Below are 72,089 nucleotides of genomic sequence, written 5' to 3'. Positions count from 1 at the left end.
TTATCATTAACCCAGTATTCTTTATTCCTGTTGCTCCTTCCAAAGTGAATCACCTCACACTTTACCACATTAAACTCCATTTGCCACCTCTCAGCCCAGCTCTGCAGCTTATCTATAGCCCTCTGTAATCTACAAAATCCTTCAGCACTATCCACAACTCCACTGACCTTAGTGTCATCCACAAATTTACTAACCCATCCTTCTTCACCCTCATCCAATTCATTTATAAAAATGACAAACAGCAGTGGCCCCAAAACAGATCCTTGTGGTACACCACTAGTAACAGAACTCCAGGATGAACATTTTCCACCAACCACCACCCTCTGTCTTCTTTCACCTAGCCAATATCTGATCCAAACTGCTAAATCACCCTCAATCCCAAGCCTCCATATTTTGTGTAATAGCCTACGGTGGGGAACCTTATCAAATGCCTTACAGAAATCCATATACACCACATCAACTACTTTACCCGCATCCTTGAGAAACTATGAGTACTTGGTCAAGATCATCCCAATCCATCAAAAATCAATCCATCAGTCAAAAATCCATCTTCTCCACAAAAACATTTCTTGAAATACAGCATGCCTTGTAAATTCCTTCTGTAGAAGTTATATTTCCTCAGATTTCAAATTGTAGATAAGGTCCAAACTCTAATATGTGAAAATTTACATAAATGCAAAATAGGAGACGAGTGTTTTTTATTAGTTCTTGGGATGTGAACATCATTGGACCAGCATTTATTGTCCATCCCGAATTAGGCTGGACAATTTCTGTAATCCTCAAGCTGTAGCTGGACCCATGGTGCTATAAGCAAAGGAGTTCAGATTTTGACTAAATGACAATGAGGGAATGGCATTCCCAAGTCACAACGATGAGTGAATTAGAGAAGATCTTGCAGATAATGGTATTTCAATGCCATTGTCCTTCTAAGTGGTAGAGATCACGAGTTATAAAGGTGCTTTTTAAATGGCCCTGGGTGAATTACTGCAGCACATCTTGTAGATAGTGTACACACTGCTGCCACTATGTGTGGGGGAAGTGAAAGTTGTCACATAAAGCTTCTTGTTCGAGTTGCATCCATCCAGACAAATGAAGGATATTCTGTTGCACTCCTGACTTGTGTCTTGTAGATGGTGAACAAAGTTTGGGGAGTCGGGAAATGAGCTGTCCAGTACTGACTTATCAGTCACTAATCGGCTGTTGTACCTATGGCTATAAAGTATTATATTATATAATAGATCAAATGGCTGGTCCACTTCATTTTTTTTATGGTGATAATCCTCCCCTGAAATATCTCTTCCTTAAAGACAACACATTGTTCCACTACTACTTTCCTGTGAATCTTTTTATCCAACAGCTTAATCTCTTTTCATTCAATTGAAACCATCCCTTTTCATATTTGCAAACTCTAGATTGTTCCTTGATGTTTTCCATTATTAATCAAAATCTTATTAAACACTTAGCCAGTGTTTCCCCAAAAGCACTTTTTCAATTGGTTCACCTCACTTGTCAGCTCAATTAAAACTCTTTCTTAGATGCAGCAAAATAATGCTGATTAAGGAACTTCTGCTCAATACATTTAAGAAATTCCTCCCTCCTTACCAATTAATTGCACAATTGCAATCGGTACTTTGGGAATTAATGTTTCCCAGTATCACTACATTAGAAAGCTTGCACATCTTTGTCCTTTTACTCTAAACTCTATCACAATTGAGAAGGCTGTACTATATCCCCAATTGTAAGATCACTCTGTTCGCTTCCCATCTTTAACCATGTGGATTCTATCTTAGGGTTCGTAAATACTTTCCCTCTTTCTGACAGTAAAATGTTTTCTCCAATTAAACCATCACCTACCTGCCTTTCTTCCTTCCCAATATATTTTGCATCAGTTGTGCCTTTGAGTATCAAGTTCACAGTCCTCATTATATTTAAGTCACATTGCTATTAGTCTTGCTAGATCATATGCTCATAAAGCTATTCATTTTTGGAGCTTATCAATTGCATTTATCAGACATTTGAAGTTCATATATGTGCATTCTGGAGCCAACTATGGGGGAATCAGGCCAGTTGAGGTCAGCTAATATTTAAGGAGGCATGACTAATTAATGACTAATTAATTACCTCAAGCATCCTCGAGGTAAAAGTCGCCATAACATGATAGACTTTCATAATCAGTCTAAAGATGAGAAATTTGGGTCTGAAACTAGTGTTTTAAACTTACATAAACATGATGAAGAAGATTAATGAAGTCAGATTTGGCTAAAGTGGACTCAGAAAATAGGTTGAAAGATAAGTACAGTAGAGAAGTACAGGTAGACATTTATGGAGACATGTCACAGCCCTCAACGATGTTCAGTTGAGAATAAAAAAGATGCTATAAGAATGATGGCTAACTGTGGAAGTTAGTGTCAACATGAAGATGTACAATGCTGAAAAGATTATTCCAGAGGAAATGGAAAATTTTGCAAACTAGCAGAGAATAACTAAATTAAATCTTTTTTTATATTGTCACATTTTACAGAAGTACAGGAATACAATGAAAAGTTTACATTGGCACCTCTCATGACATCATCTTAGGTACGAAGTACCTAGGTACAAATCTTTGATACAAAAGAGTAATAAAGAAGGAGAAAAGTTGCATTATGTCACAGTGATTCATAGTATAAGTTAGAAATATGACATGGGTTAAGAGGATAAACGTCACAGTCAGACAGATTGCAGATAAATATTACATTGCAGTAGATCAGTGTAGGGGCTTCCACAGGTGATCTAACCAGTCTCACATACTGCTGACTGCCCGAGCGAGACCGCACTCCAACAACAGTCCCTACTCAGCTCCATGTCTCCAACCTGCTCTGTGCTGACTCTCAGCCACACCCCTCCATGCCTCCAGCCCACTCTGCTCTGAATCTCAGCCACACCCCTCCAATGCTCCAACCTGCTCTGTGCTGACTCTCAGCCACACCCCTCCATGCCTCCAGCCCACTCTGCTCTGACTCTCAGCCACACCCCTCCAATGCTCCAACCTGCTCTGCTCTGACTCTCAGCCACACCCCTCCAATGCTCCAACCTGCTCTGCTCTGACTCTCAGCCACACCCCTCCAATGCTCCAGCCTGCTCTGCTCTGACTCTCAGCCACACCCCTCCAATGCTCCAGCCTGCTCTGCTCTGACTCTCAGCCACACCCCTCCAATGCTCCAGCCCACTTTACTCTGGTTGTCAGCCACTCCAGATTGCTCCAGTAATTGGAGTAGGACAGAAATAAGCAAGGAATATAAAAATAGTCATTAATTCCTCTTCAGGTGAATAAAAAGGAAAAGAGTAGCTAAAGTAAGCATTAGTTCCTTATAGGGTAAGACAGAAGAATGGCTTCATGAAGAGATGCAAGTGCAGGCACAAGTAAACTAGAAACAAAGAAATACAGAAAATAAGAGCAGGAGTAGCCCATTCAACCCTTTGAGCCTGCTCCACCTTTCGTAATGATAATGGCTGATCATCCAACTCAATAGACTATTCTCGCTTTTCTTCCCTATCCTTTGATCCGTTTAGCCAAGTGCAACATTGAACTCCTTCTTGAAATCATACAATGTTTTGTTGTCTGCTGTCAATGATACCCTGCTCTGTTGGTTCTGGTTGGAAATAGAAAATGAGTTTACACCTGCCATGGCTGTCAGAAGAACTACAACAACATGATCCGGAGTGTATGGCGAAAGGTAAAAGTGAATGTAAGGGATGAGGTAAATGTTTTCTTCAAAATCTTTAAATCAATCTTCTGACTCTGTTTCTACAGGGTGGCATAGTGGCTCGGTGGTCAGCACTGCTTCCTCACAGTACCAGGCTTCAATTCCAGTCTCAGGTGAATGTAGGTGCGGAGTTTGCATGTTCTCGCTTTGTCTGCATCGGTTTCCTCTGGGCGCAGGTGAGGTGAATTGGCCATAGGAAATGCAGAGTTGCAGGGATAGGGAGGGTGCTGCGTGTAGATGAGATGCTCTTTGGAGGACTTGATGGGCCAAATGGCTTGATTCTATACTGTTATGATTCTATGAGCATTAGACACTAATAGCATCTGGTGAACAGGAGAAGATCAAGAAACAAAGGAGATGGTGAATCTTAAAGCAGTTATAATCACTAGAGATAAGATATGGATATGAACATCTGAGTACAAAAATGATTCAATAAACTGATTCTTGAGGTGAGTTGGTTGTCCTTTGAAGAAAGGTTGGGTCGAGACTGATTCAAAAATAGATCAGGAAGCAAATTGTGAAGAGGATACATAGAGTCTGCAAGGGATACAGATAGTTTAAGGAGGTAAAAGATTGGCAGACAGAGTGTAACATAGGAAAATCTGATGTGGGCTAGAGAAACTGCAGAATGTTGCAGTACAGAGAAACTTTGCACAGTCTGAGTGTGTGGTTGGCCTGTATTGTAGGTGATTATTCATGATGGAGGAGTTATAGAATCCCTACAGTGTGGAAACAGGCCATTTGGCCTAACAAGACCACACAGACCGTCCGAAGAGTAACCCACCCAGGTCTATTTCCCTACCCTATTACTCTACATGTCCCCTGACTACACATCTGTGAACACTATGGGCAATTTAGCATGGCCAATTTACCCGACCTGCATATCTTTGGATTGTGGGAGGAAACTGGACCACCCGGAGGAAACCTGCACAGACACAGGGAGAATGTGCAAACTTCACACAGACAATCACCCGAAGCTGGAATCGAACCTTGGCCCCTGATACTGTGAGGCAGCAATGCTAACCACTGAGTCACGGTGCCACATTGGATTTTGAGGAGCCATGTGAATACGGAATGGAATTTGGGTTGTTCTTGGCTCTTTGGGTAACGTTGGGGTGAGGAATTTGGGTAAATGTGGGGCGGGGCCGAACTGATTGTGAGTGTATCTCTTGGGACTTTGGTACTGTCTTGAGGGTGGGGGGATGTTGAGATCTGGTTTATGATTTCAGATGTTGATACTGGGGATAAGAGGGTGAAATTTCACTCAGCGCAGGTCAATCTGATGAGCTTCATGCTGAGCTGTGAGCTGCTATTACAGAGAATTGGAAGGGGCCAAGGAAACGTGAAGAGGCACTCACTTATGTAACTCCTCTTGATGTCCTCTCCTGTGTGAGTGAATAGGGCACCATGATGAAGGCTTATGGTTGGTTCCAGTTTATTCTAATAAGCTTCACTGTGCTGTGCATATTAGGCCAGCAGGCCAATTCAGGAGACACACATGACAGTGTGATTGACAGACAAAACAGCTTGAAACAGACAAACTTTGGTAAATCTAATCTCTGAAGCATTAAACCAAGGATTTTCATTAAAGAAACTTAATGAGCAGTAAGTGTTTGCAGAAGCACAATTTAAAGAACATCAGATGGTGTACATACTGCAATCCATCAGAAGCTGACTCCTCATGACCCCATTCATTAAGGTTCTTGCACATTTTGTTCCCATGTTTGACACTTACCCAACATTATATCCATATCAATTAGAACTACTGCCCTGATAGGAGATGGCAAGGACACTTGTTTGCTTCCGTTCTGTTCGCCATTGACTTAATCAGCTCACTGGCTCTATTTTAATCAGTTGTAGGAAGATTGATCATCTCATCATTACACATGCTTTTATTTGTTTCTTTTGAACAGCTGAAGCTGCTCCATGCAGACTCTGTGTGACTATCGGAATATTAACCATGTTAAAGTAATGGACATTGATTCCAATTTAATTGGAAAGCGACTGCTGAACTTTAGTGAGTACAGACAATTCTCTTTGTCCTTAACAATTGATACCTCAGGGTGAAAGTAAGGCATTTAAACTCTCCCCAGATTCAATATTTATCCTATTTCATTGTAGATCAGAGGTTATCCCTCAGTCTGCTTCTTTTTAATTTCCATCTGATCTCCAATCCTACCACCTCTCTGTCTCTCTCCCATCTCTTTGGTTCCTGCCTCACCCGACCCCATCTTCTTGACCCGCTTTGAAAAAAAATGCTGCAGATGCTGGAAATCTGGAACAAACCTGGAAAGAGTTGAGAAACTCAGCAGGTCTGGCAGCATCTGCAGAGAGAAAAACAGCGTTAATGTCCTGGGTCCAATGATGTTTATGTCCACAGATGCTGTCTGAGTTGCTGAGTATTTCTGGCATTTTCTGCTTTAATTCCTTGTTTTTCCTGTTCCCACAACGAGATGGTGAAATCATTTCCATGGGTGCTGAATTGTGAGATGTGCTTTGTGCAAAGTGGCTACCATATCTCCACATTATAACAGTGACAACAATTAAAATAAATTAATTGTTTGCAGAATGTTTTAAGACAACCTAAGGTTGTGGGTAGTGCTATGTAAATGTAGGCCTTTGTTTTTATGCAAAGTTATACATGCACTCAAGAAATATTTAAAGTAGTCACAGCCCCACCTTGCCCAGCCGACTAACATCAGGAAAGGAGCAGGTAATTCTCAGAATGGGGTGTCCTCGCTCTCTGACTGTCAGTCAGTGAATGAGCCAGGACAAAACATTTTCCCCTAGAGATACCACAAAATGGGTTCTGCTTGCTGACACCGCTGACTGCACATGCACAGAATGAATGATGTTTGCTCAAATGATATGACAATGTTAATAGATGGGACCCTTGTTTGTGAGTGTTAGGACACATTAACGTCTCATTATAAAATAATCTTGCCTCATTGATATACAGTTCCCCATTCTTCCACCCACCAAATAGAAAGTAGGCAGCCACAATTCCTGACATAAAAATCCCAGCTCACTGCCTTCTCCTCTAGACTGCCAACTTGGACACCCAAAGATACCAACATTTCAGGGCACACTGCACGGGAGTGACAGCTTGAAGGGGTGGGGTTTGAAGGCGGAGGTACAGGACATGAATGAGATACGTTGGAGGGCATCTTCAACCAGGTGGAAGGGAAAATTACGGTCTTTACGTCCCTCAAACCGCACCAAGGACAGAACCCCCCTGGTCCTCACCTTCCATCCTACCAACCTCCGCATAAACTGCATCATCTGCCAACATTTCAGCCACCTACAAATGGACCCCATCACGAGGGATATAGAACATAGAACAACACAGCACAGAACAGGCCCTTCGACCCATCCATGTACCCATCCAATTGCCACTTAAAGGTCACCAATGATTCTGACTCTGCCACTCCCACAGGCAGCGCATTCCATGCCCTCACCACTCTCTGGGTAAAGAACCTACCCCTGACATCCCCCCACACCTTCCACCCTTCACCTTAAATTTATGTCCCTTGTAACACTCTGTTGTACCCAGGGAAAAAGTCTCTGGCTATCTACTCTATCTATTCCCCTGATCATCTTATAAACCTCTATCAAGTCACCCTTCATCCTTTGCCATTCCAATGAGAAAAGGCCTAGCACTCTCAACCTATCCTCATATGACCTATTCTCCATTCCAGGCAACATCCTGGTAAATCTCCTCTGCACCCTCTCCAAAGCTTCCACATATTTCCTAAAATGAGGCGACTAGAACTGCACACAGTACTCCAAATGTGGCCTTACTAAGATCCTATACAGCTGCAACATCACCTCATGACTCTTGAATTCAATCCCTCTGCTAATGAACGCTAATACACCATAGGCCTTCTTACAAGCTCTATCCACCTGAGTGGCAACTTTCAAAGATCTATAAACATAGACCCCAAGATCCCTCTGCTCCTCCACCTTACTAAGAATCCTACCATTAACCCTGTATTCTGCATTCTTATTTGTCCTTCCAAAATGGACAACCTCACACTTGGCAGGGTTGAACTCCATCTGCCACTCCTCAGCCCAGCTCTGCATCATATCTATGTCCCTTTGCAGCCGACAACAGCCATCCTCACTATCCACAACTCCACCAATCTTCGTATCGTCTGCAAATTTACTGACCCACCGTTCGACTCCCTCTTCCAAGTCATTAATAAAAATTACAAACAGCAGAGGACCCAGAACTGATCCCTGCGGAACTCCACATGTAACTGGGCTCCAGGCTGAATATTTACCATCTACCGCCACTCTCTGGCTTTGACCGGTTAGCTAGTTCTCTATCCAACTGGCCAAACTTCCCACTATCCCATGCCTCCTGGCTTTCCGCATAAGCCTACCCTGGGGACCCTTATCAAATGCCTTACTAAAATCCATGTACACTACATCCACTGCTCTACCCTCATCCACATGCTTGGTCACCTCCTCAAAGAATTCAATAAGACTTGTAAGGCAAGACCTACCCCTCACAAATCCGTGCTGGCTGTCCCCAATCAAGCAGTGTCTTTCCAGATACTCATAAATCCCTCCTATCCCTCAGTACCCTTTCCATTACTTTGCCTACCACCGAAGTAAGACGAACTGGCCTATAATTCCCAGGGTTATCCCTATTCCCTTTTTTGAACAGGGGCACAACATTCGCCACTCTCCAGTCCCCTGGCACCACCCCCATTGACAGTGAAGATGAAAAGATCATTGCCAACGGTTCTGCAATTTCCTCTCTTGCTTCCCACATAATCCTAGGATATATCCCGTCAGGCCTGGGGGACTTGTCTATCTTCAAGTTTTTCAAAATGCCCAACACATCTTCCTTCCTAACAAGTATCTCCTCTAGTTTACCAGTCCGTTTCATACTCTCCTCTTCAACAATACGGTCCCTCATTTGTAAATACTGAAGAAAAGTACTCATTCAAGACCTCTCCTATCTCTTCTGACTCAATACACAGTCTCCCACTACTGTCCTTGATCAGACCTACCCTCGTTCTCATCATTCTTATGTTTCTCACATACGCATAAAATGCCTTGGGGTTATCCTTGATCCTATCCGCCAAAGATTTTTCAAGCCCTCTCTTAGCTCTCCTAATCCCTTTCTTCAGCTCCCTCCTGGCTATCCTGTATCCCTGCAACGCTCTGTCTGAACCTTGTTTCCTCAACCTTATGTAAGCCTCCTTCTTCCTCCTTACAGGACATTCAACCTCCCTCATCAACCAAGGTTCCCTCACACGACCATCTCTTTCCTGCCTGACAGGTACATACATATCAAGGACACATCTTATCTGAACCTCGAAAAAGTTCCACATTTCCACCACATCCTTCCCTGACAGCCTATGCTCCCAACCTATGCTCCTCAGATCCTGTCTTGCAGCATCGTATTTACCCTTCCCCCAGTTGTAAAACCTACCCTGTTGTATGCGCCTATCTCTCTCCATAACCAAGGTGAAAGTCACAGAATTGTGGTCACCATCACCAAAATGCTCATCCACTAACAAGCCCATCACTTGTCCCGGTTTGTTACCAAGTACCAAATCCAATATGGCCTCCCCTCTGGTTGGACAATCTACATACTGAGTTAGAAAAGCTTCCTGGACACACTGCACAAACACTGCCCCATCCAGTCTACTTGATCTGAAGAGCTTCCAATCAATATTTGGGAAGTTGAAATCACCCATGACTACTACCCTGTGGCTTCTGCACCTTTCCAAAATCTGTTTCCCAATCTGTTTCTCCACATCTCTGCTGCTATTGGGGGGCTTATAGTAAACACCCAACAAGGTGACTGCTCCTTTCCTATTTCTGACTTCAGCCCATACTACCTCCAACGGCAGATCCCCCTCGAACTGCCTTTCTGCAGCCGTTATACCATTTCTAATTAGCAACGCCACCCCCCCTTCCTTTTTTACCAGCCCCCCCAATATTACTGAAACATCTGTAACCAGGAACCTCCAACAACCATTCCTGTCCCTCTTCTATCCACGTTTCCGTGATGGCCACAACATCGTAGTCCCAAGTACCGATCCACGCCTTAAGTTCACCCACCTTATTTCTGATACTCCTTGCATTGAAATATACACATTTGAGCCTATCTCTGTGTCCGCAAGTATTCCCTGTCCGTGCTACCTTCTCCACAGCCTCCCTACATTCTTGGATATCCTGAACCCACAGGCCGCTAACCTACTTGCTGGACTACATGTCCGGATCCCATCCCCCTGCCAAATTAGTTTAAACCCCCCCGAAGAGTGCTAGCAAACCTACCTCCCAGGATACTGGCGCCCTTCTGGTTCAGGTGCAACCCGTCACATATATATTTCCCTCCCCACCCCTGTCCACTTTCCACAAAGACCGTTCCCTTCGTGACTACCTGGTTAGGTCTATGCCCCACACAAACCACTCTCCAGTCCTGGCGCCTTCTCCTGCCACTGCAGTGATTGCAAAACCAGCGCCCACACCTCCTCCCTCACCTCCATCCAAGGCCCCAAAGGAGCCTTCCACATCCATCAAAGTTTCACCTGCATATCCACCAATGTCATTTATTGCATCCATTACTCCTGATGTGGTATCCTCTACATTGGGGAGACTGGACACCTCCTCGCAGAGCACTTTAGGGAACATCTCTGGGACACCCGCACCAATCAACCCCACCGCCCTGTGGCCCAACATTTCAACTCCTTCTCCCACTCTGCCCAGGATATGCAGGTCCTGGGCCTCCTCCACCGCCATTCCCTCACTACACGATGCCTGGAGGAAGAACGCCTTATCTTCTGCCTCGGAACCCTTCAACCCCAGGGCATCAAAGTGGACTTCACCAGTTTCCTCATTTCCACTCCCCCCACCTTACCCCAGCTCCAACCTTCCAGCTCAGCACCATCCTCATGACCTGTCCTATCTGGCAATCTTCCGTCCCACCTATCTGCTCCAGCCTCCTTTCTGACGTATCACCTTTACCCCACCTCCATTCACCTACTGCACTCTCAGCTACCTTCTCCCCATCCCCACCCCCTTCCCATTTATCTCTCCACCCCGGAGGCTCCCAGCCTCATTCCTGATGAAAGACTCCTGCCCGAAGTGTCGATTTTCCAGCTCCTCAGACGCTGCCGGAGCTGCTGTGCTTTTCCAGCACCACTAATCTTGACTCTGATCTCCAGCATCTGCAGTCCTCACTTTCGCCTAGGTGAGAGACAAGATCTTTTTCTCAGTGTAGGGGAGTCCAAAACTAGAGTTCATAGGTTTAGGGTGAGAGGGGAAAGATATAAAAGGGTCTAAGGGGTGACGTTTTGACACAGAGGGTGATGCATGTCTGGAATGAGCTGCCAGAGGAAGTGGTGGAGTCTGGTACAATTACAGCATTTAGAAAGCATCTGGATGGGGATACGGATAGGAGGGGTTTAGAGGGATATGGGCCAAATGCTGGCAAATGGAATGAGATTAATTTAGGGTATCTGGTCGGCATGGATAAGTTGGATCGAAGGGTCTGTTTTCGTGCTGCACAACTTCAAGATTCTATGATTTTATGGACTGTACTAAATACATTTGGGAAGTTACAGAAGCAGATTGCAATATGTAATTATGATGTGGTAACAGTAATGAGGCCAAGACTGTGTTAAATATTCCTGGTACAAGTTGTTTGGGAAAGATAGAAAATGAAGGAAAGGAGGAGGAGTTTGGTTAAGGGGAACATTATAGTGCTGGAGAAGAAAGATATTTGAGAGGGTTCAAGGATGGAATCAATTTGTTTAATGTTTTAGAATAAAATGGTTGCAATTAATTGCTTGCTGTAGTCAATAGGTCACCAACATGTGAAAAGGGGTACAAATCTGCAGGAAAATTACAGAGAAAATTACAGAGCCTTTTACAGCAGTTATAATGGGGACTTTAATTACACAAATATAGACTGGGATGTTGGTAGTGTAAGAGACATCTGCAGTCCTCACTTTCTCCAAAGAGACATCAAGGGCAAGTGTTCCTGGATCATGTTAGGGAGAGTTTCCTATAGCCATATTGTCCAGTTTGACAAGAAAGGATTGCTGGATCTAGGTTCTTCAAAATGAGGTGGGCTAAAGTGACAGTGGGCGATCATTTTGGGGACAGTGAGCATTGTATTTTAAGGTTCAGGATGGTGGTGGAGAATGACAAGCATCAATCCAGAGTGAGAAGAATTTGGTGGAGAGCTGACTTCAATGGGGCACGAGCAGACCTGGAATGAAAGGTTGGTGGGAAAATATTAACTGAGCCATGGGCTACCTTCAAATGCCAGATGGCTCGGGTATCATTTAGGTATATTCTCTCAAATGGAAAAGGAGGATAAACAAATCCTGAGTTCCCTGAATGTCAAAGGAAGTAGAAAGTAACATTAGAAAGAAATGGTGTGCTTGAAAGATGCGTAAGGTGGAAAATGCAACAGAGAATTAGCAGGAATACCAAAGGTTTAAGGGAAAATGGATAAAACAAATAAGAGATCAAAGATAAATTATGAGAAGAGACTGGAATCAAACAAGTAGAGAAATCCCAAAGACGTCTATAAGCTTAAAACCAGCAAGAGAGTGATTAAAGAAGGGGTAAGTCCCATCAGGGACCAAAAGTAGAATGTATAGATAAAGGCAGGGGACATTGCTGAGGTATTAAATGAATATTTTGTATCTGCCTTTTCAAAAGAGGAGGATGCTGTCTAAGTCATAGTGATAGAGGAAGAAATTCTGTTACTAGAAGGATTTAAAACTAATAAGGAAAAAGAGTTGCATAGAGTATTAGTACTTAAAGTTAATGAGACACTGGGACTGGGTGAGATGCATTGAGATGTAAGGAAGTGAGGGTATAAATTGCAAAGTCTTTCCTGGACCGAGGTGCCAGAAAACTAGAGAATCGTAAGCATTATTACTACCTCATTCAAGAAAGATTAAAAGAAAACTCCAGCAATTACAGACCAGTCAGTTTAACTTCAGTGGTGGGGTAACTTCTAGAAACAATTATTCAGGATAGAATTAGTAATCACAGGGAAAAAGGTGGATCGATTAGGAAATGTCAGCATGGATTTCTAAAGGGGAAATTATGTGTATTCAACTTGCTGGAGTTTTTTTTTGAAGAGGTAACAGAAAGACTCAATGAGGATAACATTGATGATAGGCTTTACAAGGATTTCTGGAAAATGTAAAGAAAGTTACAAGTCATGGTAAAATCGGGACAATAGCAACAGGAATACAAAATTGGCTGAATGACAGGAAACAGAGTTGTGGTCAATGAATATTTTCAAGGCTGTAGGAAGGTCTATTGTGGAGTTCCCCAGGGGCCAGTACAGGGACCCTTTCTTTTCCTGATATATATTAATGATCTGGATCTTAGTGTGAAGTGGACAATTTCAAAATCTGCAGATGACACAAAACTTGTATTATATCACATTGTAAATTGTGAGGATGACAGTGTGGAACTCCAAAAGGTTGGTGGAGTGGTTGGGTAGGTGAGAGATGAGGTTCAATGCAGGGAAATGTTGCTCAGAAGAACATTGTAAGACATTAAATTTAGAGGTCCAATTCTAAAGGGGGAGCAGAAGTGGCGGGACCTCGGTTATATGTGCTCAGATCATTGAAGGTGACGGCATAAATGGACTGAGCAGTAAATAAAGAACAGTGTCCATGTCTTTATTATTACATTGGAGTACATGAGCCAGTAGGTGATATTGAACTTGTGCAAGTCACATGTTAGATCTCAGCTGGAGTATTTTGTACAGTTGTGTGCACCACATTATAGAAAAGATGTGAATCCATTGGAGAGAGTGCAGAAGCGATTTACAAGAATAGTTCCAGGAGAAAGAAACTTCAGTTATGGTGATAGGCTGAAGTATGTGGGACTGTTCTCCTTAAAGAGGAAACTGAGAGGAAATTTGAAGGATACTTTCAAAATGATGAGTGGACTGGACAGAGTAGCCAGGGAGAAGCTTTTAAAAGAGAAAGGAATGAGAAGTCATAGATTTAAAGTGATACACAAATGAAAAAGAGGGATTGAGAAAACATTTTTCACACAGCGAGTAGTTGGTGTATGGAATGCACCGCCTGGAAATGTGATGGAGGCAGGTTCAATGGAGGTATTCACGAGGGGATTGGATGATTATTTTGATAGAAACAGTGTGCAAGGATATGGTGCAAAAACAGGAATTGGACTAGACACTAGAACTAGTGCAGGCTATTGATGGGCTGAGTTACCTTTCTTTGCGATTCTGTGATCAACCAACTGGTGGACATGGTGCTGTTTGTCACTGTGCTACATCAGTCTTGTGTCTATGCCAGCTATCTGCCAAACACATTGCATGTGTTTCAAACAAGTAGCCATGTTTCAAAGTCTGAGGGAGAATAGACCTCAGTTAAGTCTGGGGGTGCACATTTCAGAAAGGGGGTCCCGGCACAGTGAGTGAAGGTACTGTATCTGATTCCAGTCCAGGGGACCGGTCCCACTTAGTTAGCCACTCCGGGTGCTTCGGGTCATGGAGTCTCTGCCTCTACAGTCCAGCACTTAAGGGGCTGCTTAACTTCCTTCCATGCTATGAAAGCAGGTTCTATATTCTTTCCACTCACTATGAGCAAAAGGGATGAGAAAATTGTCAAACATATTTTATATGCTCAACTTTGTAAGATTTACTCATACAATATCCAGAGTCATCCTTGTTTCAAATCTACCCATGAAAGTAGGCAGCAGAGGATTTGCAAAGATTTACCAAGGTTTGACTGTAAATCCATACTTTTGCTCAAACATTAGTTTCCACCTTTTTCTGTCCGAAGCCAATCCTGTACTGGGAAAGAACCTAGCTCTTTTATTTTTAAAGATCCTCCATCAAATTATCCATTTAATCTACTGAACAAAGTAACAATTCAAAGTGCACCAAAGTGCATCGACAACACTTGAACTGGCATTCAGAAACACAAATCAATTTCACATTGATCATTTCAACAATTCAATCACATCGACAGGTCTAATAAGAACCCAGCTCTTTATTAATTCAGACACCATGAGCAGTGTGAAAACCCAGCTCTCTGTTTTTAATCAATCTGTTCAAATATATTATGACATGTCTGGGGAGGATGGGACTCAAACCTAAATTGTCTGTCCCAAAGTAAAAGCCCAGCTTTTATTCTTTTTTAAAATCTTTATTCACCTACTTTTCTAATCAAACTGTGCAGAGATGTTATTATATACATTTGGAACAGGTGGGACTTGAACCTTGGCATGAGGTGTGGACTTTACCACGGCACCATAGAAGGTACCCTTTTATTCTTATTTATACTTAGCACAAAAAGCACTCAATTAAGCAACGAAACAATTAGCAATTAACAAGCACTGCCCCCACCAGGGGGACTGCAACAATTGCAACTGCAGCAAGCCCCTGATATGAGATCCATGCCAAATTTGGCAGGATGTGAAGTCTAAACCGGCAGTTACAAACCTCAAACTGGAGAAACCCTAGAAGTTGGGACAGTGGTGAAACAATTCATGTGTCAGGCACTGTGAGATACCGAAACTGACCCAACATCCCCACTTCCTGAAGGGAACAGACGAGAGTTGAGGAATAACCCACTCCATGACCTCTTGATTCAGAGAGAGAGAGAAAAAAACATTAACAATATAATCAAAATAAATGATCCATTTTAAAACTAAATACCCTCCTGCTGCAGGATATCGATGAATTGATCACTGTGACCTAGATCATTTTAATCAGAGGCACAAGCACGTTTATGGCAGAGATGTTTAATCTGGAAATTGAATATACAAGAAAACGTGGCACAGAAAAGGTCAGAAATAGCTTCATGGACAAAAAGGCTGAAGCCAGTGTGAATAATACAGACACAAATAGTCGGTGCTGGCAGGGGAATCAGGTTCTGTTACTCAGTGAGCATCTAGTAGCATGTGCTAAACAAACAGTGCAATTATAAGATTACAGTCTGACTGGGGGGAAAGAAGGTGGGCCTCTGGCAATACTGAGGTTTCAACTTCATTCCAAGATGGTGGTGTTTCCTGTCCACTGCTTTCATTATAGTTCATACGCACACCCATTTGTCCAGACACATCCACACACACCTACACACTTGTGGAAATGCACCAATGCATGACCTTGTACATACGCACACATATGTACATAGACACACATGTACAATTGTGCACACGTATACACAGTTGCATGCACATACAAATGCATATAATTACAGACAGTGTCATTTGCCAAAATCAAGAGTTGGGAAAAACAGGATGATGCATTTCCCAATCACCTGGTGTAGCTCCAGTGGGAGATTAATCTGTATCTAACCTATGCTGGCAGTAAATACAGTGCCTCTCTGTGTTCTGACTACGTCAGTATTTGAAGTCAGATTCCTGCATGGTCAAGATGGAGATGCAGACATTAATCTCAATTTGAGATCAAGTCATCAGTTATAAACATTATGTTATTGGTTCATGATGCCAGGATCTTCCAATAAGACGTGACATCCTAAGCTCTCCCAGTCACTTACTGATGGCCCATCTATTTCAATTTTTAAACAGAATTTTTTTCTTAGTGAAGTACTGCCAAAACCATTTTCAAAGTAAACCTGAATACTATTTCATTAATTTATTCTAGAGATTAAAATTGGAAAAGAGCACTGAAGATAGGGCATGAGGTTAATTTTCTCAGGAGGCTCATGAAGTGGGACAGAGAGGGAGGGAGCTGCGGCAGTATGCAAAAAGTTTTTGATATTAAACCTAGCCAGTTTACTGATCTGCTAATACAGTATTGAGAAAAGAAAGTGAGACTGGGACAAGAAGCTTGTGCCCTCTGTTCTACACAGAGCACATCTCACAATTTTAAAATTAGAGATGGGTTATTCAGGGACAAGGTCAGAAAGCATCTTTTTGTTTACAATCTGGAACCCGGTCGCCAAAATCTGGATGGTCAAGGGTCAACTGAAGTCTTCAGGACTGAGACTGTTAGCTTCTTGCTGGCTGATGGTATCAGGAAAATGGAATTAAAGTACAGAACAAGTACAGTGTGAAAGAATTGAAAACAGGTCCAATGGGTTAAAGATCTTCTTTTCCTCCTCTCAGAGGTTTTATGACTTCTATGATTAGTTAGTCCAGTCTCTTTAATAGAGGAGAAACAGGGTCAAAGTTCAAATATGTTCAGTAGAGATATATTCCATCTCTTTCTATCCACATAAGGATTCCATCCTAAGAATCTTTTGCCAGTGTAGACTTACTGAATACATTTTCCGTTGAGAATTTTCCTGTTGATATTTAGAATGGAAAGCTCTTATGTAAATAAATCAGTGTCATTAGATGTTCTTGCACATGGAGGCGTTGTAGCCACACCACTGACCTGGATGTAAATGACATTGGCTAGGCATCATTTCTTGCCCATGCTGAATTGCCCCAGAGAAGGTGGTGGCAAGCTGCGTTCTGGAAATCTCTGCAGTAGAGATACCTGAGAGAAAGTGAAGACTGCAGATGCTGGAGATTAGAGTCGAGAGTGTGGTGCTGGAAAAGCACAGCAGGTCAGGCAGCATCCAAAGAGCAAGAGAATCGATGTTTCGGGCATAAGCCCTTCATCAGGATGTAGGGATATCTGACTTGCTTCTGGAAGGGAGTTCCAGCATTTTCTCAGAAAAGGCCGAAGCATTAGCAGCAATCTTTAGCCAGTAGTGCTCAGTGGATGATGCATCACTGAGGCCCCCAACATTACACATTCAATCTTTAGCCAATTCGATTCACTCCACATGCTATCAAAAAATAGCTGAAGATAGTGGATACTGCAAAGGCTATAGGACCTGACAACGTTCTGGCAAAATTCCTGAAGACCTGTATTCCAGAAATTGCTGCATTTCTCGCCAAGCTGTTCCAGTACAGTTACAACACTGGCATATACCCGATAATGTGAGAAATTGCCTAGGTATGTCCTGTACGCAAACAGCAGGACAAATCCAAACATCCAGTTACCGCCCCATCAGCGTACTCTCGATCATGAGTAAAGTGATGGAAGGTGTTGTCAACAATGCTATCAAGCAACACATGTTTAGCAACATCCTACTCACAGATGTCCAGTCTGAGTTCTGCAAGGGCCACTACTAACAGTTGTTGGTGACCCTTATGTGGTACATTCTAACTCCCTAACCACAATTTAACAGAAGATTACATTTGGATTTGATTTCCTGTGTTCAGGGACACAAATGAATAAATAGCTACAGGTCTACAGCAGGTGTCATATTTTAAAAGATATTTGTCAAAAACCATCTCTTGCTGGTTTTGGAAAACACTTATACTGCTAAGGAATAAACTCTGGCCTACTTCAGCTGTAACAGAGAGCAGTTTTATCAACAAATAAAGAAGTCTCCAAGTCAATAGATGTGAAGGGAGAGCGCAGCAAGTCAGGGAGTATTGGAGGAGCTGGACAGTCAACATTTTGGGCTGAAATTCTTCATCAGGTCTCCTGACGAAGGGTTTCGGTCTGAAGTGTTGACTTTCCTGCTCCTTGGATGCTGCCTGACCTGCTGTGCCTTTCCGGCTCACATTTTATCAATGCTGACTTCCAGCATCTGCAGTCCTTACTGTCTCCAAAGAACTCTCCAAGCTGTTTGGAAGAGGAAATGGTGTGGCATTGTGGTAATATCTATGTAATACAGTAATACATAACCTAAGGTTAATGATTGGGGACATAAGTTTGAATCCTGCTATTGAAATTCAAATTCAATAAAAAGCTACCTTAAATAGTGACTGTGTAACCACTGTTGCTTGTTGTTAAGCTCCCATCTGGTTCACCATTTCTGCTTTCAGGAAGGAAATCTGTGGTCTGGGCCTGGCATATTTGTGACTCCAGACCGACAGCAATATGGTTGACCCTTAACTGCCCTTTGGGTGATGAAGCAGTGATGTCCCATGAAGCGATTTTTGAAAGAAACTTTTTGTAGGCATGTACTGATTACATAATCCATAGCCCCTGTCAACTCTGTAGTGTTATAAAGGAAGACAGTGTAAAATCACATGGATTGCACATTTCAGAGAGTGGTCTCTTCATAGTTTAAGGTAATTCAGACAGGGAGGATATTTCCACTCAGGGAGGATCTGAAAAGTAGTGAAGAGGTCCTCAGGTGTATTTCATGCTTAATAATAATCATGTTGTACAAGACATTTGTTAAACTTCAGCTGAACTTTTGTGTTTCATAGTGAAGATATAAATGCATTGGAAAGAGTGCAGAAGCAATTTACAAAAATGCATCCCTGAATAAGAAACTTCAGTGATGAGGATAGATTGAAGAAATTTGGACAGTTCTTTTTGAAGGGAATGCTGAGAGGAGATATAATTTGATGTTTTCAAAATCGTCCTTGGCTGGACAACATAGATAGGGGTAATCTGTTCCCACTCATAAAAGGATCAAGAATGAGAGGACAAAGATGTGAAAATCAAGCAGGGGTGATGTGAGAAAAAAAACCATTCCCACTTAGCGATTAGTTAGGATGTGAAATGCACTGTTGAGAAATATGGTGGCGATTGGTTCAATTGAAGCATTCAAGAGAGCCTTGGATAGTTATCTTTATCAAAATAATGTGCAAGGGCATGCAGAAAAAGCAGGAAGTTGCCACAAGCTAATCATACTCATTTAATGAGCTAATGTGGGCACGATTGGCCGAATGGCGTCTTCCTACGCCATAAACCTTTCATGATTTGTTAGGGAACATACAAGTGTTTTTGTGGTTACAGATGTAAATCCAGGATGGTGAGTTGCCTCCCTTCCACTGGTAACTAGTGAATGGCTGCAGGGCACTTGGAGGTGAGAAAATGAGGCCCTTGGTATCAGGTCCTTGGTACCTTTGGTACCAGTGATATCACTCGAAAAAAAAATGAGAATCTGCAGAGGAAATAGTCAGGCCTATAAGAAGTAATGCTTTTCAGTTTATCCTTGGTGTCACACCTTAGGCTAGGAGGTCAATGCAGAGGAATGGCTGAAGAGATGGTACAAGAGCGACAGCTTTCGCTTCCTGGAACACAGGGATCAGTTGTGCTGAAGGCTGGACAGATTGTATCAATATCTTGACAGGGTGATTTGATAGTTTAACCTTGGGTAAGCACCAGAAGGGAAATAGCATGCAAGAGTACAGTTTCCATATTGTAGATAACCTAATCTAAAATCTAAAATAGAGTACAGGAAAAACAGGGAAACGGGTCTAGTTAAATTGCTCCTGCGGAGGGCTGACAAGGACTCGATGGGTTGAAGGGCCTTTTTCTGTGCTGGAACCAATCCCGAAACAGGAATGTCGCTTATGGATTGTCATAAGAATAACTGGGTACACTGTAGGCCAGGGACACATGTGATCAATGTACCTGACTTTCTCACAGCATAGTTGGATTCAGTATGATGGACCAACAGGAAAAGAGACAGACCATTCTTGTTACTTGGTGTGTGTGTGTGTGCGTGTGCGTATAAAACAGTGTATTTATGTGTTGCGTCTGTGTAATTTGTGTGCATCACTGCATGTGCATGCGTGCGTGTATGTCTCCATGTGTGTTTTCATCCTGTCTGACTGTATGTATTTGTATGGCAAATTGCTTCAGCAATAAATTCACTGGCACTGATTTAAACCTCATGGATATCCCGATGACGGATGATTCTATATGTGAGCCAGTAAAAAATATTAAATACAAGAAATGTGAGTGGAAAGACGGCACGGGATATCCTGTCAATCTGTTTTGCTCTGTCCAAAAACTTCTGTCGGATGGACTCTGTGTCTCTGGGTGGGGGAGGTTGAGAGTTGAATGGGCTGGTCCCGTCCAGCTCCACATTGTCCTTCATTGGCACACAATGCCCCAGGCCATAGCCACGGAAGTAGAAACGGCTGTCCCTCTGCTGGTCCTCTTCCTGCTGTTTGCAAACAAAGCAAGAAACCTCCATCAGGAGACTGACTGTGATTCATTCGTCATTGCTCTGTATCAAACAAAGAGTAGGAACTTAGTACCAGTTATATGGTCTTTCACTGGAATGGACATTCAGTCCTAGGTTAGTCATGTCGTTCTCTTTCTATACTGCTTATCCATCTCTCTTTAGAATGGATACAATCCCACTTTTGTCTTCTCTCTCTCTGGGGTGGTTTCTCACTCTGAATTTAACCTCTCTCTCTTTCTCTCTCTCTCCCTCTCGCCGTTCACTTGATCCTGACTTTGTCCTGTCTCTGTCTCTCTCTAATATGATTGTTCCATTCTGATTTTGTTCTCATACCCTCTCTATCTATGCTGGTCATTCAGTCCTGGCTTTATCTTCTCTCTCGCTCTTTCGGTCTATGAATTAGTCCTGACTTTGTCCTCTCTCTCTCTCTCTGGGCTCATCACTCAGTCCTGACTTTGTCCTCTCTCTCTCTCTCTCTCTCTGAACTCATCACTCAGTCCTGACTTTGTCCTCTCTCTCTCTCTCTCTGGGCTCATCACTCAGTCATGACTTTGTCCTCTCTCTCTCTCTCTCTGAACTCATCGCTCAGTCTTGACTTTGTCCTCTCTCTCTCTCTCTCTCTCTCTGGGCTCATCACTCAGTCCTGACTTTGTCCTCTCCCTCTATGGGCTCATGGCTCAGCCTGACCTTATCCTCTCCCTCTCTCTTTAAACTGGTCACACCATCCTGTTCTTGTCCTCTATCTCTAATGAGCTCACACTGTCTTGTTTTGGCTTTCTCTCACCCCATCCCCAAATGTTCATGGTGCATGAATTGCTCTTGAAGTTGTTAACTGAAGCTAAGGAAATATGACAATGTTACAGCAAGTCTGCCATTATTTACAGGTATAGAGCGAATAATGTAGGAGAGTCATCTCAACTCAAAATGTTAGCTTGCTCTCTCTCCATGGATGCTGCCTGGCTTGCTATGATTTCTAGCATTTTTCATGTTCAGTTTTAGAACTAATAATGCCTATTTCAAATCCTTCCCTAGCCTGTTCAATACAGTGAGTTGGGCTATTTCCTAAGATGGTATGCTTTCAGTTTCATAGCATGCACAACATGCAAAATATGATCCAGGAGGTCCTCCTGAAAGTCATGGTTCACAGACGCACGTCACAGATGCAACACCATGAGTTTACCCTGAAGCCTAGGTTGCAGAACTGAGTCAGAGTCCCAAAGGTTGGCTCCCTGCTCCTCAGACCGTACTCAGGGCCCAGCGAATCACCACTTTCGGTTCGGTGAACCAGTCCCTGCCGTAGACGCAGCCCAGCGGAAACAAAAGCAGAGAAAGTGGCAATGAAAAGAACCATATGGGACAATGCAAATTAGGCTGTACATTTCCACCCAAACAAGGTGTGGATTTCAATGAAGCACAGCTCATTGAACACCGTTAAGTGAATGCCCCTTAATCTGAAACACTAAAAGAGAGACATTTGCATGCATCTTGTTTGATTCTTTTATGTGTTCAACTTGCTGAGTCCAGGCTACATGGGAGCATACAATCTGAGTAGAGTACATCTTAGTGAACTGCTACTGAATCCTTTGGCCACTGATCAGACACCACACAAGAGGAAGTTCATGGCCCGGCACTGTGCAGAATTTCATCAATAACGGGCCAGATTCTGCTGAAAATATTATGGCGTTTGAAAGAGACAAGCTATTAATGATGTCAAAATTGGCCAAAACCTTACAGCAAAATGGACAATTACAACAAATTGCAACTGCTTTGCATGGTTCTGGCAATATTGTCAGATTAAAATTCTCTGCACTTCATCGTGATTTTCATGAAATTGCAGCATTTTTATGTTACGTATTAATTAATTGTGCCTCAGAAAGATAAATCTAGTAACTAACAGGGTAAGTATTTTTAATTGTTTGAAGATTGTCTCTGTCTTTCTACCGAGAAAGTAAAAAGTTATAATGGCGGAATCACAATCCTCCATCTTTTAACCTGTTTTATTCCCCCAGAGTACAGTGTAAGCTGAGACACTGGGACACATTTAAGGAGAAGATAGATTCTTACCTAGTAATGGGTTAAAGGAATTGGCAGAAAAGTGAAATTGAGGCTGAGATGAAATCAGCCGTGATCGTATTAAATGGTGGAACAGGCTCGAGGGGCTGAATTGCTTAATCCTGCTCCAGGTTCCTATGTTCTTATATTATAAATTCAGCTCCAATTACAGTGCAACATAGTCACAAAGGATCACTGACCGATATTGTGATGAGTAAATTGTCCTGTTTGCTGAGCAGTGCAGCAAGGTGTATTTAGCACCATGACTGATGGGTCCAAATAAGGATCATTTAGTTGGACTGAATACTATCCTACTGGCAGCACTGATGGATTATGGGTTAATTCAGTGGTACATACTTCTAAAATTAAAATGTTACCACTAATAACAACGACTTATAATCAGAACACCTTAAACATGTCCCAGTCTTTCACAACCTAACCAAACAAAGTCTAACACCAGGCCAAATAACACAATGGTAAGTGAGGTGACCAAAAGCTAGATTTTAAGGAGCTTCTTAAACTGGAGAGTGAAAGTAGACAGATGAAGAGGTTTCGGTTCCAGAGCTTAGGACCCAGGCAGCTGAAATGACAGTTAAAATCAGGAATGCGTGAGATACTAGATATGGAGGACTACAAATTTCTCAGAGGGCTATGGGGCTAGAGGAGATAGAGGGATTAGAAAAGAAGGATGAGAATTTTAAAGGAAAGCAATACCCTATATTTCCACAGAGCTGTTGCAAGCCACCCAATAAGAGAGGCTAAAGAGAGGGCCTGAGGAACAGTCAAAAAGTTGGAGAAAGATAGAGGACGTCAGGAGATTCTGAAACTCAGGAGCAAGAAAACAAACTTTCGAAGAGAAGCTACAAAAGGAGTGTACTGGAGCGGGAAGCATAGGAACGAATGAATTCCTGCCATGTTACTCTTCGTTTTGTGTAGAATTACATAATATTTCCAGCAGTGCACCTTGCGCCCAATTGGTCTGTGCTGGTATTTATGCCCCACAAGAGCTTCCGCCCACTCCATTTCATTACACACAACCGAAATATCCATCCCAGCCTTTCTGCTTTTATATGATGGGCTAAATGGCCTCACTCTGCACAGTAACACTTTGTGGATTCTGTGATTCCTGAAAAGCATTAAAGCTATTTCCTCGATGTCTCAATGTGGTGAAAAATTCCACATTCTAGCCACTCTCTGGTCATAGAGTCACAGAGATGTACAGCAGGGAAACAGACCCTTAGGTCCAACCTAATATCTCAGATATCCCAATCCAATCTCATCCCACCTGCCAGCACCCAGCCCATATCCCTCCAAACCCTTCCTATTCATTTACCCATCCAGATGCCTTTTAGATTTTTACAACTGTACCAGCATCCACCACTTCCTCTGACAGCTCATTCCATACACGTACCACCCTCTGTGTGAAATAGTTGTTCTTTAGGTCCCTTTTATATCTTCTCCCTCTCACCCTAAACCTACATCCTCTAGTTCTGGACTCCCCCACCCCAGGGAAATGGCTATTTGTCCTAAACATGCCCCTCATGATTTTATAAACCTCAGTGAGGTCTCCCCTCAGCCTCCGCGCTCCAGGGAAAACAGGCCCAGCCTATTCAACCTCTCCCTTTTGCTCAGATCCTCCAACCCTGACAACATCTTTGTAAATCTTTTCTGAACCCTTTCAAGTTTCACAACATCCTTTTGACAGGAAGGAGACCAGAATTGCATGCAATATTCAAAAAGTGGCCTAACAAATGTCCTGTATAGCTGCAACATGTCCTCCCAACTCTTGTATTCAATACTCCGACCAATAAAGGAAAGCATACCAAACACCTTCTTCATTATCCTATCTACCTGCGGCTCTACTTTCAAGGAGCTATGAACCTGCACTCCAAGGTGAAGAGGGATCTCCTGGCCTTTTTATTCGAGTTAGGTGCTGACTGTTTCATGCTTACAGCCATTCACTTGGACTGTCACCACGACAGAAAGCACTTTCTCTACCACTATGCCACAAAAAAAAAATCCCTTTTCAAAACCTTGCTTAGGTCACCTCCCAGACTAAGAAGTGTGGTCTAACCAAGGTTTAAACCTCTATTTTTGAATTTTATTCCTTTTAACCATGAATAGCCTGACTTGATGTTTGATGGTCTTGCTAACCTGAATCACTTCTACTCTGGAAGGTCAGTCATTGAGCTTGATAAAATTCTACAGATTAGAATCATCAAAGGACTTGGGGATACTGGTGCTGAAATATAACAGTTTTGATTTAATTCAATCTGAAGGGCTTGAATGGCCTGCTCATATAGCTAATAATTTGAGTATCTGGACCACTCTGCTCCAATAACCCACCCTGGATTTTATGATTGTAGCAGACTGATTTTTGACTTACAATCTGTCTTCGCCTCTGCTTTTTCCGAAGCCGCATCAATTCCTTGTGCTGTCGGGATACAAAATTGACCGCTGCGTATTCAAGTAGTGCGGCAAAGACATATAGGAGGCAGACAGCCATCCAAATATCGATGGCTTTAACATAGGAGACCTGTCAGAATAAAGACTGGGATTACTCACAGCCAACAACTGTTTCTGAAGAGAAAGCACTGACCAGTAAACCAGTGCTGAGTGCAACAGGGTCAGCAAACATGTTCGGAAGATTTCTGATGTAGTTATTCATCAGGATGTGCACTGAACACATTTTGTTTTGTTTGTTTTCATGAATATTTTCCTGAATGAAAGAATCAACTCTCCCCAGGAGACAATCTCATTATCTGGAACCTCAAACCACTCGGTTGGAATGGCCATTCTGTAGATGTGTGCTCAGACAATGTAGTTCATCATTAACTATGCAATTTATCCACCCCCCCTCCACTACCAGGCATGGGGACTGGGAAACCCACGTTACAAGCTCTGAGGCAGCAATGGCTGATTCCTCCATTCCCCCATACTCTACTTCTCCTCCCTTGCCCCTTGCCTCATATCACTCACCGTGTTGCAACAGTTTTCATCCCTCAAAATTGTGTTACAGTGGAAAAAGGTTTGCAATGCTCTGCTCTAATGGTCAATCATCATTGTGGCTGTACTCAGAGGTGTCAGTAGTGTGGGAGTGGGGCAGGATAGTGAAGTGGTAGAATGAGTCTCTATAAATGGGCTCTGAGAATGCCTGCTGCATCTCTGAGGTCAGAAGTCTAGTGTACATGTGTGAACATTGCACTTTCTATCACACTTCAGGTAAAGTAAATTATGCAGAGAGCAACTTCCTGACTATCTTCCCTTGGGCAGCTAACAGATGTTTTATCTAAAACTATTTACAAAGCCAGGTTCAGGCAACACTTTAAGCAACTTGCCTCAAGGAGTTGCAAAGAAAGCAATCCTCTTGATTAGTAAGAAAGTAATATCCAAATCCCATTCTTTTCAAATGGTGTGGAGTGGGTACTATCTTTGAAATGCATATAAAGGAATTAAGTTCAGTTCAATTAGCCTTGTCCTCACCACATTAAACACGATCCCAGTTTGGAGTGCAACAGAAAATCTCACCGCACAAGGATTTGGAGTGTCAGTGGATGCGGGAGGTGATGAGGAAATGTGCAAAGGTGGCAGCAGGGCATTTAGGATGACTCTAATCTGGTGAAGCTACAACACAGGATATGGTAAACAGCAGAAGTTACAAATGATCAACAGAGCTAATCTATCTCACAGTCAATGGATCAGATCTAAGCTCTGCAGTCCTGCTGAATCTTGTCATAAATAGCAGAGGACAGTTAAACAACTTACTGGAGAAGGAGGCTCCACAAACATCCACATTCTCAATGATGGAAAGATCCAGCACATCAGTGTAAAAGATAAGGTGATGTATTTGAATCCATCTTCAGCCAGAAGGGCTGAGTGTATGATCAATCTTGGCTTCCTCTAAGGCTCCCAACATTACAGATACTAATCTTCAGCCAACTCAATTCACTCCACATGATATAAAGAAACTTTTGGAAGCACTGGACACTGCAAAGGCTATGGGCCCTAATAACATTCCAGTAATAGTACTGAGGATTTCTGTTCCAAAACTTGCCATTCTTCTGGCCAAGCTGTTCCAGTATAGTTACACTCTGGTACCTAGCTAATAATAAGGAAATATGGAAATATATGTCAGGTGTATCCTGTACTCAAAAGGAGAACAAATCCAACCAGGCCAGTTAACACCCCATCAATATACTCTCGACCATCAATAAAGTGATGGAAGGGGTCAGCAAGTGTTACTTAGTAATAATCAGTTCAGCAATCTTCAGCTTAAGCTACTCCAGAACCACCAGACCCCTGACCTCACTGCAGTCTTGGTTCAAGAATGGACAAAAGAGCTGAACTCCAGAAAGTGAGGTGAGAGTGACAGCCCTTGACATTATGGCCACATTTGACCAAATATAGCACAAGAAGCTGTGGTAAAATTGAGGCTGATAGAAAGTAGGGAAATTCTGTCCGGCTATACTTGGAGCCATACTTGGAAGTCAGTCAACTCAGCCTCAGGGCATCTCTGCAGACACTCCTCAGGATCATGACCGAAGCAAAACCATCTTTGGCCTAGAATTGCAATGGAATACTCCTCACTTGCTTGAATGAGTGCAGCTTGAGCTATACGCAAGAAGCCTGACACTTAAGTGGCTGCTTGATTTAGCACTACATCCATCACCTTCAACACTTACTCCCTCCATAACAAATGCCCAGTAGCAGCAGAGTGTATTATCTACAAGTTGCACTGCACCAACTCACCAAGGTTCCTTAGACAACCATTTCCATCTAGAACACCACCACCTGAAGGTTCTGCTCCAAACCACTCATCATTTTGACTTGGGAAACTGTTCCTTTACTGTGGCTGGGTCAAAACCTGGAATTTTCTCCCAAACAGTATTGTGGGTCTACCTCCAGCACATTGACTGCAGCGGTTCAAGAAGGCAGCTCACCACCACCTTCGCAAGGACAGCTAGGAATGGATAGAAAATCCTAGCCTAGTCAGTAAAGAGCATGTTGCATGAATTAATGAAAAGTCACTCAAATCCAAATGGCAGCAATTCTCAATGTTAGCTTGCCACTTTCCCTTGAAATTTTTTCCCCTTCCCCTTTCTTGAAAGACAAATTGGCAAAGGCATTCCCAAGGCTATTTGAACAGTCAACATTAAACATAGTTTATGGTTGTGCTGGAAAAAAGTGAAATACTTGCACTTCTACAGTGCTCTTTGTGACCTTGGGGTGCTCCAAAGTATCCCATAACCAATGGAGTGTTTTTGAAGTGTAATCATTTTTGTAACACATGAAACTTAGCAACAAATTGGGAAACAGCAAAATCCCAAACCAAGAAGCTGAATGATAAATGCAGCTGGTAGATTTCACCAGTGTGATGTAGTTGTCTGGCCTTGTACTGACCTTTGGGAGTGAAGCCCTGGAACCTGAGCTCTGTGTTGTCATGGTGAGGACTGTGGTGATCCCAAGACCAACCCGTGCTGGTGCAGCATCCATATTGATCCAGAAAGAGACCCAGGATAGGATGACAATGAGGAGACTGGGTATGTACATCTGGATGAGGTAATAACCCATCTGCCTCTCCAAGTGGAACTTGACCTCAATGCAGGTGAACGTGCCTATAATGCAAAAGAAACAGACACATTGAGGGTTGAAGTATTTTCAAAGGTGTGGTAAACAGATTTTTAATCAATAAAGAAATCAGGGCCTATCAGGAAAAGGTAATTGAGAATTATCAGATGATCCATGATCTCAGTGAATGGCAAAGTTGACTCAATGGGCTGAATGGCCTGTTTCTCCTTCTCCATCTTATGGTGTCAGGTAACACCACTCAATACTGATATGGTCCAGCTCACAGCTACCCTGCTAGATTGTTAATCTCGGGTGTAGGTCAGTGATGATTACTAGAGATAAGTTACTGTCCCCTCAAAACACCTCACCATCGCAGCTACATTGCCCAGATTTTGTCTGCATTTTAAGTGTTTGCAATAGTTCCATATAAAACATCAAACTATCAGTCTGTGGAATCAGACATGGTAACAAGCACAAGTCAGCAAGCAGCTAAAGTATGTAACCTGTCCCGGTTCAAGTTCACCTTAGAACCAATTTCTGAGAGTACAAGAAATGTCAGTCATCTGAAAATCCTTTACTTTGTAAAACCCTTACTTTAAAATTCCAAAGCCATCTAAGAAATTGCAGGCCTGCCACATGGAACAGTGGAGATCATAACTCAGGGACAGAGATAATGGCACAACAAACGTTGTTTTAACTGGCAACTTATAACCCGCCACTCTCAATGAACCAGCAAAAGTGATATTCCTGAAATACCAGATGTTTACTGGACCATCACGATCTGCATGATGTCCAAGTAGTCAGTTGAGGACACGAGTGAGATGGCTCTTTGTCAGTAAGTTTTATTTAAGGCAAATTTGCATTATTATTTAAGTGATTTATGCTGTAATTAAAGTATAACAATAATGTGTATACTCCATGGATTACATTTCTATTACTTAGTGTGTGTTTCTACATTGATTATGTGGAGCCCTTGACCAAGCAGAATATTTGATCACCTGGTAAACTCCTGGTCTCATATGTGCCAATTAATAAAATGTTTGTTGTACATTCTGTAAAATTATAACTGTCCACTTGTATGTAACTTTTGTGTACATGAATATGTGTGAGAAAATGGGTGAATGAGATAATAAATTGAATTTTCAATAAGTGTGAGAAGACATTAGCTACTTTTGTTTTAAACAAATGCTTGCTGCTAAAAAAATATTCAATTGCGATCCCTGCTTCAAGGTAAGAAAAGATGAACCTCTGTCATGGAAAGCATATTGATCATGGACTATAAAAGGAACACATTCTTTCTGCCGAAGTTTTGGAATTGCATGGGACAGGCTAAACGAAGAAAAGGTCTTTGCTTGAGTCCAGCATCAGCCCTATGTAAGGTGGGGAACCATCTTTTCAAAGTGTGCTCAGTTTAGCAGAATTACATTTTACCTTGCTCATAAACTGCATGAATCCATGTATGATTCTGTAAATCTGCTTTTGAGCTTAGAACCAGTCTGCCCATTGTGGCACAGACAGTCTCACACAGGGCACCTCACACCTTCAATACATTATCTGGGCTGACATGACACCAATTGTTAAAGTTCACTTGACAATGTAACTTCTAAAAAGAAGTTTTGCGATTTACATATGAAAGAACTGAAACCGACATGGTCATTCTAAAAGATGAGAGATTTAACAAATAATCCAAGTCTTTTTCACTTACATCACACTGTAAACTTTTGCTATAAATTCTGTGTCTTACAACCTTTTACTCCACAAAAACAACCTGATGAAGGAGCAGCGCTCCGAAAGTTACTGTATCCAAATCAACCTGTTGGACTATAACCTGGTGTTGTGTGATTTTTAATTTTGTACATCCCAGTCCAACACCAGCATCTCCCAATCAGTTTAGCTCGAGAGACAATGCCTCTCTGTGGTGAATATCAGTTTCAGGGCCAGGATCTGCTCACCTGTGTTGTAGTACTTGGTGCAATATCCCAGGTCTTTCTCATCATTCAGGATAAACTGTGGCAGTGTTAAACCCTCCGCTACCTGGACTGACTCCTTCCCCAGCCACTGGAATATCAAATCATTCATTGTGTAACCAACTGGAGCCAGAAAGACAGAGAGAGAGAGAGAGAGAGAGAGAGTGAATAAAATGCCAGGTGCAAAATATGATAAAATGAGTGGCAGAGAGCTTTAAGAGGAGGAATTGTATATTTTATATCTTAGATCCATGCAGAGATGACAGTAGTTTCTAGATATGCAGAAACTTCTATTTACAAGTTTTATACAATTCTTTAAAATATTTGCACCATCATTCCAGCTCAGATTCTCGTGGGTTCTATGATACCTATTTACTTTGGTTGGAGTCAACACCTTGGCTTAACCAATCCAGCAGAGTGAGCATAGGGATTAGTTATCAAACTCACATTCGGAAGCACACAACAATTGAAACATATTGAGGGTTGTCAGCCAGGATGTGGAGTACTCACAGCTTTCTAATTGCATGGCACATGTCTGGACATCCATGGGGAAATTCTTCAAGTCCATGGGGCATGAGAGGATTAATGTGAGCCTGCAAGGCAACAGAAAATACGTCACTGCATCAGAACATTTGGGTTCTTGTTACGTTAATATCACAATGTGTCCTCGGGTTAATAAATAAGGACAAAGCAAATGTTGCAGAGATAGACCATTTTGGTACTGGGGGTCAAAGGTCAGGGGATAGAATGTGAGATTGCCTTCAGTCTCTGTAGAAAGGCTTGTAAGATACAAGAACATGTTCAAACAGAAAGAAGTTGCTTTACTTACACTTTTCATAGCCTAAGGATATCCAAAAGCACTGTATAATCAAAGAATTATTTCAAATGTAGTCATAGAGTCATAGAGTCATAGAGATGTACAGCATGGGAACAGACCATTCGGTCCAACCCGTCCATGCCGACCAGATATCCCAACCCAATCTAGTCCCACCTGCCAGCACCCGGCCCATATCCCTCCAAACCCTTTCTATTCATACACCCATCCAAATGCCTCTTAAATGTTGCAATTGTACCAGCCTCCACCACATCCTCTGGCAGCTCATTCCATACACGCATCATAGTCACTGCTGTAATGAAAGAAGCATGGCAATTGATTGTTGTTACTGTGCCACCATAGTCATACCAGATCATAGGACTGCTGTCTCACTGGAGAGAAACAACTGGTGGTGACTTAAGCTGAGGGCCATCATACCACAGGTGAGGGGAGAGGTTGAGAAGGACAGCCCTTCATGGTGACCTCAATCGAAGATGGGAATTGAACCCATCGTTTTTGGTATCATGCTGCTTTGTGAACAACCATCCAGCCAAATGTGTTAAGCTGCCCCCTGCACTTGATTCAAACAGTGGCAACTTCTACAAATAACAATGAGCAGTTAAACTGGTTTAGGTATACAGGTTAATAAACAAATATCGACTCAGGAGGACGGGGTGAACTCCCTGGCCACGGGATCCTTAATATCAATCTGAGAGGAGTAATGGGACCTGGATTTGATATCTCAGTGAGAAACCAGCAGTTACGACATTGTAGTGCTCCATCAGTCATGACATGCCCAGCATGCAGTGCAGCATTCCATCAGCGGTGTACTGGGAATGTCAGTGATGTTGATCAGTGTAAGTCCCTGGCATGGGCCATAAGCCCATGGCCTCAGGAGATAGTACTTAAAGGTGAGGCATAGGAGGCATAAACCTGTTTTGCAAAGACCTCTCAAATACTTGATCCTCAAAAAGAATAATTTAATACAAACTGATAACCAATGAAAGAGCCACATGTTAATTGGTCTCTTAGACTGGCAGCAGAGCACCTTCAATACATTAGCACCAACGCCTTGCATGAATAAACTACAGCCAAAAACTGAGAAATAGAATGCTTTATTGATCGATACATAATGAAATGTTTCTGAAAGGGTTAATGTTGGAGATTGCATTAAGCTTCAACCAATCTGATGGTTCCATACGAGTTTAGGTGGGGAAAAACTTGAACATTTTTGTATCTTCAAGAGGAAACACAGTTACCCTAGATCTCCTCATAGCCTTTGTATCAGTATTTATAATGTCAATAACTGACTATCTTGCAGTAAACTACTTCTTGCTCAGGACAAGGAACACCCCTCAGGCAGTTGACACATGACAGAGCACAAAAAGAGGAAAGAATCTAGAGCATAAGAAATATGTTCCACGTGACTGAGAAGAACCAATGGCCAACTTGCCAAAGTAGACTCAAGCAAAGTCAACAAGGCCAAAAACAGATTGAGAATGAGCTACCATTTACTGACATCGTTAAAGAATGGTCAGACCTGCTGTCCATTGAGCTGGCTGAGACCATAGACTTTGTATATCAATAGCATTTTATAATTATAGACAGCTTACCAATTATTCCAGTTTTCCTTCAGGAAGAGGTCCTGGAAAGGATACGCTGGGATACTTAGAGTTTGATATCTCAGTGAGAAACCAGCAGTTATGACATTGCAGTGTTCCATCAGCAGTGTACAGGGAGCGTCAGTGATGTTGGTCAGTCTAAGTCCCTGGCCCACCGTCAGGGCTCATCCTAACTCATTGTGAAATCTGCAGCTTTCAGAACTATAAAACAGTCCTATCATTACTGAAGAAAACCTAGGTGACAGAAAGCAGCAAAAAAAGATGGAAATGACGAGAAATACAATGAGCAGTAAAATCCACTGGAGCTCATTGATCAATCTTTAACTGAAATGTTCTAGCACCAACACAGCACCTGGTGAACAATGTATAAAAGTAGATTCAAATTTGATGTCATACAATAAACCAACCAAGAGGAACATTTCAGTTCGACATCTTCCAAGGAAGACTTATCAGTCACAGCGACAGAACTAAGTCAGCAGCAATCCTCAGGTAGTAAGGCTAAGGATGTGAATGTGTTGGGTTCACAAGTAGGTCAGCCTCATGAAGACATTCACCCTAAATAACAAGTTGAAGTAAAGAGCTTACACACTTCATGACAGATGAAACAGCAGATTAAGACTCCATGGGAGCCAACACTGAGGTGGGACAACCAATGCCCACTAATTCAGAACGTGTTCAAGAAAAAATTGCTTGACCCAGAAATCTGGGATACTGCAAAAACGAAAATATCTGTTTCAACAGAGCATGAAATTCATGAGATTAAAGATCTCCCAGTTGATAGAATGAGGCAATTAATTGATTCAGTAGGGAACAGTTCCGCTGTGAGAGAAGATGAGGTGATTCAGTGACCTTATCAGGAAGGATAACCTTGGTGAAGGACATCCAAAATATAAATTGTCCTCCAAGGCAGAGCAACTTTACAGATCAATTCTAGGATCAAGCAAAGTCGAAAGTTGTCAAGCAAAAGATCTTCCAAGTCTGAAGAGAACACATTCTGGAGGAATAGTGAAACCTCCAGAGCACTTGAATATGACAAATCAGAACCTTGGGAAATGGATTAGTGGTAAATACAATTATACACATGGATGTATTATATTAACTCTGGGACAAAGCTTAGGGTGAAGTGTTGTATAATGACTTCAGAAGGGTTAATGTTAGAGGCTGCATTAAGCCCCACCAATCTGAGGATGGCAAAAGGTGGTGGAATGGAAGGTAAAACAGCCCTGAATTCAAAAAAGGACAGACCTTAGGTCTCCTCACAGTCTTAATGACAATGTCTAGCTTACTCATGCCATTTGCACCTGATTGCTATCATGCAATAAGCTACAAGCTGCTAGTTTAGAAAGAAAAATAGGGGAAAAATGAAACAAGTTGTTAGCTGTTGATAGCAATGCACCTACAGCACTTGATGACAGCGGGTCAGAGGGTCAATGTGTTATCAATTGGTGACAAGTCCTAGTCACCTGGCACAGTTTGTGCTGAACATTTATATCTCTGAGGCACGCATGCTTTGTTAGATATTAACCTCCCTTTGCAGGGACAATATGAGTATAGCCTAGGGGTGGGGAACCTGCAGCCTTAAGGCAAAATGCGGCCTTCTAGGCTATTGTGTGTGGCCTTTTGAATGAATCCAAATTTTGCAACATTCACGAAAAATACTTTCTTGCTTTTCAACCGTTTATTGCTGCGAATCTACATTCTCCTACTTAACCAAAATCAAGACGTCCTTAAGGTCACAAATGACGGATACCCATCCAGAGGATCTGCTAAAACAGCAGACCTCCACGCTGCAACCAAATATTCAAATGCTTTCCTACAAAAAGCAGTCACAACAAAGTCATTAAAAGGTTAGTTAACTTTAGAATTAACATTTTCAAATTTTTTTTTAAGTTAGTACGTACATAGTAGTTAGATTTTTACAAAATAATGTGAATTTTAAAGAATATATAATTGAAGTTTCTTGGATGCGGCCTTATTAGATTACAACTAACATAATGCGGCCTTCCAACGTGAAAAGGTTCCCTACCTCTGGTATAGCATTTAAATGGCATAGATATAAATAATAAGAAGTCAGTCTCTATCGTAATCCAGATCTTTATGGGATCATGTTTCCAGTGCTTCACGGTGCCAAAAGCTTAATTAAAATCAGTGAGAATTGCATTTATACTTTAGTATCTTCGGGGAATTGTGCAACATCTTTCACACATGATTAATTACTCAGAGGGACAGTCACACTCATTAGTCAGATCATTACAAGAGCAATTAGTGGCACAGCAATCTCATAAACTGACCAGTGCCTTTAGGGAAGTGTACTAATCCAGGCACCACATCACTCAGATCAACATGGGATATCTAGCGTTCACTTAAACTTGGAGATTGGGCATCAATTTAAAATCACACCATGAGGACAGGTGCTTGAACAGTGCAGTGTCAACCTGGTATGTCACAGATTAGAAACAGAGTAATGCTGTCTCTGCACTGACCCCATCAAACACTTCCAGAACTGAAATAGCACAGGGTTAGATACAGAATAAAGCTCATTCTCACTGTCCGATCAAAATACTCCCAGTACGGGGTTAGGTATAGAATAGAGGTCACACTACACTGTTCCCATTAAACACTTCCATGACAGGGACAGCACAGGCTAGATGCAGAGTAAAGTTCCCTGTATGTTGTCCCCATCAAACACTCCCAGGACAGGTACAGCACTGTCCCCATCAAACAATCCCAGGCATATTATGCACAGTTTTGGTCATCCTGTTTGAGGAAAGACATAATTAAACTAGAAAGAGTGCAAAGATGATTTATGAGGATGTTGCCAGGACTAGTAGGTTTGAGTTATAGGGAGAGGTTGGCCAGGATAGGACTTTACTCCTTGGAACAGAGAAGAATGAGGGGTGACCTTATTGACGTGTGCAAAATCATGAGGGGCATTGATAGGATGAATGCATATTGTCTTTTTCCCAGGGATGGGGAATTGAAAACTAGGCTAAAGGTGAGAGGGGAAAGATTTAAGAAGGACCTGAAGGGCAACTTCTTCACTCAGAGAGTGGTGCGTAATCGAAATGGGCTGCCAAATAAAGTGTTTGAGGCAGGTACAATAACAACATTTAAAAACATTTGCACAGGTACATGAATAGGAAGGATTTCGAGGGACATGGACCAAATGCGGGCACTTGGGACTAGCTGAGTGGGCACCATGGTCAGCATGGACAGTTTGGGCTGAAAGCCCTGTTTCCATGCATATTACTTTATGACTCTGGATGACTCTACGACAATTACTCTCTGGGATTAGATACAGAGTAAAACTCCCTATACATTGTCCGCCTCAAACAGTCCCAGTTGAGTAACTGTAAGGTGTTAGATACAGAGTAAAGCTCCACCAATATTGTCCCCTCAAACGTGCCCCGGATAGTTACTGTAAAGAGTTAGATGCAGAGTAACACTTTCACCATTAAGCACTCCCAGGACAGATACAGCATGGGGTTAGGTACAAACTAAAGCTCTCACTGCTCTTTTTCTCTTTTAAATGGCAAGTAAAGCTACCTTATAAACTGAAAGCAAAGCTTCTTTTAAACTGACCCCCTCAAACACTTCCAGGAAGGGTACAGTATGTGGTCAGTGACGAGCTTCCTCTATTCTTTTAAACTGAAAGCTCCATCTACACAGTCCTCATCAAACACTCCCAGGACAGGTAAAACATTGGTTTAGATATGGGGTAGAGCTTTCTCTACTCTTTTAAACAGAAAGTCGACTGAACATAAAGTTGCTTTTGTCCTTTTAACCTAAAAATAAAGCTCCCCCTATACTTTTAATCTGAAAGTAAACCAAAAGCAAAACTCCCAAAAAAACTGTGCCGATCAAACACTCCCAAGATAGTGTAGTTTATCTGGACTTTAGCAAAGCTTTTGACAAGGTACCACATGGGAGACATGAGAAGGTTAAAGCACATGAAATTGAAAGAAGCCTGGTGAGATGGATCAAAAATTGGCTTAGTAATCAGATGCAAGGGGTAGTGATGGAAGTTAGTTGAAGTGACTGGAGGCCAGTGTCCAGTGGTGTAACTTCCCCCCCACCCCCCATGTGCCCCTGCAAGGCTCAGTCCTGGGACGCACTGTTTGTTATACAACTAAATGATACAGATAAAAACATGGGGGGAATGTGAAGCAGGTTTGCAGGTGACACCAAGATTGGCAGAGTGGTTAATAGCAAAGAAGATGGTTATGGGTTACAGGAAGATATAGATGGGTTGGTCTGATGGGCAGAGCAGTGACAGATGGTATTTAACCCTGATAAGTGCGAGCTGATGCCCTTTGGAAGAAGAAACAAGATGAGGGAGTATTTAATGAATGGCAGGACACTGGGTAGCTTAGAGGATCAGAGGGATCTTGAGGCAATTATTCACAGATCTCTGAAATCAGCAAAGCATGTGAATAGGATCATTAAGAAGGCATACGGGACACTCGCTTTCATCAGTCATGGCACAGAGTATAAGAACAAGGAGGTACGTTGGTGTTGTACAGAACATTAGTCAGGCCACAGCTGGAGTGCAGTTCTGGTCTCCTCACAACATGAGGGATGTGACAGCACTGGAGGGGCTACAGGAGACGCTCACTAGGATGTCGCGTGGGATGGAAAAGCTGAGCTATAAGAAGAGGCTAGATAGACTTGGATTGTTTTCTTCAGAGCAAAGAGGACGGTTTGGGGGGGGGGGGGGGGGGATGCTGGTGGAGTGTGTGATTGATGTGTATAAGATTATGAAGGGTATGGACAGGGTGAAAGCAGCTGCTCCCCTGGGTTGAGGGGTCAATCACGAGGTGGCATAGTTTTAGGGTAAGGGGCAGAAGATTCAGAGGGGCTTTGAGAAAAACAATTTCACTCAGGGGGTGGTGGGAATCTGGAATGCACTGCCAGGGAAGGAGTGGAGGCCAGAAACCTTACACCTTAAAAATAATTGGATAAGCACTTGAAATATCAAGGATATAGGACAAGTGCAGGAAATTGGGATTAGCCCACCTGTAGTGATAGTTTTGTTGGTGCAGGCTCAATGGGCCAATGGGCTTTTTCTGAAGAGTATGACTCTATGACTCTACAACAGAGTAACGTTCCCTTCACACTGTCCCCATCCAACACAGCCAAGTCAGAGACTGCACAGGATTAGCTACAGAGTAAAGTTCCCTCCACACTGTCACTATCAAACACAACCAGGTCAAGCACTGCACAGGGTTAGATACAGAGTAAAGTTCCCTCCACACTGTCCCCATTAAACACAGCCAGGTCAGGGACCGCACAGGATTAGATACAGAGTAAAATTCTCTCCATGCTGTCCTCATCAAACACTCCTGGGACAGGGTCAGCATAGGGTTAGGTGGACAGCTATCAGCCCTTACCTGATACTGTACAACACGTTGCCATTTTTGAAGATCCGCAGCAGTTTGTTGTCTGTTGTCACTGCGTGGAAGTTGGCCCCTTTCTCGTTGGCAAAAAACAGGTCTGGCTTCCAGATGGAGTCCAACATGGAAGGATCAAGGTCAAGGGAGTCATCGGGGTACTCACTGTATGCTAACCGAGGGTCATTCCACTCTTGCCGTAAGAAGACGTTGAGTCTATAATCCTGAGAGAAACAACAGGCAGTTTGATCCATCAATTCTATCGGAAGGATTATGTGAACTGCCAACTGATCACATTGTCTTGTATTCCCAGCTGAGAAACAGACCATTCTGCCAACACCCTGTGCTCCACATGAACCTCCTGTTTTTCCATTTCTCCCTTGTTTGTTTTTCCAGCTTCCCTTTGTAATGGATTATAATTGTTCACCTCAACAACTTCCTGTTGTAGGTGTTCCATATTATAGAATCATTGAATCATAGATCATAGAAGATCTATGTGTCGTGAGTTCATGGAATGCTCTGCCAGTAGCAGTGGTGGTCTCTCACTCTTTATGGGCATTTAAGCGGGCATTGGATAGGCACATGGAGGATAGTGGGCTAGTGTAGGTTAGGTGGGCTTGGATCGGCGCAACATCGAGGGCCAAAGGGCCTGTACTGCGCTGTATTCTTCTATGTTCTATGTTCTATGTTCTATCACAGAATCCCTACAATGTGGAAGCAGGCCATTAGGCCCAACAAGTCCACACCGACCCTCCGAAGAGTATCCCACCCAGACCCGTTCTCCTATATTTACCCCTGACTAATGCACCTAACCTACACATCCCTGAACACTGTGTGCAATTTAGCATGGCCAATTCACCTAATCTGCACATCTTTGGATTGTGGGAGGAAACTGGAGGACCCGGAGGAAACCCACACAGACACGGGGAGAATGTGCAAACTCCACACAGACAGTTGTCCGAGGCCGGAATCAAACCCAGGTGCCTGGTGCTATGAGGCAGCAGTGCTAGCCACTGAGCCACTGTGCCACCCTAATCATTGAGCTATACAGTACAGAAAGAGGCCAATCAACCCATCGTGTCTGTATTGGCTCCTGAAAGAGCGACCCAGCAAGTCCCATTCTCTATGATTCTATATATCAAGCTCTATCTTGAAAGCTCATCTGGAATCTGCCTCCACCACTCTCCCAGGCAACACATTCCAAATCCTAACAATTCTCTGAGTAAAGAAGTTCCTCCTCATTTAACTCCTAGCTCTATTGTTGACAATACTGAAGTTGTGATCTCTAGATACTGACGTACTAACTAGTGGAAACAGAATATTTCCACCCTGTCAAAATTGTTCATGGTTTTGAACACCTCAATTAGACCACCTCTTAGTCTACAAGAAGAATAGGGCCAATTTCTACAATCATTCCTTAGATCTAAAATCCTTCATTCCTGGTGTCATTCAAATAATCTCCTTGAAGTCTCTGCAGGGCTTAAACATCCTTCTTTAAGTAAATGCCCAGAGCTAAACACAGAATTCCAAATGTGGTCTGATCAATGACCCAGAGAGGTATAGCAGCAGTTCCTTGCTTTTATACATTATCTCTACTCTCTTGCTTTCAACATTTCTACTGAGTTTCTGAAACATCTTCTCTGCAACTACTTTACAGAAGTCTTTTCGAATTTTAAAGAGCTCTCTCAAATAACCTGGCCTATTCCCGAGACATGAGTCCTGCTTGTTTAGTCTATCCTGCCCATTCCTCTATGGGTCAATTCTACCTGTCCTGTTCTCTTGTCCTACATGAGCATAAAACAGAAATGGACACAGTGACCTTTCCCCCTTGCCTCTGGGTCACTGTTGCCCACGGTGGCCACCCTTTTTCAACTACCCCTTCACCATCTGATACTCTCCGCAAGCAGCTCGAGTCCAATTTCTTTTGTGTGTTCAGAGGTCTACGTCAACCTTGCTACTCAACAGATCAAAGTAAATGAGCCCACAACCTGACAATCACAGGATCCCTCACTGACTGCCAAGTTGGTCACAGTCAATACAGAACCCAGGCTTGGGCTGGGGTGTGGCATGGTGTGAAGGAAAGAGAAATTAAAGCAGAAGCAGCATAAAGTAATGGGACGGTTAGATATGGTCAAGCTTTCGGACTTGGACAGAGAGGAGGAGACCAGTCAGTCCATTGGCTGCCATTCTGGGCTTGTTTGCTCTGATAGACTTTTTCGACTCCCAAGAGAGGGGAGAGAGAAAGGGAAAGAGAGTGGTGCAAATGGGGAAAGATAGGATGCTGGGACATTTGCTTGCTTGCTTTGGAATTTGGTTGGAAGCCATGACAAGATGATGACAGAAACTTGGTGCTAAATCTTACCTGGAATAATGGATTTGGGGGTGAGTTTCCCAGACAGCTTATACTCCAATAGGTAATTTATCTGTTCCATGGGACTTTTCACAATCCCTCTGCTCCCACCAGCCTGGACTATATGCCTACTTCGCTGAGGCCCTGATATATCCCCTCTAGCCACATCCTCTTGACTACCCTCCTGATTCCAAAACTGGCTATCCATTCTGTCTAGATCTGACTTCCCCCACCAGATGGTTTTGAAGGTAGTATTCCTACGTTTGCGCTAAAAGCTCTGAGTTCAAGACTTACTCTAGACTTGGTGGCCCTAGAAACGTGGAAAATTGGAGCAGGAGTAGGCCATTCAGCCCTTCAAGCCTGTTCCACCATTCAATAGGATCTTGGCTGATCATCCAACATAGTACCTTTTCCTGACTTGTGTGCACACTCATTGATCCCTTTAGCCCTGAGAACTAAATCTAACTCTTCTTGAAAACATTCAATAGTTTGGCCACAACTGCTTTCTGTGGTAGAGAATTCCATAGGCTCAATACTCTATGGGTGAAGAAATGTCTCTTCGTCTCAATCCTAAATCGTATACTGCATATTCTTAGACTGTGACCCCTGGACTCTCTGGTCATCAGGAACACCCTTCCTGCAATTACCCTGTCTTCCTGTTGGAATTTTGTAGGTTTCTATGAGATGCCCTCTCATTCTTTTACAATACAGTGAATATAGTACTAACCGATCCTATCTCTCTTCACGTCTTTACTGCATACCAGGAATCAGTCTGGGAAACCTTTGCTGCACTCCCTCCACAGCCAGACATGCTTCCTCAGATAAAGAGACCAAAACTGCAGGCAAGGTGAGTCATAACACAGCCAAACAGCCACCCTGTAAATCCCTCCATTAGGTGACTGTACATGGAAAAATTCCTGATGAGGCAGTCCCTTGTGATGACTGCAGTGCAATGGCCTCTTTATGTTCAATGAAGACTCCCTGTGGAAGATCTTGATCTGATGGATTACCACATGCCCAAATACCTCTCCAGCCTAGATGGATACATTGACCTTAACACCAACAAATGCAGCAGAATGCAAAGCATCAATGTTGGGTTCCAGTCCCTGAAAACACTGATGGCAAGAAACTCAGCAAGGTAGCCATTTTGTGGCACACAGCAGAATACAGAACAACCTCGATTATCCGAACAAGACAGGCAGGGAGTATTTTGATCGGATAACTGAGAGTTTGGATAACAGATTGTTTGGATAATGGATAGCGTTTTTACGGGACCTCGATAATTTGTTCAGATAATCCAAAATTTGGATAATTAAGGTTGTACTGTATATCTCTTCACTTTAACTCTCACATGAACATTGGAGATTTAAGATGACCATAGCTGTGTCTGGAAGTGGGTGCACCCTGCTGACTTTACTCTGTCCCTGGTGGGTGCAGACGGAATCCTCACAATGTGGAATCAGTCCATTCGGTCCAGTAAGTCCATACCTACCCTCTAAACAGCATCCCACCCAGGCCCATATCCCTATATTTTCCCATGATTAATCCACCTAGTCTGAATACAATGGACATTTCAGCACGGCCAACCCACCTAACCTGCACATCTTTGGATTGTGGGAGGAAACTGGAGCACCCAGAAGAAACCCACCCAGACATGGGAAGAATGGGCAAACTCCACACAGACAGTAGCCTGAGGCTGGAATCGAACTCAAGTCTCCTGGTGCTGGGAGGCAGCAGTGCTAACCACTGAACCATCGTGCCTCCTTGCTGCCATATTTTTGTGAAAGCTGAACTCAGAAGAGCCAGCAGAAATACACAGCAGTGTCAACCCCAGGGAATTTGTGATCGCAGCGATCACTGCTGTCCTGTGAAGATTCAAGTTTTCATCATGTGACTTTATCCAAAGACATTAAATTCCAGGGGAAGGAATTTGTAGTCTGACTGAACCCAGATATTTGTCATTTGCATCTGATGTGACTTTGTCAGAAGCCAAGCTTGGAAGACAAATTAAACACGTCCAATTGCTCAAGTGGCTGTGGGTGACCTCCCTGTAGCCCAGATGGGTCAGCTTGTGACACCCTTCCCCTGTGTCAGATTAACCTGCTGATATCAAGAGAGCTATTAGCAGAGTGTTTACATCACTTGCCTTGGTTAACACACAAACAACAAAGGCTCGAGAATAAGGTGTTTTTCAGGTTGGAAAAATATAACAAGGCTCAGTTCTCAGCCTCAACTATTCACAATATCATACAGTCATCAAATCATAGAGGTTGACAGCACAGAAAAACGTCCCTTCGGCCCATCAAGTCTGCACCCAACCAACCACCCAACTATTCTCATTCCATTTTCCATCACTTGCCCTATCACCTTGTATGCCTTAGTATCTCAAAGGACAAAGAAAATTACAGTCGAAGGGTGTGGTGCTGGAAAAGCACAGCTGGTCAGGCAGCAACCGAGGAGCAGGAGAGTCATTCCTGATGAAGGGCTTATGCCCGAAATGTCAACTCTCCTGCTCCTCGGATGCTGCCTGACCGGCTGTGCTTTTCCAGCACCACACTCTTCGACTCTGTTCTCCAGCATCAGCAGTCCTCACTTTCTCCAAAGAAAATTACAGCACTGGAACAGGCCCTTCAGCCCTCCAAACCTGTGCCAATCCAGATCCTCTATGTAAACCTGTCGCCTATTTTCTAAGGATCTGTATCCCTCTGTACCCTGCCCATTCATGTATCTGTCTGTATACATCTTAAATGGCGCTATCATGCCCACCACCTCTGCTGGAGACGCATTCCAGGTACTTACCGACCTCTGCGTGAAGATCTTTCCACACATATCTCCCTTAAACCTTTCCCCTCTCACCTTGAACTCGTAACCCCTTGTAATTGAGACCCCAATGGGAAAAAGCTTCTTGCTATCCACCCTGTCTACACCGTTCATGATTTTGTCGACCTCAATCAGGTTCCCCCTCAACCTCCTTCTTTCTAATGAAAATCATCCTAATCTACTCAGCCTCTGGTCATAGCTAGCATCCTCTATACCAGGCAACATCCTGGTGAACCTCCTCTGCACCCTCTCCAAAGCATCCACATCCTTTTGGTAATGCGGCAACCAGAACTGTACGCAGTATTTTAAATGTGGCTGAACCAGATGGCCTGCCAACTCTTGTACTGAATACCCCATCCGATGAAGGAAAGCATGCCATGTGCCTTCTTGACCACTCTATCAACCTGCGTTGCCAGCTTCAGGGAACAATGAACCTGAACACCCAGATCTTTCTGTACATCAATTTTCTCCAGGGCTTTTCCATTTACTGTATAGTTCTCTCTTGAACTGGATCTTCCAAAATGCATCACCTCACATTTGCCCGGATTGAACTCCATCTGCTACTTCTCCGCCCAACTCTCCAATCTATCTATATTCTGCTGTGTTCTCTGACAGTCCCCTTCACTATCTGCTACTCCACCAATCTTAGTGTCTCAAGTGCACAGCAAAATACTTCTTAAACATTATGAAGGTTTCTGTCTCTACCCCTTACAGGCAGTGAGTTCCGGATTCCCATCTCCCTCTGAGCAAAAGAAGACACCTCCCATCCCCTGTAAACCTCCTTCTCTTTTCTCAAATCGCTGTCCCCTGGTCACTGATCCCTCCACCAAGGGTAAAACCTTCTTCCAGTGTAGTCTAGCTATGCCCTTCATCGTTTTATGTACCTCAATCATGTTCCCTCTCAGCATCTTCTTCGAGGAAAATAATCCGTTTGTCCAATCTCTCTTCATAACTCAAACTTTCAGCTCAGGGAACATTCTGGTAAATCTCCTCGGCACCCTCTCCACTCTTATCACTTCCCTCCTATAATATTGATTCCAGAACTACACAATACTCCAGCTGTGCCCTAAAGAACATTATATACAATTTCAGCATCATCTCCTTGCTCTTAAACTCTATGCTTTGGTGACTTGCAAATATCCCTTCTTAAGCACTTTACCTACCTGTCCCGCTACATTAAGAGACCAATGTACATGCACACCAAGGTCACTCTGATCTTTGGTGCTTCCCAGGGCCCGGCCATTCATCATGTATTCTCTTACCTTGTTTGCCCTGCCCAAGTGCAGTATCTCAGACTTATCTGGATTGAATTCCAATTGCACTGAAGAGCCTATCTAACCAGCCTAGTAATGTAAGGCTATCCTTCTCACTATTTACTATCTATAATGACTTTGAGGACAAAGCAGAGTGTAATGTACCCACATTTACTGATGATATAAGAACTGATGGAAGACATGTTGTGATCAGCACACAAAGCATCTGCAAGGGGCTACAGATAGATGGAGCAAAAACTTGGCAGATGGAGTTTAATGTTGGGAAGTGTGAGATCATGAGCTTTGAGAGGAAGAATCAAAAGGCAGACTATAATTAAAATGGAGAGACTCCAAAACAAAAGTGTAGCACAAAGGGATCTGGACATTCTTGTATGTGAAACACAACAAGTTAGGAGCAGGTGCAGAAAGTAATGAAGAAGGTAAATGAAATTTTGGCCATTATTGTTAGGAGTTGGAGTTTAAAAATAGGAAAGTCTTGTTACAGGGTATTGGTGAGGCCTGACCTGAAGCACTATGTACAACGTTGGTCCCTGCGTTTTAAAAAAAGGATGTATTGGCATTGAAGGGAGCTCTAAAGAGATTCAAAAGATTGATTCCTGGGATGAAAGAGTTGACTTAATAGGAACTACTGAACAGGTTGGGCCTGTATTCATTAAGAGTTTAGAAGAATGAGGTGATCTTGCTGAATCAGAAAAGAGGGAGCTTGACAGGGTTGATGTTGAGAAGGTGTTTCCAATCGTTGGGGATAGCTTGAAGTAGGGGATGTTGAGGAAGTCTCAATTGAAACCATGATGCAAAATAATTTTTTCTCCCAGAGGGGAATGAATGTCTGATATTCTGCACTGCGGAGAGTTGTAGTCACTGAGGTATTTAGAGAGACAGCAGGTTGTTGACTTGAAGTATTGAAGAGCTGAGCACTATGAGGAGTTAGCATTAAAGAGACCTGGGGCAGATCAGCCATGATCTTATGGAATACAGTGCATATCTGAGCGGTCCAATGGTCTACACCCACTCCCTTTTGTTTTGCTATGGTTTAGATTTTCCCAAAGGGATAAATATTGGAAAACACTGGGTTAAAGTCCCCTACCTTCTTTAAAATGTGCCAAGTAATCTTTTATATCCATCTGAGAGAGCAGGCAAAGTCTCAGTTTAATTTTGTGCATGTAAGATACAACTTCTGGCAGCACAACAAGTCAAACCCAAAACTTGGAGTGTCCTCTTCAGGGGAAACCACTCAGTGCAAACCTGTTCTTGCAAAGAAGGTGATTAAAGTAGAGCAGGGCAAGAGCCGGTGAAGTAATCATTGCCACTATCTCACACAATTGAAACAGATAACCCAGTCCAATGCTCACCATGGTCGTTTCAGTCACTGAACCAAAACTGTTAATGAAAATATTGCAAGTGACATTCACTGGAGGACCTGGAAAACAAAGAATACAATAGTTAGAGGAGTAAGAAAGAGACACTGAAACGGCAGGGGGTTGACAATAAGGAACAGAGAGGGGATGAAGGTAAGAGACAGTGAAACCAAGGCAAAGAGGGAGAATGATAGAAAGCTGGACTAAGGGAGTGGGTATTAGGTGAAAAAGAAAGAAAGCAAGGGCAAAAGAGATAGAGGCTAGAAGGAAAGAGTGGTCAAGGGCAAGAGAATGATAGTGAGAGTGAGCAAGTGCTAGAAAGCAAGGTTAGAGGTGAGAGAGAAGGTGAAAGAAAAAGATCAAAGTTGAGAGCATGAGAGAAAGAGAGGATGAGAAGGGGAGTGAGAAATGGTGAGAGTGAGCGAGAGCGCAGGATGAGGGCAAAAGGGAGAGCATGAGAGAGAAAGGGTAAGAGTAAAGAAGTGTGTGAGAAAAGAGGAGTGGGCCAGAGAGTGTGAAAGGAGAAGACTAAAGCTGTGACAGAAGGTGAGTTAGGGAGAAAGGCTAGACAGAGAGAGCAACGAGGAAGGGAAAGGCAGTCAGAATTAGGGGTGTGACAAAAAGAGAGTAGAAGAGAGACAGAGAGACAGAAATAAAAGAAGCACAGACAAGTATATAAAAGCTCAAGAGATCAAAAAAGAGGTAAAGATGTTAAGGCAGATGGACAGAGAGAAGGTGAGAGACAGATATGCTTCTCTTCTGCACTGGTTAGGAAGTAGCACAGACTGCCCACTTTCAATAGCTTAGTGGCTCATTGTATGGCAGATATGGATGCATTTTGCAATATTTGTTTATGATTAGACATCACTCAATCTATACAGCTTCTGGCAATTACATTTACACATCAATGATATGTTCCACCCAATTTAAATGGGAATAAGAACCTTCTTATATTTTCAGTCCACCTGATGAGGGATTCCTACATGGTGTAAATCATCAGGGCAGAGACACAGCCATTCAGTGCCACCTATCCAGAAGGCAGTATGAATGAGGGAGGAGAGTGGAGAGGAGATTGATATTACAATTCTGGCAATTTACTGCTGAGGTAGCACCAGTCACAATCAGATCAATAGGATTTCCCAGTTCACTGGGGGTCTAAAGTAGGGTGAGTGTTTGGGACAACTTCACCACAATAATAAAGTCACTGTAAGTGTCTCTGAGTCCTGAAGCCTGGTGTAGCAGGAGATTGAGGCACTATGATCAGCAAAAGGTAAAGCATAGGCCCTGGGATTCAAGAACCACAGAGTCTTCCAGCACAGTAGGAGGCCATTCTGCTGGTAGTGTGCACGCTGGCTCTTTGAGGTCATTCACCTGCTCTTTCCACATAGCCCTGCTACTTCTTTGCCTTCCAAGATTTGTTTAGAAAGCACATTCCCACTATGTAGCATATAATTCTTAACATGTTGCTGGCTTTGATCAAGTATCTTAACTTTGTGCCTTTGATCATAAGGCTAGAGGAAATAGGAGCAGGTGTTGAGTTCTCTGTCCTGTTGTCTGCTCCACCACTCCATATGTCATGGTATTAAAGAGTTGAATTGAATTTAATTGAATTGAATTAGGTTTATTGTCACATGCTCACAAGTGTCATGAAAGATTTACAAGTCACCAGTTAGACCATCGTCTTTGGTACAAAGGTACCTAGCTACAGAGTCTTAGTCACAAAGCCGAAAAATAAGGAAAATATAGTTAATAATTTCTTATTTAAAAAGCAGAAACACAGTTAACAGTTCAACACCACAGTCCACAATCACATGGTCATGGTGGGTTCACACTCCTCACATTGGTCATAGTGTTAGGTGCATTAGTCAGAGGGAAATGGGTCTGGGTGGGTTACTCTTTGGAGGGTCGGTGTGGATTTGTTGGGCTGAAGGGCCTGTTTCCATACTGTAGGTAATCTAATAATAAAAAAAACAAGGGTTCGACCTTCCCCACGCCCCACTGCCCTGGGCTGCCTACTCCCATTCTTGCCACCCACCTCCTCATGCTGCCTACTCCTGAGAGGGCATGAAAAAGAAAGGGCAGGGGTAAAAAAAACTGAAGATGACCATATAAGTGTGCAATAGAGGGCAGTTGGCTGAAATGTCTGATTTCCTGTCTCAGTTCTAGTCTTTTACCCATTTTGCATATGGCTTGATTGAAAGAAATCTGTCTGTATCAGATTTAAATATACCCATGATGAATCAGCCACAATCCTCTGGGATCAAAAATTCCAAAAATTCACAACCCTTTGAGTGAAGAAATTTCTCTTTGTCATTATTCATCCTTTATCATGTGACCTTGCCCTGTGATTTAGCTGCTCCTGACCAGCAGAAATAATCTTTCAGTCTGTAGCCTGTCAAGTCCCTTCAGAATCCTCTATGGAGTTTAGAAGAATATTACACTTCTTCTAAACTTCAGAGAATGCCAACCCAATTAAATCAGAGAATAATCCTCTTATCCCAAGGTCCAACTGAGAGAACCTTCACTGAACTTCCTTCAAAGCAAATATACTCTCTCTGAAATATAGAAACCAAAACTGTTTAGATATTCCAGATATGGTCTCACTAAAGCCCTGTACAATCATATCAACACTCCCTTATTCCTGTATCCTAGTCCCTTTTTAAGAAAGGCCAGTGTTCCATTTGCTTCCCTAATTGCTTGTATGAAACATTTGTTAATTTTCTGTTTTTCATGTGAGTACACTCAGGTCCATACTGAACTCATGCTTTGAAATCAGAAAATGGCGTTAATGAAGTGAATGGGGTTAAAGGCTGACAAATGCTCAAGGCTTGATGGTCTCCATCCTGGAGTACTAAAGGTAGGGGTCTCAAAATGTTAGATGCATTGGTGATCATCTTCCATAAAGTTAGGAGCAGTTCCTACAGATTGGAGAGTGGAAACTGTCACCTCACTATTTGAAAGTGGATGGAAAGAAAAAAACCTGTAGACAGTTAGTCTTGTATCAGTAATGGGGAAGATTCTCTAGCCTATTATTAAAGACCTGATAACAGAATATTTGGAAAGCATTAATGGGACTGAACAGAGCCAGGCTGAGTTTATGAAAGAAAAATTATGATTGACAAATCTATTGCAGATGTTTGAGGATGTAACTAGAAGAATAGATGAAGGATAATGAGAGGATGTTGGGTATTTGGATTTTCAGAAGGCTTTTGATCAGGTCCCTCATAAGAAGTTAGAGGGCAAAGCTAAAGCATATGGGAAAGGGGATAATATACTGGCATGTATCGAGAATTCGTTGACAGACAGGAAACCAAGAGTGGGAATAAATGGGTCTTCTTTCTGAGTGGTAGGGAATGACTAATATGGTGTTGCAAGGATCAGTCCTTGGGTCCTAGCTACACATGGTACATGACCTGGATGAGGAAACCAACAGCAACATTTACAAATTTTCTGACGACATAAAACTGGGTGGGACTGTGAGTTGTGAGGAGAATGCAAGGAGGATTCAAGGTAATTTAGACAAGTTGAGTTAGTGGGCAAATACATGCCAGATGCAGTACAATGTGGCTAAACGTGAGGCTAGACACTTTGGGTGAAAAAAATACCAGTTTTCCTTTACCAAAAGGAACAGTACTATTTAAATGATGATATTATTGGGAAATGTGGATGTACAAAGGGATCCAGGTGTCTTTCTACACCAGTCAATGAAAGTAGACAGGCAGGTGCTGCAAGCAATTAGAAAGGCAAATTGTCCTTCACTGCAGGAGGATTTGAGTTTAGAAGTAGATACGTTTTACTCTGGTTACACAGGGTATCAGTGTGACCACACCTGGAGTATTGTCTTGGTCTCTCTAATTAAGAAAGGATATACTTGCCATTGCAGGATTGCAGTAGAGATTCACTAGGCTGATAACAGGGATGCTGACAGGACTGTCTGATGAGGAGAGATTTCTTTGACTGGCGTATTTTTCCTCGAGTTTTGAAGAATAGGTTGGAACTGATTGAAACATATAAAATTCTCACAGGACTGTGATGTAGGGATCACATTTTCCCTGAAAATGGAGACCAGAACCGGAGATATAATCTTTGGATACAGGGTAGACCATTGATAACTAAAATCTGAATAATTTTCTTCACTCCAAAGGTCGTGAACTTGTGGAATTCTCGACCATAGAAGACTGTGGAGACATTAAGAGAGAAGATCAGCTCTGATCACATTAAATGATCAGGTAAAAAATGTTGAATGACTTACTTCTCCTCCCAGTCTCTTAGCAACCTCCTTGCATTTTGTTCGTAACTTAAATTTTCAAACTGCTATATTTTGTTAACAAAGCTGGACAATTGTTCACAATTCTTGGTCTCTTTACCTAGTATTAAATATAGTTGTGACTAGCTAAGGCTCTTACTATTCATTTTGTTATATTCCTGACTACTTTTACATTTACCCTGTTTTAATAAAAAATTGTTCACTCTTTGTTGGTTTCCAAAACATGTCCAATCCTAAGTTTTTTTTACTTTTGTTTGCAATATTACGAGCTTCTTATTTTAATCTAATACCATCCTCAACTTCTTTAGTAAGTCAGTGGCAGGCCTCTCGAACTGAGTTTTTGCTTTTCTAATTTAATGTATTTTTGTTGAGCATTATGAATTAGTTCTTTAAATTTTCACTTTATTTATTATCATACAAATTATCTCAGCTCTTTCCTCTTACTGACAAATTTGCTTTACTTAATTTTAGAGTTCAATGTTGGGGTGGAAGTAAGTCAATTTTTCAAGCTTAATATGGAATTCAATGGTATTACAATCACTTTATCCCCATTAATCTTTAATTACGAGGTTGCTAGTTAACCCTGCCACGTTGCATAATTCTTGGTGCAAAGTAACTTTATTACAAGTTGGTTCCAAATGTAATTATTCCAGGAAACTGTCACAAAAGCCTTCTACGAATTCATCTTCCAGGCTATGTTTTGTTAATTTGATTAGCTCAGTCTACATGAAGGTTAAACCCCCACATAATTACAATGTTGACTTTGTTGCAATCTCTAATTATTCAAGTTTGATGCTTTCTTCAACAGTAGAACTACAGTAAGGGGGCCAGAAAGTACTTCCACCCAGAATCATTGTTATTCAAAATCTTCAGCACTCATTCATTCTCCCACCAGCAGAAATAGAATATTCTCGGAGGAAATTAGAAATTTTGAACATCTCTGTTAAATCTCGCAATAGCGCTGGACAAAAATCCCAATTTCTCAAATCTCTCCCTTTAGATAGGCTCACTCATTCCTGACACCATTCTATACACACTTTACTGTCATGACATTGTTCCTAAAGTATGAATACAACAGTGCAGCTGAGGCTTAGCATTCTTGCTTTGTATCTCCATTGCTTTATTAATAAATCCAAAGAATCTGTCTACTTTGTTTTTATCAGCTTTCTCAACTTATCCTGCCACATGCAAAGATTTGTGTACATACATCCCCAGTTTATGATCTTACTATTTACTTGATATTGCTTCTCTTCCTTCTACTGACCAATACGCCTCTCTACAATTCCCTTTATTAAATTTCATCTGTTATATGTCTACACATTTCACCAGAGGGCTATATCCTCCCAAAGTTTCTTACCTTCTTCCTCATTATTTACTATATTTTCAACTTTTGTGTAATGTGTGGGCTTTGAAGAGATGTCCTGTATTCCCAAACTCAGATCATTCATATAAATATCAAAAATAGCAGTGGTTCTAATATTCACTTTGGAAATATATCACTATATACTTCCTTCCAATGTGAAAAACAGTAGTTCACCACCATTCTTTGCTTTCTATCTCTTATTTGTTTCCTGTATCTTTAATCTCTGGACTGAATTTTGCCAATAAGCATACTGCATTGTATCTTTTCAAATTACTTTGAGAATTGGCTTGACAGTAGGAGACAGTAGGAGGTGGTGGTGGAGGGTTGTTTTTCAGACTAGAAGTTTAGGTCTAGCAGTGTTCCGTAGGGATTGGTGCTGGATCCATTTTTTGTTTGTCATTTATCTCAATGGTTTGGATGAGAATTTAGAAGGCATGGTTAGTAAGTTTGTGATGACACCAAAATTGATGGTATAGTTGTCAGTGATGAAGGTTATCTAAGATTACAAAGGGGTCATGAACAATTGGGATAATGGACTGAGGAGTGGCAGATGGAATTTAATTTGGATAAATATGTGGTATGACATCTTGGTAAAACATACAAGGGCAGGACTTTACGGTTAATGGCAAGGCCCTGGGTGGTGTTATCAAACCTAGGGGTTCACGTTTATAGTCCTTTAAATGTTGCATGATAGATAGACAAGGTTGTTTAGCATGCTTGCCTTCATTGCTCAAACCATTGAGTAAAAGAGTCAGGACATTATTTTGAAGTTGGACAGGACATTGGTGAGATCACTTTTGGAACACTGTGTACAGTTCTGGTCACCCTGCTATAGGTAGAATATCACTGAATTGGAGAGGGTTCACAAGGATGTTGCCAGGACTGGAGGGTTTGACAGCCTGGATAGTCTGGGACTTTTTTCACTAGGAATGTTGGAGTGGGATGACCTAATAGAGGTTGTAAAAATCATAAGGGGAACAGATAAGATGAACAACAAAGGTCTTTTCCCTGGGGTGGAGGGGAGAGGTGAGGTGGAGTTCAAATTGAGGGGGCATGTTTTTAAGGTGAGAGGAGAAAGGTTTAAAAGGGATCTGAGGGACAATGTTTTCATACAGATGGTGGTTCATATGTGGAATGAACTGCCGGAGGAAGTGGTAGATGCAGGTAAGGTTATAACATTTAAATGACATTTGGACAGGTGCATGAATCGGAAAAATCTAGAAGGATATGGGCCAAATGCAGGCAAGTTTAGTTTAGTTTGGGAAATTTGGTCAGCATAGACAAGTTGGACTGAAGGGTCTGTTTCCATGACTTTATGACTCTAGGTCCATATGAATAACATCAATTGAACTATCCCTAGCCATAAACCTATCATCATTAGTGCTTGCGTAGTACTGGTACCCTGTTGAACGGTACAATAAAAGCAGGATACTAGCTTGATACTGACATTCTACAACTTGCAGTGGACCATCAGCAGCAGCAGAACTGCATTCAACCACAAACTGTGTGCTCATACCTGTAACTAAGGATGCAGACATTGTGTGAAGCTATGACGGGTGGACAGACTGACTGTCCTGAAAAGTGTGACCTCCAACCTAACAGATTCATGCCCTGATTCAACCTCACCGTCCTTCATCATCTGGTCTTGTTAAATAATCAATCTCTGCCAAATATCATGTAATGGGAATGTTCAGCACACAATCCTGTTTGAACCTAAGACACAGCCTTATTGCTGTGTATGAGATCTCCCACAACAATGTGAGCCTTTTATTGCCCTGCCTAATTACAGAGTTTCCCCGCACTGTTTTCTTATTAAAATTCCTATTACACCCTTTTATTTTCCCCCCATCACTTGCCCCTCCTTGCTTTCCACTCTATCTCATCCTCTTTTCCTTTATTCATTTAAGGGATGTGAGATTGGCCAGCATTGTTGCTCATCTCAGTGAAGGTAGTCTTAAACTGCAGCAGCCCATTTGGTGTAGGTAAGCCCATATTTCTATGAGGGAGGGAGTCATTCTAGGATTTTGACCCAGTGTCTCAACCATCATTATGTGTTGACTCCTCCGTCTCTTAATGCAACAACTCTTTGTTATTTGTAACCCAGATTCCTCAGCAAGCAGCTCTGTTTGTAGCTCACTGGGTATATTGAGCTGCTTGGTTGAAAATCTAACTGCTTCCCAATTTTTGAAAGCCACATATGGCCTGTGCATTGTCCAACTGGTGCTGACCCTGTGTGGCTGAGTCTCAGCAGTTAACTGGAGCAATGGTTCATTTTGTGCTTAATTTGGGGACAGTTTGCAGGAATCGGTGCCAAACAAAACAGGAACAAAATTCTTCCTCGTTAGTGGAGCTAATAGTTGCTTCTTATTTTCTTCTGCAGGAGAAGAGCGGGACAAATCCCAACAAATGTATCACTGTGAAACCTTCAGGTTTTATATGAGTGATCAATACATTAAATCCATTCCAGAAGAAACAATTCAACCAATTCTTTACCCTGCTTCCCTGAGGCAACAGCCGATATTTATCACGTAAACAACATTGCTAAACTAATTACTGGTCACTACCTGATGGCTGTCTGTGGAATCTCTCAGTGTGTAAATTTTCTGTTGTTCCTATGTTACAACTGCCAACTAATTTAATCGATTACACAGCCCTTTCAGACATGCTGAGGTTGTGAGGGGCTCTATTCTGATGCAAGTGTTTATTCAGTGGGCAATGCCACAGAGAGCAGTTTGTGCTATGAATTTATTCACAGGCTTCGGTGAACAATCAATGGCAAATTGGCAGAAATGGTGTGTTTGTTCTCAGCTACAGCACTCAAAGTAGTAGTGTCCTGCCTTTTACAAAAGAACAAAGAACAGTACAGCACAGGAGCAGGCCCTCCAAGCCTGTGCCAACACTAAAAGTGTATTCATTTATAGGATCCCTATCCCTCTATTTCCTCCGATATTCATCCAAGTGCTTCTTGAATGCTGCTATTGTGTCTGTTCCCACCACCACTTCTGGTTGTACATTCCAGGCACTCACCACCTTTTGCGTGAAAATCTTGCCTTGCATGTCTTTTTAAAATTTCCACCATCCCCCATCCCTTCAACCTGTGTCCCATAGTAATTGGCCCCTCCTCCACCCTGGGAAAGAGCCTCACATTTGCCACTCTATCCATGCCATTCACAATCTTATAAACTTCTGTCAGGTCGTCCATCAATCTTCAGCATTCCAGTGAAAACAAATCCAGTCTATACAACCTTTCTCCCTAATTAAAATCCCCCATACCAAGCAACATTCTGGTAAACCTTTTTTGTACCCTCTCCAAAACATTCATATCCTTCTGGTAGTGTGGTGACCAGAACTGTACGCAATATTCCAAGTGTGGCCTCAATAAAGTTCTATAAAGCTGCAGCATTACTTGTATACCCTTGTACTCAATGCCCCATCCAATGAAGGCAATAGGCCTTTTTTACCACCTGATCTACCTGAACTGCCACCTTCAGTGATCTGTAGATCTGTGCACCCTGATCCCTCTGCAATCAATACTCCAAAGGATTCTGCCATTCACTATATAGTTTCCACCAGTACTTGACCTTCCAAAATGCATCACTTTACATTTGTCTGGATTAAACTCCACTTGGCACGTTTCTGCCCATGCCTCCAACTTATCTATATCCTGCTGTATCCTCTGACAATCCTCTTCACTATCCACAACTCCACCAATATTTGTATTACCTACAAACTTACTTGTTAGACCAGCCACATTTTCTTCCAAATCATTTGTGTAGACAACGAACAGCAAAGGTCCCAGCACTGATCCCTGTGAAACACCACAAGTTACCACCCTTCATTCTAAAATGAATCCTTCCACCGCTACACTCTGTCTCCAAAGCCAGTTCTGTATCCATCTTGCCATCTCACTCCTGATACCACATGACTTCACCTTTTGTACCAATCTGCCATGAGGGATCTTATCAGTGGCTTTACTGAAGTCCATGTAGACAACATCAACTGCTTTTCCCTCATCAATCATCTTTATCACTTCCTCAAAAAACGTCATCATGTTAATGAGGCGTGACCTCCTCTGCACAAAACAATGATCTCTATCGCTAATACTTGCTTCTAAACGCAAAATTTCCTGACCACAGATGTGAGGCTCACAGGCCTGCAATTTCCCTGGATTATCTCTGTTACCCTTCTTAAACAATGGGACAATTTTGGCTATTCCTCACTCCTCAGGGACCTCAACCGTGGCCAGAGGATACAAAGATGTCTGCCAATGCTCCAGCATTTGTTCTCTTGCCTCCCTCAATATTTGGGATGGATCCCAAAAGGACCCAGGGACCTATCTGCAGGGTCTGTCCCATTTAACATCTGGAATTAACAATAAATTGGGACAGGATACTACATGGCAATTTAAATCGGAAAGAGAATAGTTGCTCTGGTCTGGCACATTCAAACAGAAAGTCATTAAGCTCCTCATGTCTGCAGAATAGAAAAATGCGGAAACCATTCATGCCTTCAAGGCTATTAAATAGGAACAGGAGGCCATTCAGCCCTCTCACATGATACATGGGTACAGGAGGTACTCATTCAGCTCTTTGAAATTGCTTTAACAATCAATTAAATCATAATCAATTGTTGGACAAACTGCATTAACCCTCCTTTACACCTTATCCCTTCATATTCTTTCCTGTTCCTATTGGTTGACGCATCACAAACAGAATGCACTGATTCACTGTGATTGGCAAAAGAACAAAGACAATATGAGGAAAGCCTTTCTCACATTGTGAGCGGTCAGGGTTTGACACTGTGCTGGAGGCAGGTGCAAATGAGGCTTTCAGAAAGGAAATGGTTCATTTCCTGAAGGGGAAATATTCACAATGTCCAGGCAAAGCACAGTGAGTGGGACTGCAGTGAGCTGCCAATAGAGTGAAAGTCTAACTGTCATCCTTCTGACTTCAACATTTTGTGATTCTACAATTCTAAACTTTAAGGTAATTGCATTTGGTTCTGTTTTTCTGAATGAATGAAACAGTCTCTCCTCAGCTGTCTTTTAAACTATGTTAACACCTTGGTTATAATCACATTCAATGAAACAGGGCTCCTCAATTGCAGTTACTATATTTTACAATGGAAGTTTCTGGAAATCTACGCTCTCAGGGTGGGCTGGGGGGGGGGGGGGGGGGTGGTGAAGCCTTGAAAATATGGCATCGCTTCAGAGGAGGATGGTTCAACCTGAGCCCTTTTGGTACTTAGAAAAAACACAAGCTGGTGAAGCACTGTTTTCCAAGTGGAAAAATCTCTTCCTAGTTTGTAAACTCTGTCAGGGGCCTCCCCATGTACAGACATCATGGTGACCATCATCTGCAATGATGGCATGAATGGCCTCTTTCATTGCACACTGTGATATCCAATCAGTTGGTCCATGTGAGGAGAGATGGGGAATGGGGATGCTTTGGGACTTTTGATACAGAGGGAGTGAGGGACAGAATCAAAGCAGTTTGGAGCTGGATGAGAGAAGCCGTACCTTTAAAATTAGGCCGGATCCGTGCGTCGTAGCCCGAGGTCTTCCCCATCAGTTTGTCGAGGAAATCGGAGGGTGATGACGATGGTCTGTTGCTGGACTTGGTGTCAGATTCCCTGGAGGACACTGGTCTATAGAATAGAAAGACACAGATACAATTACTATGTGGTGGGGAAGCTGTTCACCGTTCACTGCTGAAACCACAGCTTTCCTACTGGGCAAAGAAGGTAAAGGTTATGTTCAAAATGTGTTACATCTTCAAGGTCAGCCCTGACAGAGTGAGACTCGTCTCCTGCAGGGTCAAGGTGAGAGTGGAGGAGCAGGAAAATGGACGTTTCGGGCAAAAGCCCTTCATCATCCATTAAGAGATAATGTTGAAGCTGCCTTAAACTCCACCCATTAAGCACAGAAATATAGAAAATAGGTGCAGGAGTAGGCCATTTAGCCCTTTGAGCCTGCTGATCATTCAATATGATCATGGTTGATCATCTAACTCAGTAGCCTGGTCCTGCCTTCTCCTGATACCCTTGAGCCTCTTGTAAAGACCCACGAGATCATGCAACAGGCTGCAGGCTCAGTGCAGAACGCTGGACTGGGAGCTGTAAAGCAACACAATCACCCAGAATCCAACAGGACAGGTAGCACAGTTGAAATGGACACTGGTTTCACTCTTCCCCATTCTCATGTCAAGTCAGTAATTCACCAAGGGAGGTGACCTTGCTGATACTCATTCTCATAGCATAAACTTACTCTCTCTGGAGGTTAGCATGAGGTCACTTATAGGGACAGATACTGGCAATTACAGAAGGGATATGACTAACCCCAAGTCTGTCTCTCTTGATTCACTGACCCTGAGTCTCTCTTTCTCTCTTCATTCATTGACCCCAAGTCTCTCTCAATTCACTGACCCCTAGTCTGTCTCGAGATACTTGTCACCAGATTGCTCTTGATTCTCTGACCATGAGTATATTTCAGGTTAATAATTATTGAATTTATTTGTTTCTTTTGAATTTAAGGTCCTGAGATCATTTTTAAAAAAAATTTGGTCTCTAGTGCTTTGTAAAAGAGATATGCCATTCTCACTTATTCAGCTGAAATGCAGGAATGCCAAACATCAATGGGAGCACTATTTTTGTTTTGATTAGATTAGATTCCCTACAGTGTGGAAACAGGCCCTTCGGTCCAACAAGTCCACACCATACTGCATGAGAAAAGATTTGTTGGCAAGTCAACTCTGAATTGTTGAGACGCCATTGAAAATTTCCAGCATAGTGTTGCTTCAGCTTAATTTTTAAAAATACAATAGCTGGTTATGCTCTTTAACTGTGTAAAAGTGCGGTCTGCACATATGAATGCAGGTCGGTTCCAGCGATCATAAGTGAACCACATTATGAGCTTGATTGATTATCTTAAAATCATTGTTGGTGTAAATCTGAACTCACTCAGAATTATTCTGCAAGTGTTCTCCAATAAAAGCATCAAACATGTTGTTAGATTTTATATTCTGCAATTTTTAGACTGGTTGAGTACGATCAGTGTTTATTGAAAACAGACATAGCAACATGAGTGGCATCTTTCACTAACAGACTGCTGCCATAAAGTCAAAAGACATTCTGCCTACCATGCTAGCGTGCTGAATAAAATTTACTGCCAGGTACATAGGTTGCAGGTCCCAAAGACTGGTGGATCATTTCAAACAGCATGTCTTTTCGGCTGTTCACTGCATGTGGGTCCAGCATGCTAGGGTAACATTCATAGCTCATTCCTAATTGTCCACATGGAAAAGTGTGTTTGTTTTTATACAGTTCACAACTCCCCTTTTCAGCTCAGTTTGCCTCATCCGCCCCTTAATATGCTTCTTCTTCCTAGGAATTAATTTGTGCTGTGCCTTCTGAACTACAGCCCTGAAACTCCTGCCATTGCTGCTCCACCTCCCCTGCTTGGCTTCCCTTCTAATCAACCCTAAGAGCAACTTCGAGCAACAGTAGAAGCACCACGGTCAAAAGGAAACATTGTCATTAATGCAGCTAACATTATTGGTTCAGAAGACTTCAAGTGTCTAACATTGGAATCAGGCAATTAAAGGTTTCAAATAAAATTGAAGCACAATTTGCTCCACACACACAAAAAAAACTAATGGATTCCAATTCTCAAAGATTACAGGCAAATAAGGCAACAATGATAGTCTGGAGTGCATTGAGCAAATCCACTTATTTAAAAATACAAGATCAAATCTTAGTCAAGGATATTAATTTTAGGTATAAACTTGTTGATAGCATTACTCTGATGGACAGAATGGCCTGCCTTAGATGCTCATCACTATGTACACAGAGAATGATAAAATGGATAGAACCCCAGTGCTGCAACACATGCTCAAGAATTACAAACACTGTTTAATAAAGAAACATCCTCAAGGATTCAGTGATGGTGTCGAGCACTGAATCACCCTAAAACAATATATAGCATATTGAGGACCTGTAGCTATAAGTGATAAGGTGCAGAGAATCCTGGATAACTTAATCAGATAGGACGCCATTCTTGTTATAACATTAACCTCACAGATCAGTTCAGTGGTACATTAAAAGAATGACACTCTCATTATCTGCTTTAAATCCAATGACTGGGGACATCCGTTATCAGGGTCATTTTCTGCTGACAATCGGAACCTTGGACGCTTAATTACATGGATTCACTAAACACAGACAACATCAAATGGCAAGAAATACTTATTATTCAACACATTGCAATGGAAGAAGAATTATTAGCGATCCAGCCAAAGTTACAGCAGTTTTGAAGATGCTAACACTGACCACCGTAGCAATTTCCAGCAAATTCTTGAAACGGCTCACTATCTGAAATGCATTTTCAGATATAATGAAACCACTCACAGATTTAACACAGCAAGAGTCAGTGTGGTTTGCTGGAATTGATGCTGCAAAGGACCTGTATTAGAGGTCATGATGTATCAGTTCTTAGAAGGGAGAGGTTGAGAAGTCACCTCAAAGGAAGCAGCCAATCTATGATGCAACACATTTCCTCCCACAGTCCAAAGATGTACAGGTTAGGTGAATTAGCCATATTAAATTATCTGTAGTGTCCAGGGATGAGTTGGCCATGGGAAATATGGGGTAGGGAACTGGATTTGGGTGGGAAGGGTTGGTGCTGACTCGATAGGCCGAATGGCCTCTTTCAGAGATATAGGGATTTTATGATTGGATTTTGATATTTCTAAGTCATATTGTATATTGATTTAAATGCCATTGGTACAAATGATGTAAAAACAATGATGTAAAATGGGAAATCAGTGGGTATGTATCCAGTGGTGAAATATGCAAAGTTTGAGAAAAAGCTGTATAGTGATTGAGTTCACCTAAAACTAACATCTACACCTGCAACAAGAGTACCAATGGCTTTTAAATCAATATACAATATGACTTAGAAATATCAAAATCCAATCATAAAATCCCTATAGCACTGAAAGAGGCCATTCGGCCTATCGAGTCAGCACCAACCCTTCCCACCCAAATTCAGTTCCCTACCCCATATTTCCCATGGCCAACTCACCTAGCCTACGCATCCCTGGACACTACAGATAATTTAGCATGGCTAATTCACCTAACCTGTACATCTTTGGACTGTGGGAGGAAATTGGAACATCAGATGGAAACCCACACAGGCACAGGTAGAAACTCCACTCAAACTATTGTGAATCCAATATTGCTGTGATTCCAAAAATGCAAACTAAAATTTTCACGTAATGAGAGGACAAAAGCCAGACCAAGCTTGACACAACTGACCAGGAGATGCCTGCTGAAAGATAACCACTGTGATTGGATACGAGAGTTGCAGGAACTAGGTTATTGTGGATCATAACTGCTGAGAGCTGTGCACTAGTAATAGTTCCAATATTCTGCAGCCAATGACCTTTCAGTAACCTTTCGGTAGGTTTGGACTGAAATTGAGTTTGATACTTCTGAACACTTCCATTCTGACTTCGACATTCTGATGAATTAATGGCCCAACATGAGTTGGTATGGAAGACTCAGCAACTCAATTGCATTGTGTAAGGAATTAGTGTCAATCACACACTCAATAACCCCCATCGGTAGAGGCGCTTGAATCCAGACAGTTCATAACAACCTGTGTGTACTCAAGATACCAACAGAGTCTATCTTGCAAAGTGTGATATCTGTCTGAGATCTTCACAGTTTTCCAAATAATGAACCATTGCTACAACATCAGATTGCTGTTAGATCTTGTTTGAAAACTGCAGCTGATTGTAATGCGTTGTATTGTTGACTATGGAACTATAAAATACAGGTAGTTCTTCTGTAATGCAATATTGCCTTTTTGTGCAACCCCGCATGATAGGAAGTTTGTGCCTATAGTGTTGCTAATGTAACCATGTTACAACCAACACACACTTTTAAAGTTTGCGCTTTAGAAACAGTGACCCCAATTTGTCAATCACATTACAGTGAATTTATGAAAATGAAACATGTGTTACAGCTGAACAACCTGTAACTACATTGAAGTAATCAGCCTCACTTCAACTCTTACAATTGGTATTCTGACAGAACTCTAAGAAATGTGTACAAGATTAGGACTAAGGAGCATTCCAGTTATGGATAACATCCATAACCAGCAGGATGTGCAATATCTGCCAGGATCAGAGATTTAAACATCCTATCATATTCTCAGGACCCACCGTCCAATGGCGAATCAGAGAGAATCATGAAACTACTATCCATGACATACAAATTTCTGTCAGATTTCTGATCCCCATTGGAAAGGTGTTCACACTGAGTGAAGGAGTGGGGATATAGACTTACAGGTTGGAGGTGCAGAACTGTATTTCTATTGCAACTTTGAAATTCCATGAATGAAGAGTTGGGAACTGGTTGGCACGCACTCATGTTGGCAGCATTACCGTAGTGAACAAGGTAAACTATCTCCAGCAGTGTTGCCGGTGATAGAGTGAATGACAGTCACTGGTCACAGAATGTTAAATGCTGGAATGTAACCTTTAGGAGCCACCAACTGAGGGCATATCATGTACATCATGCACACCTTATACTACAGCAAGTGATATCACCTGGTTTCTGCTGATGATCCACATGTCAACAACACGGCTGGGACTGAGGACATGTCAGGTCCTAGCAACCTCCTAAACACTTCATGCTCTCCAAAGTGAATGACAGCTCCAACATGCTAACATCTGATGGCCTGACTCCCATCTCTGATCACAGATCAACATCAGTCTCCATCTCTATTGAGGAAGCGTTTGTTTTTACAGCACCTGTTTCTGACAGCGCAGTTTGTTTCAGGGTTCCCATATTTTCATAACTCTGAAGTACTTTGTTCATATATATATTTTATGGGAACATAATGCAGACCACATATATACCATGCCACATTTGTGTGGTTTGGGATTCAGCATTGATTAGTTTGATGGGTCCATTTGTTTCTATGCGAGTCTATGCCTGAGAGAGAGTGAGTGACTGTGAGAGAGTATATGTGTGAGAGACTCTGTGTGTGCGTGTGCGTGTGTGTGTGTAAGTGAGAGAGAGAGAGAAAGAGAGACAGTGTGAGTGAGAGTTTATGTGAGAGTGTGTGTCTGTAAGACAGACGGTATGTGTGAGTGTGTGTGTGTGAGAGAGAGAGCATATGAGTGAGAGAGTGTATGAGTGAGAGACTGAGTGAGAAAATATGTGTGAGAGACTGCGTGTGTGTGTGGTGTGTGTGTGAGACAGCTTGTGTGAGAGAGACAATTTGTATGAAACTCTGCATGCATGAAACAGTGTGTGACAAAGACATTGTGTGTGTCAGAGACAGTATGCATGAGAGACACAGTGTGTGTATGAGATTGTGAATGCATAAGACAATGTGTATGTGTGTGAGGGAGAGAGAGACAGTGTGCATGAGATAGTTTGTGTTTAAGACACTGTGTGAGAACGCGTGAGTTTGAGAGAATGTGTTTTGTGTGTGAGGGAGAAAATGTGAGGGACTATGCATGTGTGAGAAGTTGTTTGTGAGAGAGAATGTGTGTGTGTAAGAGAGTGTGTGTCTGAGAGGAAGAGTTTGTTTCTAGGGCTCAATGTGTTTGAGAAAGAGAAAGTGTGTGTGAGAATGTCTGTATGACTAAATGAGTAAGTGCATGTGAGATGTGTGTGTGCGTGAGAAAGTGAGTGTGTGAGTCTGTGCATGTGAGAGATTTGTTAGAGACAGCGTATGTTAGACAAAGTATGTTTGAGAGAGAAAGTGTGAGAGAAAATGTGTGTGGAAGAAAATATGGGGGAGACAGTGTGTGTATGAGCAAGTGTGTGTCTATGTGAAAGAATGTATTACAGTGTGTATGAGAGAGAAAGTGTGTGTGAGAGAGTATATATAAAGTGTGAAATAGAGTGTAAGAAATACTGTGCATGAACCTGTATGTGTTAAAATGCACATGAGAGAGTGATTTATGTGTGTGACAGAAAAAGTGTGTGTGAGTATTTTTGTGAATATGAGTTTGAAAGAGAGTGCATGTGCGAGTCTATGTGAGCATGTTAGAGAAAATGTGTATGAGAGAGAAAATATGCATGAGAGAGTGTGTGTGTGTGAGACAGTGCCACAAAGAATGTGTGAGATGGTGTGTGCCAAAGAGAGAATGTGCATGAGAGAGTATGTATGAGTAGTGTACTTGAGAGAGAGTATGTTTGTGAGAGTCAGTGTGTATGTGTGAGAGATAGGAAGTGAGTGAGTGTATGAATGAGAGAGAGAGAAAGAATGTATGTGTGTGAAATCTAGTGAAACAGCAAACCTGAAGTCCCTGCAACTCTGAAGTTCACTTATATACTTAATAAAATATTGACTATCTTTCTAATAATTTATGGCCTTTCCTACTATTTAAGAGGCATCGACACAGTCTCTTCCCTTCTCCTACACTTCAGCCCCTGCACTAGCTCCCCTACTTGAACAGCTCTGACAATGTCAAGTTCCATTTGTTAATTTCATAGACTCAACAGCACAAGAAACTCACTGTAGGCTACAATGGTACTTAGCAAATGGCTAATGCCAGCTATTTCACATTGAATTGCACCTCTGTTTAGTGACCTCAATGTTCTGTCATCAACAAACCTGAAATGCTTGTGTATACTCTTTAACAAACCTCATTACTTGGTGGATCAAGACAGCATTTTAGTCAGGCAAAAGTGGGTACTGCAGATGCTGGAGCTTAGAGTCAAGATTAGAGTATGAAGGGCTTTTGCCCGAAACATCGATTTTCCTGCTCCTCGGATGCTGCCTGAACTGCAGTGCTTTTCCAGCACTTAGTCAACCTGTTCCACAAACTGTGCAAGCATAGGCAATACCAATAAGGCACAATCAAACAACTGTGAACAAATAATTCACCACAAGACTAAAAGATCCTTGTCTGCTGTGCTTTTCCAGCCCCACTCTAATCTAGACTCTGGTTTCCAGCATCTGCAGTCATTGTTTTTACCTAAAAGATCCTTGAGACCAATCAAGTTTTTTCAGGATTTAGGATTTCTTCCTCCATCCTTGTCAAAATGTCCTTCTTTGTGTGTCATTTTTTGGATCCAGTCTTTGGGAATTTCCTAGTGAAATGGTAGTTGATAAAACCCTAAAGCAGCTGGGTTTGAACACTCCTGAGATGCATTCACTTTTGATTGTGGCTTAAGTTTTATCCTTCACTATAATAGCCAGTTCTACAATGACAAAAATAGTCTTTAATCCTACCTTGCTACCAATACCTGTGACCAGTATCTAGAGTCATTTCAAAATCTGGTAATCAATGTATTCTCTCTTCTTTATCTCACTGCAGAACACCTTCAATGTTACACAAAAGCTAATATAAATGATTATTTCCCCAAAATGATTCTTTAAGACAGCAGCAGTCCCCCGATCCCCCCTCCCACCCCCAATGATCAGCTGGATCTCCCACTTTGACAGTTGAACTCCAGTTACAACTAGTAGCCTGTCTATATGAGGCACTTTAGCACAATTTCTAATATTAGTTAGGCCACTTTTCGAATATTACTGGCAATTCTGGTCTCCTTCCTATCAGAAGGGTGTTGTGGAACTTGAAAGGGTTCAGAAAAGATTTATAAGGATGTTGCCTAGGTTGGAGGGTTTGAGATATAGGGAGAGATTGAACAGGCTGGGGCTGTTTACCCTGGAGCGGCAGAGGCTCAGGGGTGACCATATAGAGGTTTATAAAATCATGTGGGGCATGGTTAGGGTAAATAGACAAAGTCTTTTCCCTGGGGTGGGGGAGTCCAGAACTAGAGGGCATAGGTTTAGGGTGAGACGGGAAAGATATAAAAGAGACCTAAGGGGCAACTTTTTCATGCAGAGGGTGGTACGTGTATGGGATGAGAAGCCAGAGGAAGTGGTGGAGGCTGGTACAATTGCAACATTTAAAAGGCATCTGGATGGGTATACAAATAGGAATGGTTTGGAGGGATATAGGCCAAGTGCTGGCAGGTGGGACTACATTGGGTTGGGATATCTGATTGGCATGGACGAGTTGGACAGAAGGGTCAAATTCCATGCTGTACAACTCTCTGACTCTATGACTCTATACTGATCCAAGGATCCCTAAGTTGAAGTTTGCCAGTGCACATTGCAAGTATTAAATATGTTTTTTTGAAAACTATTAAAGTCTGACTATAGTCAGTTACAGATCATCTTTCTGGGGAATTTGATTCAAAATCTCTGACAAAAGGTCTTAACCCTTATCTGCATCCGACTAATGTGCCTCCAATTCACAAAATATTTTACTTTTGGCTCAGGTGCTTGGAGGAAACAACTTTCATAAGGTCATATCATATTTCCCCTTTGGTAGTGAGGAAATCTGTGCCCACTCATCATCTTTGACCTCGCAGTGATCATTTCATACACACCCAAAGAACATGGAAAAGTAAACCCTAACAGTTTGCACTTGCTTTCTGCTATTTTCTGCAAAGTCTACCATAATTCACCAGAACAGATTCATGAAGAGTAACCAGACTTGAAATATTAGCTCAGCTCTCTTCCCACGGCTGCTGAGTTTCGCCAGCAACTTCTGTATGTGTTTCAGATCTCCAGCACCCATAGTTCTTTGTTTTATTATGATTTTACTCTGTTTTGCTTATGTGACAAAGTGAAGCCCCAGGAGTGTTATATCTGGGACTGTAATTTATACATGCCATTCTCTCTCTGCCATGCTGAATATGGGACTGTTGTATATACATTCTGCACCATCCCTGGAGGGTTGTATATGGGACTATTGTATATAAATGCCACTGTCTCCTTGGAATGTTGCATATAGGACTATTGTATGTACATTCTGCTCTCTCCCTGGAGTGCTGTATATGGGACTGTTGTATATACATTCTGCTTCTCCCTGAAGTGCTGTATATGGGACTGTTGTGTATACATTCTGCATTGTCCTAGAGATGCTGTATACAGGACAGTTGTATATACATTCTGCCTTCTCCCTGAAATGCAGTACATAGGATAGTTGTATATAGGACTATTGTATATGCATTCTGCATTCTCCCTGGAGTTCTGTATATGGGACTGTTATGTATACGGGACTGTTATGTATACATTCTGCCCTCTTCCTGGAGTGCTATATATGGGACTGTTGTATATACATTCCATTCTCTGCCTGGAGTGTTGTATATGGGACTGTTGTATATGCATTCTGCACTGTCCCTGGAGTGCTGTATATGGGACTATACATTCCATTGTCTCCCTATAGCGGTGTAAATGGAACTGTTGTATACATTCCACTGTCTCCCTATAGCGCTGTAAATGGAACTGTTGTATATACATTCCGCTGTCTCCCTATCGCGCTGTAAATGGGACTGTTGTATATACATTCCACGGTCTCCCAATATCGCGGTAAATGGGACTGTTGTATATCCATTCCGCTGTCTCCCTATCGCGCTGTAAATGGGACTGTTGTATATCCATTCCACTGTCTCCCTATTGCGCTGTAAATGGGACTGTTGTATATACATTCCACTGTTTCCCTATAGCGCTGTCAATGGGACTGTTGTATATACATTCCGCTGTCTCCCTATCGCGCTGTAAATGGGACTGTTGTATATCCATTCCACTGTCTCCCTATTGCGCTGTAAATGGGACTGTTGTATATCCATTCCACTGTCTCCCTATCGCGCTGTAAATGGGACTGTTGTATATACATTCCACTGTTTCCCTATAGTGCTGTCAATGGGACTGTTGTATATACATTCCGCTGTCTCCCTATCGCGCTGTAAATGGGACTGTTGTATATACATTCCACTGTCTCCCTATAGCGCTGTCAATGGGACTGTTGTATATCCATTCCACTGTCTCCCTATAGCGCTGTCAATGGGACTGTTGTATATCCATTCCACTGTCTCCCTATAGCGCTGTCAATGGGACTGTTGTATATACATTCCACTGTCTCCCTATCGCCCTGTAAATGGGACTGTTGTATATACATTCCGCTGTCTCCCTATTGCGCTGTAAATGGGACTGTTGTATATCCATTCCGCTGTCTCCCTATTGCGCTGTAAATGGGACTGTTGTATATACATTCCACTGTTTCCCAATAGCGCTGTCAATGGGACTGTTGTATATACATTCTGCTGTTTCCCAATAGCGCTGTCAATGGGATTGTTATATATACATTCCACTGTCTCCCTATCGCCCTGTAAATGGGACTGTTGTATATACATTCCACTGCCTCCCTATCGCGCTGTAAATGGGACTGTTGTATATACATTCCGCTGTCTCCCTTAGCGCTGTAAATGGGACTGTTGTATATCCATTCCACTGTCTCCCTATCGCGCTGTAAATGGGACTGTTGTATATCCATTCCACTGTCTCCCTATCGCGCTGTAAATGGGATTGTTATATATACATTCCACTGTCTCCCTATATCGCGGTAAATGGGACTGTTGTATATCCATTCCACTGTCTCCCTATCGCGCTGTAAATGGGACTGTTGTATATACATTCCGCTGTCTCCCTATAGCACTGCAATGGGACTGTTGTATATCCATTCCGCTGTCTCCCTATAGCGCTGTAAATGGGACTGTTGTATATCCATTCCGCTGTCTCCCTATAGCGCTATAAATGGGACTGTTGTATATCCATTCCACTGTTTCCCTATCGTGCTGTAAATGGGACTGTTGTATATAAATTCCACTGTCTCCCTATATCGCGGTAAATGGGACTGTTGTATATACATTCCACTGTCTCCCTGTCGCGCTGTAAATGGGACTGTTGTATATCCATTCCACTGTCTCCCTATCGCGCTGTAAATGGGATTGTAGTATATACATTCCACTGTCTCCCTATCACGCTGTAAATGGGACTGTTGCATATCCATTCCACTGTCTCCCTATCGCGCTGTAAATGGGACTGTTGTATATACATTCCGCTGTCTCCCTATAGCGCTGTAAATGGGACTGTTGTATATCCATTCCACTGTCTCCCTATCGCGCTGTCAATGGGACTGTTGTATATACATTCCGCTGTCTCCCTATAGCGCTTCAAATGGGACTGTTGTATATCCATTCCGCTGTCTCCCTATCGCGCTGTAAATGGGACTGTTGTATATCCATTCCACTGTTTCCCTATCGTGCTGTAAATGGGACTGTTGTATATACATTCCACTGTCTCCCTATATCGCGGTAAATGGGACTGTTGTATATACATTCCGCTGTCTCCAAATAGCGCTGTAAATGGGACTGTTGTATATCCATTCCGCTGTCTCCCTATCGCGCTGTAAATGGGACTGTTGTATATCCATTCCGCTGTCTCCCTATCGCGCTGTAAATGGGACTGTTGTATATCCATTCCACTGTTTCCCTATCGTGCTGTAAATGGGACTGTTGTATATACATTCCACTGTCTCCCTATATCGCGGTAAATGGGACTGTTGTATATCCATTCCGCTGTCTCCCTATCGCGCTGTAAATGGGACTGTTGTATATCCATTCCACTGTCTCCCTATCGCGCTGTAAATGGGACTGTTGTATATAAATTCCACTGTTTCCCTATAGCGCTGTCAATGGGACTGTTGTATATACGTTCCGCTGTCTCCCTATCGCGCTGTAAATGGGACTGTTGTATATCCATTCCACTGTCTCCCTATTGCGCTGTAAATGGGACTGTTGTATATCCATTCCACTGTCTCCCTATCGCGCTGTAAATGGGACTGTTGTATATACATTCCACTGTTTCCCTATAGTGCTGTCAATGGGACTGTTGTATATACATTCCGCTGTCTCCCTATCGTGCTGTAAATGGGACTGTTGTATATACATTCCACTGTCTCCCTATCGCGCAGTAAATGGGACTGTTGTATATCCATTCCGCTGTCTCCCTATTGCGCTGTAAATGGGACTGTTGTATATCCATTCCACTGTCTCCCTACCGCGCTGGAAATGGGACTGTTGTATATCCATTCCGCTGTCTCCCTATCGCGCTGTAAATGGGACTGTTGTGTATACATTCCACTGTTTCCCTATAGCGCTGTCAATGGGACTGTTGTATATACATTCCACTGTTTCCCGATAGCGCTGTCAATGGGACTGCTGTATATCCATTCCGCTGTCTCCCTATAGCGCTGTAAATGGGACTGTTGTATATCCATTCCGCTGTCTCCCTATCGCGCTGTAAATGGGACTGTTGTGTATACATTCCACTGTTTCCCTATAGCGCTGTCAATGGGACTGTTGTATATACATTCCACTGTTTCCCGATAGCGCTGTCAATGGGACTGTTGTATATCCATTCCGCTGTCTCCCTATAGCGCTGTAAATGGGACTGTTGTATATCCATTCCACTGTCTCCCTATAGCGCTGTAAATGGGACTGTTGTATATACATTCCACTGTCTCCCTATAGCGCTGTCAATGGGACTGTTGTATATACATTCCGCTGTCTCCCCATAGCGCTGTAAATGGGACTGTTGTATATCCATTCCGCTGTCTCCCTATAGCGCTGTAAATGGGACTGTTGTATATACATTCCGCTGACTATCTATGGAGTGCTGTCTATGGAGAGCTGCTTCTATTACCAGGATTCCTATCTGTGAAATAGCACTGTATCCCTGGCATGCAGGAACACCATTTTTACTGGGAAGCGGATCACCATGACGCCGGATCGAGGGTGTGAGCCCGTTTCCGGAGTCCCGGTGGATCCCGGTGGCTTCCGCGCTGGGACGGGACAACTTTCCGCCCAGCCGGTGACTGCTCCGGGGAACGGAGAGCGGAGGCGACACTGTCCGGAGCTGTCTGCAGAGCTACAGGGGACAGTGCAACTCTCGCTGGATTCAATATCAAAATAAATAGCAATCTTTGGCCGGGGAGATGTGTGTGTGGGGGCGGCGGGGGTGAAGATCATTTCATTCTTGAGATCACCGTCAACTCAAACCATGAAATCAATGGTTGAAGAATTCTTCAGTGATGGAGATTAGGCTCTGAACTTGCAATCAGCATGATCCCTCCACTTACCTGATGCCACCGTTTGCTTCCAAAAGGCACAGAAACGAAACGACGCTCAGGAACCTGCAAAACAGCCGCTGCATTATCCTTCCCGATTCCAACCGCGTCCCTGCAACAGCTCGACAGTCCGGGAGAGGCGAGGATCTCCCGGGGCGCTGAATCCCAGGGTCGGGAGCTGACCCCCACCCCACCCCGCCCCCCCCAACCCACCCCAGGCTCTCTCAGAACAAGCTGCCAGGCATCAGGTCCAGCACTCCCACAGAGAGAGAGAGAGAGAGAGACAGAAGGAAAGAAGGAGATGGCGAGCCAGAAACAGCTGTTTGCAAACCCTCCGTAGTTAAGTTCGAGCAGTTGATGGATTCAGAGACACTATGATACGGTCGGCACCAGGGAAGAATGGGAATAAACAGTCAGAGAGGACCCACATAGGAGAGAGAGGGAGGGAAGTACTGAGAGAGAGAGAGAGAGAGGCACTAACCCTATCATTGCCGACCACTTTCCACCTTCAGTCAACTTCAACCCTCCGCTGATTTCAAATTAAACCAAACAGTATAGAAGAGCATATAAAAGATTAAGCGGCTAATTAAGGACTGGAGGAGACCCCTACAATATCTCCCATCATTCCAGGGAGTCAGGTCTAATTCAGCCTTCAGTTCTATTTACCCATCTACTCCCCCCTCCCCAGGTTACCAAGAGCGAACATCGCTCCAGCTCAATCGCGAAAGCTCCAGTGGACCTTTTCAATACCCTCAACCAGCTCACTCCCTCAGTCTCCAACGCTTCAGGGAACACCAACTTGATGAAGCCTACACTCTTTTACTGAAAGCTCAAAGCTCCAGTTCACTGAGGGTGCACAATGCACCACCTAATGTGGTTTAAATAAAGCACTGACTGCCAACACCGAGTCCACATCTCAGCCATGATGTGGAGGTGTCGGTGTTGGACTGGGGTGGACAAAGTTAAAAATCACACAACACCAGGTCATAGTCCAACAGATTTATTTGGAAGCACTAGCTTTGGGAGCGCTGTTCCTTCATCATGTAGTTGATGAAGGAGCAGCACTCCTAAAGCTAGTGCTTCCAAATAAACCTGTTGGACTAAAACGTGGTGTTGTATGATTTTTAACTATGTTCACATCTCAGAATAGCTGATGTGGCTTCCACTTCAGTTGCCTCAATACCAAGATCTGGAACCCCTTCCCTCCTTGCTGTCTGACTTACTTTCCACCTTTATAAGACACTCCTTAATACCTACCCCTCACATCAAGCTGCTCTTCACCTGTCATCTCTTTATTTGCTTCAGTGCCATACTTTGTTAGATAATACTCACATGTGGTACCTTGGGATATTAAAGGGCTATTAAGTATGAGCAGTTGTTATATACAGGGCTAAAAATGAACTTTTTTTGGATTTGTGAATAGACTTCTATTTACTTGTTGGAGACCTGGTTCCTTTTGTTTCAGTAGTGGGTTTTTTTGTTTTCAAATTGTTCTTTAACTTGGCCTAAGAAAGGTCATTGTACAATTTTGATGGGGTTTAAAGGTGTTCTAAACTAATCTACAGTAAT

The 72,089-nt window shown here is 42.6% G+C and overlaps 1 protein-coding gene across 4 annotated transcripts; it reads right to left on the bottom strand.

Moving 5' to 3' along the window:
• Positions 1-15,499: 15,499 nt before the first annotated feature.
• On the bottom strand, positions 15,500-70,667 carry glra4a (glycine receptor, alpha 4a). 4 transcript variants are annotated; one of them, XM_072594866.1, is made up of 10 exons: positions 70,533-70,667; positions 57,035-57,162; positions 45,881-45,948; positions 38,085-38,308; positions 30,769-30,851; positions 30,244-30,381; positions 28,124-28,338; positions 25,110-25,259; positions 21,852-21,962; positions 15,500-20,650 (listed from the first exon to the last, which is right to left on the bottom strand). In XM_072594866.1, the coding sequence occupies exons 1-10, from the start codon at positions 70,604-70,606 to the stop codon at positions 20,366-20,368; spliced, it is 1,476 nt and encodes a 491-aa protein (XP_072450967.1). In that variant the 5' UTR covers positions 70,607-70,667; the 3' UTR covers positions 15,500-20,365. The 4 variants fall into 4 exon arrangements, with proteins under 4 accessions (XP_072450967.1, XP_072450969.1, XP_072450970.1 ...); XM_072594868.1 differs by having other exon boundaries at positions 15,500-20,647; XM_072594870.1 differs by having other exon boundaries at positions 20,604-20,713.
• Between the last annotated feature and the right edge of the window lie 1,422 nt (positions 70,668-72,089).

This window comes from Chiloscyllium punctatum, chromosome 25 (assembly GCF_047496795.1).
Source record: "Chiloscyllium punctatum isolate Juve2018m chromosome 25, sChiPun1.3, whole genome shotgun sequence".
Taxonomy (NCBI): Eukaryota; Metazoa; Chordata; class Chondrichthyes; order Orectolobiformes; family Hemiscylliidae; genus Chiloscyllium; species Chiloscyllium punctatum.
Note: the sequence above shows the minus strand (reverse complement) of the source record. Positions and strands in the feature narration are given on the sequence as shown.

Bases quoted from the DNA above. Each gene is read 5' to 3' on its own strand.
- glra4a (XM_072594866.1), bottom strand. From the start codon at position 70,606: ATGCAGCGGCTGTTTTGCAGGTTCCTGAGCGTCGTTTCGTTTCTGTGC. The intron at 57,163-70,532 runs GTAAGTGGAGGG...TCTATTCTATAG, and splicing joins GAAGCAAACGGTGGCATCAG to ACCAGTGTCCTCCAGGGAAT. The intron at 28,339-30,243 runs GTGAGCAGATCC...TTTGCATTATAG, and splicing joins CACCAAGTACTACAACACAG to GCACGTTCACCTGCATTGAG.